The 72,089-nt window shown below is 37.8% G+C and overlaps 2 protein-coding genes and 1 pseudogene across 12 annotated transcripts; 2 read left to right on the top strand and 1 right to left on the bottom strand.

Annotated features, from left to right (window-relative positions):
• Positions 1-2,763: 2,763 nt before the first annotated feature.
• Positions 2,764-10,741, bottom strand: LOC148425480 (serine incorporator 1-like). 2 transcript variants are annotated; one of them, XM_088410137.1, is made up of 10 exons: positions 10,598-10,741; positions 9,073-9,234; positions 8,784-8,971; positions 7,319-7,398; positions 7,079-7,216; positions 6,816-6,985; positions 6,291-6,381; positions 4,906-5,056; positions 4,625-4,834; positions 2,764-4,280 (listed from the first exon to the last, which is right to left on the bottom strand). In XM_088410137.1, the coding sequence occupies exons 1-10, from the start codon at positions 10,634-10,636 to the stop codon at positions 4,142-4,144; spliced, it is 1,368 nt and encodes a 455-aa protein (XP_088266263.1). In that variant the 5' UTR covers positions 10,637-10,741; the 3' UTR covers positions 2,764-4,141. The 2 variants fall into 2 exon arrangements, with proteins under 2 accessions (XP_088266263.1, XP_088266262.1); XM_088410136.1 differs by lacking the exon at positions 10,598-10,741 and having other exon boundaries at positions 9,073-9,315.
• On the top strand, positions 8,257-16,179 carry LOC148425481 (stathmin-1-A-like). 9 transcript variants are annotated; one of them, XM_088410143.1, is made up of 8 exons: positions 8,257-8,339; positions 9,099-9,258; positions 12,942-12,987; positions 13,647-13,819; positions 14,676-14,828; positions 14,906-15,058; positions 15,141-15,332; positions 15,820-16,179. In XM_088410143.1, the coding sequence occupies exons 3-8, from the start codon at positions 12,972-12,974 to the stop codon at positions 15,856-15,858; spliced, it is 726 nt and encodes a 241-aa protein (XP_088266269.1). In that variant the 5' UTR covers positions 8,257-8,339; positions 9,099-9,258; positions 12,942-12,971; the 3' UTR covers positions 15,859-16,179. The 9 variants fall into 9 exon arrangements, with proteins under 9 accessions (XP_088266269.1, XP_088266266.1, XP_088266271.1 ...); XM_088410140.1 differs by having other exon boundaries at positions 8,261-8,339; positions 9,082-9,258; XM_088410145.1 differs by lacking the exon at positions 8,257-8,339 and adding an exon at positions 11,327-11,362 and having other exon boundaries at positions 8,356-9,258.
• A 3,303-nt stretch (positions 16,180-19,482) lies between these two features.
• LOC148425482 (membrane progestin receptor alpha pseudogene) lies at positions 19,483-29,809 on the top strand (annotated as a pseudogene). Its single transcript, XR_015865215.1, has 2 exons — positions 19,483-19,631; positions 25,714-29,809. The product of XR_015865215.1 is annotated as a membrane progestin receptor alpha pseudogene (transcript).
• The last annotated feature ends 42,280 nt before the right edge of the window (positions 29,810-72,089 follow it).

The raw sequence follows: 72,089 nt of genomic DNA on the forward strand, positions 1-72,089 counted from the left end.
GCACATTGCAGCTTCTGATCTCGCATTACAGCGACAAATTGCATCAGATGATAACAGAGGAAATGAAGGTGGGATTTATGACAGCGGAGTCAACGGCCAAAGCAAATGACTTCAATCTTTCCTGGGAGAATGACTGAGCTCACGTTTGTAGATGTGGCCATATCAGTGGAAATAAAATTGTAATTTACGACACGGAGCTAATTCATCCTGGATGCTCTTGGCTGCGCTCGCCGGCTCTTACATTTCAAACAGTGCAAAGAATTATTGAAGCGCTAAAAACTCATTCTGATTTGATTACAAAATGAGAAGTGAAGGCATAAGTGAGTGGAGTTTTGTTAGTCTCACGGAGCAGATATAATGTGATTTAAATGTTTTGTTTTCGTCTCCTGGGGTGATGTTACTGGTTTGTTTACTACAACATCTGCGTTTCCGTGATGACTGCACCAGAGTCGACGGAGCGTCTGACCCAGGGTCCCAGAGCCGTGTAACATGCCAGCGTGAATGAAGTGCACTGTTGAAAGGGGACAAGACAGGATTTCCAGTCTGAAAAACATTGATTGTTCCTGCTTCCAGTCAGCCATTGCAAGGTCATGGCGGGGATGAAGTGCTGCAGACAACAGCTCATTTGGAAAAATGCTATACTGTACTTGATTATTACAAAGCTGAATGAGGTCAAGGAAAACAAAAAAATACAAGACTTTAAATTCTTCTTTGTAGGGCAAGTTATAGACCGGCTGCCCTCACTGCCGGGGGTACGTGAGATTTCAATAGGATTTCTGTAGGTACCAGAATCTAAATTGAATGCGTTTTAATGCCAGCAGCAATGCATTTTCCTTTTCGAATTAAGAGCAAACGAACTGGAACATGGAGCATATTTTTGCTAAATTGTGTTTTAGTGACTCCTTTGCAAAATATTAGTGACGATTTTCCAACAGACAATGCAGAAATAAAACATGTTACATGATCAGTCTTCTGGAGTTGCTGAAAAAATATGCCTAGAGATACTACAAGACTATAGCTCCAGAGTTTAATAATACACACATGGATGGCACAGCATGCAAAATTGCTTTAATGGGGTAGTTGGCTGAAAAAATAGTTCACAGGATATTTCATCAAAAAAAAGGTTGAGAATGAAAACCGCTGCTCTCGACCAGTGGTTCCCCCTATAACATATGTTTTCAACCAAGTACCCCTTAAACAGTGCAAAGCATTTTTGAGTTAAAAAAAAAAAAAAAAACTTACAAGATGCCATCTGTGTTTATTAAACTTTAGAACCTTTCAAACTTAATTTGTATTGGTCCACAAAAAAACAATCAACACAAAGTGTCCTCTTTTGGATTATAGAAGAGATCCATTATCAAAAATAAATGACTTAATTGTTAATCAATATTTATCCACAAAAATAATCCACAAAGTATCGGATCTGTTCTCATAGATAAATACTGTAATTATAAATATTTGTCCACAGAAAAATATTAAACATAAAGCGTCCTCTTTTGGCATTACAGTAGAAATCTGTTCACACACAAAAAAAACTTAACTGAATTATTAATAAATACTTGTCCACAAAAATAATCAACAAAGTGTCAGACCTTTTCCTAAAATGAAATTATGAATAAATATTTGTCTATAGAAAAGTATTCAACATAAAGTGTCCTCTTTTCGGATCATAGTAGAAATCTGTTCACAACAACAAATCTTTAACTTGATAGGTAACAATAGGCGGAACGTGACAAATTGGGTCGAAAGCTTCTAGTATGAGGGAGAATCCGACTTTTAAAAATAATGATGTTGAATAACCGACTGAACATTAAGTTTGCTTTATGAACTTGATATTTTCCTGAAACATTTAATTCAATAATTATTTTTAAAGATTTTTTTTCCACGCGTGTTTGTTCATTTAAACTCTCGAGTACCCCCTGGACTCCTTCAAGTGCCCCCAGGGGTACCCGTACCCCCATTTGAGAACCACTGATCTAGACCGCTGCAATAAAGTGAATTAAAACCTCTCTCTTAGGGCAAGTCAAATCTGCACCATCTTGGCAACGGCAGAATTACTGATACAAGTAGTTAATTTGGTGTTGCTGCATTATTTAACCCAATTGTGCGCTGCCATCTCTCAGTTGTCTTCTCCGAAGAGGAGGAAATTAGTTACGCAGTGTGACAGTGCCACTACTCAGGACATATGTGGATTAGGTTGAGCAGCGGGTGGTGCTGCTGCTGAGAGTTGCTGGGAAGTCAGCCTGCAGAACACAGTGTGTCATGTGCAACTCCAGACATTGCCAAGTGCACTGGGCCACTATTCTAGCAGCCAGAACCAACAGGAACCTTCCTCGCAGCCAGGCGAGAAGGAAATAACACTGCGAAGGCTGAGAGCACTGTCGTACAGTCTACAGTACTTCGTGAGGCAGAGCTGAGCGGATTAGCAATTGGAATAATGGGGAAATGTAGTCGGGGGGGGGGGAATAATAAACAACTGTCCAGTGAATATACATTGTACGCACTGAACATAATCCGTTTTCTGCAATTAAATAGTGGGCAAGTCACATGTAACCCACATCCTGCACCCCAACTTTGTACATGACCTCAATGTAAATCTAAAAACAAATTCATGTGCAACACCTTGACAGCATAGATAAGGAGACTTTTAGTACAATCAGTTGCACCCATGGGGGAATCACTGGTTGAACAGAACAGGACGTAAACAAAAGCTGCATCTCAACACTGTTCTTATGAAATGAAAGCTACACCTCCACAAAAGAGTGAGTCAGAGTGTTTTATTCATAATACAGTAATACAAAAAAAATCAAGGTACATACAATGCAAAAGCTTTTTTATATGTAATAGCTGACCTCTTACCGTGTGAATGGCACGACAAGTACACATCAGTATTAACAATTCTTAATGAAATGAGAACAAGGCACTTACAGCATTTTTCCAAATTTTCTATCCTATATAAAAAAAAAAATGTGATTTGATAATGCACTTAAGTCAGGTGATTATTCTAAAAGTACAATACTTTGGAAATGCTCATCCACCAAAATTCAGGCAAAAAGGATTACATGTAGCTGTTTTTTCAAAGTGTTCTTGATTGGGCGAGACAATTGATGGAATAAACTTTTCTACGTAAATATTCACCTTTTTGGGGGGGGGGGGGGGGGGGGGGGGGCACATAATTCATAGTGAAATGTATGTAGCTAACCACAATATAAAGAAAACAATGACTTTAAACCACCAGGAATAGACATCACTGCAAGGGCAGGTTTTTCAACTGATTTGATTGTTTTGCACATCGCAGTGAGAATTCTGAATTCTCCGGAAATGAGGACATATGCGTGAACACAGGGAGCGTTGTGAACATCGCATGAGGACGGCATGCTGCCAAAGATCAATACGTTTCCCTGCCTGCTGCTATGCAAGTACAGATGGTTGAGCGTGGCTGAACAGGGCCAGACACAGTCAGACACGGAGAAGGCGTTGCATCGGGGGTATATGACCTTGACCAGAGCAGAAAGATGAGATTAAACGGCCGATTTGTTGGTTCTCTGCCTGTGCGATGACGTAACTGTGTGTACAGTGGAGATGCAAAAGGGAACCCTAGTCACGATCTGTGGGGCGTGCCGTTTTATTCTTATCTCTTTTTTGCACTCCTCTCTCACTGGGGCTCCGAAAGAGGTTTCCCCACATCGCCCCCAGCACTGAAATAGTCCTCGACATAATCAGAAGGGAGGGGGAACCAGAACGGGACGTCTGGGGTTTCTGGTCTTCAGCATGACATCTGAGAACGAAACGTTCACGGTATTGCGAAAGTGCCTCATCTCTGAGCCCCTGTGATAGTCTGGTAACTAAAGTTCAGCAAAAGATAACAGCTCACATAGTCACGCCATAACTGGTGGCAGGAAGAAACCTATCAAAAGGTGAGTCTGTATGGCTTAAGCCCCCATTAACCTGGCCTATTATTATATGTAGTGATGATCACACAGATTCCTCAAACAAGTTGAACGGCAAAGGCAAAAAAAAAACAAAAAAACATCTCATGCATTTTCTATATTATTTCCACCCCGTCTGTGGCATTCTGCCCTTTAAATCGCTAAAACCAGCCTTAAAGAATTAAACCAACTGAAAAGAAAAGACCTGCTGCTCAGCTGAAATCTCTGTCAGGGAAGATGAGTGGGGCGACCAGGGTCCACAGATAGAGGCTGAGACCCAGCCAGCTGGAGCACACCTTCACCCACAAGGCTGGCATGGTGCTCTGCATGGCTTGGGTGCTGGTGTCGGGTCTGTGAGAGGCAAAAGCAAAGTTGAGTGACAAATTCATGCATAAACATTGCCATTACATAAAGCACGACGTTGAAGGGGCCTTTATCTGAAGTCCTACTGCCTCTTCTAAACAAGCTTCTTGTGCTCCCTCTGGTGGACAGCTTTTGAAGTCCAGTTATTACTTATTGACAAAATCATGTATTTTGTCTGTGGAGGACAATAGGGCTTTTTTCTGGTGTGTGTGCATGGCGGGGTGGGGGATGTCACTTATTATCATGAACTATTTCTAGCCTGTTTAGCTGAATTCCGTTGCCTTGTACACACCCATACTATGAAAGACCATCTTTTGACATGTCATACTTACAGGTACCAGTTGGTGAGAGTCATCATGATGTACAGCGATGCCAGAGCCAGGTGAAAGTGGAAGGCCGAGTAGCTGTAAGTCACGCCATCCTCCTCGTTGTCCACGGCCCTGTGCACGCCGTCCTCTCCGACGGCTCCGACGCCAGTCTCTGCTCCGCCCTCCTCCGTTTGCAGCAACTTGTTGACTTGAGTGTTATTGGATGAACGAATACTGTGACACAAGAAAGAATAAGAGGGATCCAATGTAACAAAGTCTAGTAAATGTGGGGATGCCAAACTCACCTGGCATAGAGGGTGCAGAAGAGGAAGATGAGCAAGCCAACAACGCTTTGAGCATCCCACCACTGCAACTGGCCTGGTGTTTGGTCAGCAGAAGGTGCGGGGGTGCTGACATTGGACACTATACTCAAAAGGCTGGGGTTACACTTGCGATCTACAACATCAGCCCACACACAAACACACAGACACAATGGATTAGTGGATTGTGGCAAACCTGGAGAGAGCTATCGCACATATCTGCAGAATTGTTCAAAGGTCCAAATCTCTCACAGCGTGGAGGAAAAAAAAAATACTCAGGTGTATATGGTAGCACATTCGGCAGGAAAAAAGTGCCACCAAAAAAATAATTTCTTCTTGCCATCAAGGGCAAATAAGGTAATGACCAATCACCGTTTACCTGTTTTCTGGGTTTGGTTATGTGACATTCAAAAGCTGAGCTGTGATTTGTCATTCACTGTGCCTTGAGCTTAAGGTCAATTTCAGTTGACAGCAAGTGAAACCATGCACTTTTAAAGTTATTAAATCTACATGCACATTTTTTTTGTTATCAAATTAATTATAGACAAGATAACAATGTTATACAGGTGAAATTTTGTTAAGTTTTGCAAACAGCCTTTTTGAAAACATTTTGTTCAAAGGTTTTAATTTTGTGGCCTTACTTGCAATGTGTAGTTCTTCATTGACAATATTTTACTCTATTATAATACTAGCAAAATCCATGCTTTATGCCTCGGGGAAATACAGACAAATCTGGCTTATTTTATTTCTATTTTTTTCATTTTATTTTAGGCCTCCTAAATGAAGTACAGTATGTGTAATTTTTTGGCACGCGCCCGTGAGAGCTTGAGGGGCATTGCGGTAAATGCAACAATACAAACTCCTCGTCCGGCTGTATGTAGCTAAAACAAAACATGTCAACCGCCGGAGGAGTGCCACTCCCATGTGATATAATTTAATGATTCCTAGACCTGCGATTATATTTGAAACGTACTGGTGGTCGTAAAACACATTTATTTGCAAGTTTTCTAAATTTACAATAATTTAATTTATTCCTTAAAAACATTCTAAATTGTACATATTGTATTTTAATACTGAGCTTTGAAACGCACATGTAATGATGAGTAGATCTGTTTTCTTGTAACATGTCCTTTCCAATGCTATTTTTGAAAAATATATTCAATTGCTTGAATCCCTCATCGATCACATCTGCTTTAAGGAACTTCACACTTCATCCTGCTGAATAATTGATAGATTTCTATATAAGACCATCACATATAAGTGTGGGGGTGGGGATACAGTCAGAAATCCACTAAACTGAACTTAGCACAATGAGAATGACAATGAAACAAATGACTATGAAACTGTAAATCAGACGCTGCAAGACTCACTTGGATTGTTGGTCAGTGCGGACCAAGTGACATACATAGTGTAGACAGAGATGAGAGAAGCCTGCAGCAAGCCAGAGTAAGGTTGGGCTTCCTGCAATCAAGATAGAAACATGACATTAGAACTGTACCTCTTGATGTACAACAACAGGGCAATTTGAAGGCCCCGTTAATGTTATACTCTGTAACAGGCGAACATACACTTGTTTTCCCTCAAAGCCATAGGTGTCAAACTCCAGTCCTCGAGGGATAACATCCTGCCTTTTTCCAATTCTTCTCTCTTAAACACACCTGATTCAAAAGACTAGGATCATTTCTTCACAGAGGGAGAAACTTGGAAAACATGCAGGATACCAGCCCTCAAGGCCTGAAGTTTGTCAATTTTGCTCTAAAACTGTATGAACAAAGGAAAATTTAAGAACAATGGAATTAGCGGAGAAAGTGTGATGTCACAGCCGCCTGTCTATAACAACGACAACTAAGTGATGAGTTAATGAACGGATAATGATGTTTTAAGAAGTTAGTTACCTGAACTTTGGGCAGGATGGAGACAATTGAGACGATGACACAGAAGATAAGGTTGAGGCTGATAACAACCTTGTGCTCAGTGCAGTCATCTGGTTGAGTGTAATAAACATAAAACAACACGATAGCAGTGAAAGCCAGGGCGTAGTTCAGGAAAGTGAAACTCAGCAGACCTGGAAGTGAATCACATGAAGAAAGTGGGTCAATGTTTATAGAACATTTACAGCCCTTGATTCATTTACGGAAGAAATGAAATGTTGTTATACCTGCATACCAGCACTTGTTGTCATTATTTTCAGCATTTTCCACCCACGCTTTATTCCAGGAGTGGGCAAAGTCGATGAGGAGAATGAGTTGAATGATAATGAATATGAGCGAACCCACTAGTCCAAAATAGTACCACACTGTGGAGCAAAACAGACAAAGCTGATACCATAACAAATAACTTTTCATAAACATATCAGCCTCTTGAAAGTAGACTGTAAAGGAATGAATTTTGTTCCCACCAGTATTGAATACCGGATCTGAGATGAAAAAGGCTCCTACAGTAATCCCAACTAGGATCAGAAATTTAAAGAACCAGAAACTGAAAAGAAAAAAAAGACAGTTAAAAAACACAATTGGTCAATTAGAGAAATAAAAGATAAATCATAGACAATTATACAAATTCACCTTTTGCCCATGACATGCACAATTCACTCAATAAACGTTGAAAACAACTAATCATTAGGTGCTTTAACAGAGTTGTGTCATTCCCCCCTTCCCCCCACTGAAAGTTATAGAGGTATGTAGGAGTGGACAATTATGGTCAATATTGAAATCACCATCATTAATCACGATTATTCATCATGTTTGGGCAAACATGTGTATTTCTTGCCCTTCTTTTAAACAAGCAGTACATAAACAAGGCTTCAAGGCTAGGTACTTACAAATATTAATAATAAACTAAAATAAATAAAGTAAATAATTTAAAGAAATACATCCAAGACATAGCAAAAACTTGGCACACAGGGCAACACAGCTAACTTAATTGCTGAGTGCAAACCAATGAAAAAAATGAAGACTACTTAGAACCAAGTACATTATTTACTTTTGTGAAAATTTTAATCAATTAGCAGTCAAAATGTCACCTTTGGTCATTTCAAACCGGATTTATTACAATTTTGAGTCTCAATTGACAGCTAGCCTTGTATATATTAGGAATCAGGTGAGAAACTCAATGCCATTTCACACTGGTAAATAATATATGAGGGTGACCAAAGCATAGAATTAAAATCACCTCTTTTTACAAAATGTTTGCAGTATTAGGAGGGATTACAGTCATGTTTTGTGTCAGTAATCAAAAAGCCTTTCAATTGGGCGATCTGAATCATACACTCGAATGAAACAAACAGTATCCTTCAGAGTTCATGTTTTGATGGTGAACTGACTTAAGTATGTCATAAAGGCATCAAAGTACAACAACAATCCTGGGAATACGACGAGGTTGTCATGTGAACGGCTACTAACCGCCTATATGCCATTCTGGTAAGTAATGTACAGAGCTCTTAATGTTTATCACTAAATAAATTATTAAAAGTTGAAAGTTGTTTTAGTTGCTTTATAGAGAGACACCACTTATTAGAGGTTAGAGGCGTCAAAAAAAGCAAAATGCTCATGATCAAATTCAGTGTTATGGTTGACATTTTTGTTTACACAAAAAGCTTTTTTTCCTTTCAGATTACATTTAGCTATTGATTGTTGACATTGTTAGAATAAAGCCTGTTTTTACTCTTGTGAAAGAAGATATATTACTATTAGTTCCTTGGGTACATTTGAAGTATAAATAATAACACAATATTGCGTGGGTAGTGGGGGGAAAATGGTCAAAATGCTGTTATGTTTGGCACAACGGGGGTTCTGATGACTGAAAATGGCTGTCATTGAGTATTTAGTCAATTTTCATGAGTGGAATACATCTGCAACATTTACCCGTTTTGAATAGGAGCACGCGGGTCTTTGCTGCTCTTTACGCGAATCATGATGATGAAAAAGAGAAAGAAGAAGCAGGTCATGGCAAAGCAAATGCGATACACAGATTTGTAGCCCACGATGACATCACAGTTGACCTGGTTTTCAAAGCCAGGTATAGTACTTCCTCCCTGGCAAAATCCTGGAATCTGGACAAAAAAAAAAATACACTCAATGTGCAAGATAGCCAAATCTGGCCAGAATTATTACTTGGAAGCCACAATAAATGTGTTGCAACAACAGAACTCACTTTGCGCAGTTGGGTTTCCATTCCAGGAAGGATCATTATGGCTGACACGAAGGTGCCCAACAGCAAAAAGAAGCTGAAAACCAGCCGTGTAACAGTGGAGTTGTTGGAGGAAGGACAGCAGCCACACAGCAGACATGGAGCCGAACCACACAGACAGGAAGCCTGCAAGATAGCAGAAGATGGCAGGTGAGTGACAACACTTACAGATTCAATGACACTCGAGTTCATACGTCAACCAAAATAGAGTAATGTTTGTATTGACACAATTGCATTAGTACTGTGATATGAGCAGACACTGATAATTAAAAAGGGCGTACAGTTCAACTGGCTCCCTGAATCCACATGTGGGTCATTGTTGACATGTGTTTCCTGACTGCATATTCATCACGATCCACATGAAAATATTTGAACAGCACATTTAGGCCCTAACTGCGCATCAATAATCACGTGAAACAAAGCGGCTCTTTTTCAACTCATTATTGTCTGCAGGAGTTTCTAAACACATGTAGTAAAATAAAAAAGAACAAGTTTCATAAACGGGACTTGGACCAATGACGCGGAGGCATATGCAGGCGCATCAGCGAGGGAACAGCTGCAAACATTAATATCTTAGCATTGAATTCGGCACATCAGAGTTTGGGGTGGTGTAAGGTATGAATTTAAACTGACGTGAATACAAGACGATCGCGACCCTGTCAAATTGGTTCCAATGATCCAGTTAACATGGATATATACAAACTGAACACCAGATTAACATGAGCCCTCGCCGGTACACTTGTTTAGGTATTACTTAAGTGTAATGAACCCCGCACCACCGAGTAGGGTGGTGGTTAACGAATTCGCACGTTGTTTTATGTGTTTGTTAATGAACAGAAGTTAGGCAATTCTACAATTTCCACGAGGCTTGTGACGAATCTGCATTCAGGAAACACAAACATGTCAACAATCGACCCACATCTGGATTCCAGGGCCAGTTAAACTGGGAGGCAGTTGAACTCACCCGTTTGAGAAATTACTGTGATGGCGAGTCATTTGACAGTGACTAACAAATACGTCATCATACAACCACTAAGATCACCACCTGATGTTTACAGGTCAGAAGGGCGTTTCGCAAACATTTCTCAGTTATTAACGCCGTTCAATAAAACGACCGTTCAATAAAACGATAGCACGTTTTAACCGTGTAGGTTCAAACTCTAATAACGTAATGGTCAAAACATTATAAACGCTTAAAAATGAAATATTAATCTTAAACGTATATGAGCGACGACAGCTAGCTTGCTAGGCTAACTTCCTGGAAAAATAGGACCTGAAGTCCTATGCGTATTTTTATGTTTTCATAGAATATCCCACATTAACTATGTTGCCAAACTCGCTACATGGAAGATATGACTCGGTGCTCACACCAATTACTTAAAAGTTAGTCGTATGTCTGGCGTATCAAACAGCTTGTGTTGTTCTGAAGCCGCGATCGAGTTAAAAAAAAATATCAAGAAAAACCAAGACATTTAGACAAAATACTTACACAGCTGGCTAAGGAACACAGTGCCAAACAGGCTCCCATGATGGCGTCCAAATGTCGAGATGAAGTAAATTCTCACCGCCTTCCGTGTACAGCTTTCTGAAGACAAACCAGGGTGAATGTCGCTTATTGTTTCTGAAGGCAACACGGATGATGAGTAAAATATCGCCACCTACTGGCCTGAAAATTGAAGGCGTCAAAGTAAAACCCCCCTCGAGACGTGTTATACAGACAACGTGGGGGAAACACTCGGAATAAAAGAAAAAGTGGAAATTAACAATATGGAAAAAAGGGGAAAACTTTAATTAAAAAAATATCATCACGTGCTCAGGTGAAGACCAATCACGGCTCACCTGTTTTCTGGGTTTTGGTCATGTGCAAACCGAGCCATGATTGGTTGTTACCTGAGCCTGGGCACACGTGACATCAATTTAAATCGACAGCAAATCACAAAATGTGATTTTAATTGGTATTAATTGTACGTAAAAAATAATTTAATGAAAAATAAATCAGTTACCAAATCAACTATAGACTAAACTAATGTATCCACATAAGTTCCTTTACTAACCTACACTGCATTTTTCTTCTACATACATTTTATGGATAAAACGTTTTGACAGTTATTTATGAAAAACAGAAATTTGGTTGAGATTTGATGTATCATTTTTGCGTGTAAAACATTTATCTGACGAGCATGTTCATGACTTACATCATGGTATGAATCTTTTACAGAGACACCAACCAAAACGATTGGGCAACTTAGTGAAGGTACAGTGAGTGTAGTACTCTTGTAATACAAACCAAGATAGAGTGAATAGTAGCGGCCTGAAGCAGTGGCTTTGGAATTTCATACATTATTTATTGAAACCATCAGTTCTTCACAAAATATAACACACACAACAAACTACAAACATCAACAGAATAATGTTGTTGTTTTTTTTTTAATAAATGTGACCAAGTATTATAATGGAATAAAATAGATTTTCTCACTCACCAGAGAATCTGATTAGACACATGGATGCACGAGTGCAGATTGCTACAGACCTGTTTTGTCGTCAAACTGGGCTTGTTTTGACATAACTATCACAGGGTTGAAAAATCATGTCCTCGAGGGCCAGGACTCTTTACCTTGACCCTGTAAAGATGAATTTGATATTTTATTAGTCACAGAAATAGTCGTATGGCTCATGTTCATTACCTTAAAGTTGAGTATATTAAGTGAAATTTGATTGGACAATAAGATATATTTAAAATCTACAGAGAATTACTTTATTAAATTTAGGTTGTAAATAAACGTTAAATGCCAGCTACCGTCATCTTTACTAATAACTGTTTTGGACATAAATATACACGAACGAGGGACCATGCAAAACTCAGCTAATAATACATTTAGTTAATAATTAGCATGCAAAAGTGAAGTAAAATCAATACAATATTGTTCTCCCAATCAAGATCTTTACCATCATCTTTCAAACACAGTTTTGTTTCAACTGGTGATGTCAGGCCTGTGAAAACAGTTAAGCGTTTATTTTGTATTTAAAAGTTCAGAAGTGAGGCGTTTCCTGTGACGACATCGTTGGTTCTTGTAGCGTCACAGCTCCCCTGATTGGTGAATTTAGGCCAATCAACGACAGGAGTTGCGAAGGCGTCACGGATCCGATTTTGTGCGCGAGGCTGCTCATTTGGCGCGCCGAGAACAGACAATAACTTCTAAGCAGAATTCCTTTCGAGCACTTCTAACACGGGTGGGTGAGGAAATACTTTATGTGACCGCTTACTGCGATTGTTAGACTGCTCGCTTATTGTGTTGAGAAGCTTCAAGCGTGTCTTGGCAAAGTTCAGCAGACTTTGAAAACGAAGTCAAATTCAGGTAACGGCATGGACCGTGGACATGGCTGCGGAGTACTCAACATGGCGACAATCAACCAACCCTCACACCTGGAACACAAAACTTCATTTGCTTGTCTTACTAAATATTGGCCTAACTTTTCTGAATTTCAATCATTAAGTCCAATATTGCTCACACGTGTTTGTAAAAATGCGTCTTGCTTCGTATTATATCGCTTGATTTTTTTTTTTAATTGCCAGTATTATTTTGCAAGCACTCGTTATCTCAAACCTACTTTCAAGTTGGGGCGTCGGTGAAGGGGTGAACTATGTTTCGACCACTTGATTTGAGACGTCTCCCTGCATTTGCACGTTTATAATTGTTCGAAACGCGAGGGCAGTGAGTGTTTTCGGAGCGCATTTTCCCGACTGCTGCGTCCGTGTAAGACAATGGAGACATAAACATTGTTCGTAAAATGATGACTTGTTTTGATTTAAATATTTTTATTCTTTCCACTAGTGGTTCCGATTAGGCAACCTCTTGGCTGAAATGGCGGAAATTGTAGGTGAGTGCAATATAATGGCTAAATTGATAACATGTGACGACACTTAAAAGAATTGCATTACATATATTATGTGTTGAAACATACGGTAGACTTGAAATTTAAATGTTTACCCTCTAACTTAGTTGTGCAAAGTGTAAATCTTTGATGTGTCCCCTGGGGTCCTTTTTATGTAATTTGTTTGGCATGTTTTTTTGCAACGAGTTACTTGTTGATCTGTTGGTGATGTTGACATGAGATAAGTTACCATAGAAAACCATACTCTTTGGGAACAAGGCTTTGCAGTTTTCTTTTGATTGGAAGCACACAAGCCCACTGCTTTGGCACAGCTGAGTAGATTGTTTTCTTTTGACCGAGCTCACAAAGCAGTGACCCTGAATGATAGCCAAAAGCCATGTTAACTCCTTAATTACAGACAGTTGTTCAGTAAGAAACAATGGCCCCGCTGTCTTCATCTGCCTTACATAAGTATTGTCGTTAATTTAATTGTTCAATCAAGAGAAACATTAATTTAATTTCCCCAGCTGTTATATATATATTTTTTTCTAGTAGAGGTCAATGTGTCCAGTTAAAGGGAGTCCATTATTTCAAGTATTCAGCCACCTTTGTGTTGATTTTGCCATAACTCAAGCTGTCAGCTCCCAATGTATGTTGTCTTGCAGACATTCAAGTTAAGGAGCTGAACAAGCGTGCATCGGGTCATGCATTTGAGCTCATCCTGAGACCTACTTCTCCTGATGCAAAAGTGCAATTTCCCCTGTCACCTGTCACAAAAAAAGAAACCTCACTGGATGAGATTATGAAGAAGCTGGAGGCTGCTGATGAGAGACGCAAGGTATCTTCAACATGAGTTGTTTGTTGCACTGAAAGGACATTTGACTACATTTGATGATTAGTCAGTTATTTACAGCTTCTTAGTTGTTCTAAATATATGTTTTAAATTTAGATGACAGAACATGTTAAGAAAATGTTTCTTTACATAGATTTCTTCAAAGACAAACAATGTACAGCATTTTTAAAGTATGTTAATTAAAAATGAAACTAAAGGTTAAAAGAAGGAATAACGTAGAAAGAAGTGCTACAAACAGTAATTTTCGCATTATTTCAACTTGTCTCCATTACAGTGCTACATACATTATGGAAGAGTTGAAGAATTGTGACAGTCTTTGTAAATATTTGTCTGACAACATTCTTCTTTAAGGCTACAAACTATTTGAGACAAGAAGTGTGTTTCATTATGCTTCAATTGTATGACAATTTGAAAACAACCAATGCGCTCCATTTTGTTTAAATAATCACATGACACCATCAAAAGTAAACAACTGAGCTAGAACTCGCTTTTCAAAGCGAATATTCCAAAAATTGTGTAATTGGTAAGCTTTTTAATAAGTATTTATTATGGTTTACTTTTTCAACCGCTTTTAGACTTATAAATCTTAATAATCTTGATGCATTTCTACTTTTAAATAAATATCCCATCCATTATTGTATCAACAATCATGATTGTAGAGTAATAAAACGGTATGCAGAATTCCATTTATCTTATTTCATATTCTTATTTCATATTATCCCAATGACTTCCTCTGGAATTGTTCTTGACATAATCTTTTTTTTTTTTTTTTGAATAATTAAGTCCGAAAAATATGGTACTTTCCTCGCATACTCAATAGTACTGTGTGCCATTTTCTAAGAATCACGAGGCCGAGTTGCTGAAAACCCTGGCGGAAAAACGAGAGCATGAGAAGGAAGTGATCCGGAGGGCTATAGACGAGTGCTGCAACTTCAGCAAGAATACGCTGGAGAAGCTGACTCAAAAAATGATGGCTGCGCAAGAAAGACACAGGGTATCTTTTATGTTCCAAGTTAACCTAGTAATCAACTTCTGAACAAGTGAAAGAAAAAAAACCATCTTTTTGACAAGATCCATGAAGCCGAAGTGCTGAAAACTCTGGCAGAGAAAAGAGAGCGTGAGAAGGAAGTCCTCCAGAGGGCCATGGATGAAGGCTGTAACTTCAGCAAGACCACACAGGAGAAACTTACTCAGAAGATGCTGGCTGCTGAAGAAAGATACAAGGTAAGATCAGAAGCCACGTGATTAGATAGATCAAGGTAGGATTAGATAAATCAAGGCGAAACGCTGACTTTGTCTTCGTCAGAGCCACGAGGCTGAAGTGCTGAAGCAGCTGGCTGAGAAACGAGAGCACGAAAGAGAGGTCCTCCAGAGGGCCTTGGACGAATGTTGCAACTTTAGCAAGACCACACAAGAGAAGCTCAATCAGAAGATGGAGGCAAACAAAGACAACCGTGATGCGCGATTGGCTGCTCTCGACAAGAAACTTAAGGATAAGGTACATGGGTGTCCAATTTTGACGTTTATCAGCACTGTTACGCGGCTTGATCCAGCATCTAAGATAAGCTCTTGTACATTGCCGTCGGGACACCAAGACACTTACTAGAGGCTTAACACTGCATTGTTGTAAAAACAACCCCTCTCAAAAATTTCCATATCAGGCCTGCTGCCATTTAGTATTTTGGTATTCAGATATCCTACTGAAAAGTCTTTACCAAATAAACATTTTTCTTTTTGAAAAACGATTATTAAAAAAATTACAAGACCAAACTACACATTTTAACTGAATGATTATTTTTTGATCAACATTTCTTCACGTAAACTGAATATCCTGAGCAGCACACTATTTCTAGGTCTCAGATGTTCGTCAACAGTTCTAATTCACCAAGAGAAACTGTGCTCATTAGAGATTTAAAACACGCACGGCCAAAAAAAAACAAAAAAACTAACCCTGAAAAATGACTGTTTTTCATTTGTTCTTACAGGACAAAAGAATTGAAGAATTGAAGAAGGCAAGGGACTGAAGATGGAAAGCGAAACAATACTGTTCATATAGCTTCAATGATAATCTTTGCATGTATTGTAACAGTTTCATCTTTAAATTTAGTGTCTTTTTTTACACACCTTTTTCATGTTGGCAGCTGATTATATTTTTGTAGTTTGTGTAGTTGCGTGAACTTTTTCTATTGGTGGGTCTATTGCATTCCAATTAGTAATATGGTTCATATATTCAGCACTTCTGTAATGTTTCCCCATTCAAAATGTAGGTACTGTGCTTTTAAACGTTTCTGAGTTACCCTGTTTATACTTAAGCACTCTTGACTAATAAACTTCAGATAACTTGATTGTTACGGTACGTTTACTTGACTTCCAAGTGTTTGTCATGTGAGTTAATCTTCACTAGGCTGACACCTAGTGGCAGATTCAATCAAGTGCGGGTTTACCTCTGGCACTTTGATGCACTTGTTTTTTTCTGGTTTGACAAACCTGTATCCTGTATAAATGCTGTAAAAAAAGTAGTTATCAGTTGGTGAAAGTTTTTTAATGTTAAAAAAATATACACATTTTAGAGATAATCTTATTTATGGTCGGTGGGGGTGGAGGGCTGCAAAATGTTTTCTCTTTCATAGGGGGGGGCTTTGCAAAACTAATTGAGAAGCACTGCTTTTAAGAATCCATCCATTGTCTATGGCCGCTTATCCTTACAAGGGTCGCAGGCTTGCTGGTGCCTACCCCTGCTGATTTGGGGCAGTAGGTGGGGGACACCCTGAACTGGTTGCCTGCTAAATGCAGGGCACACAAAGAGAACACAACCATTCACACACCCAGTTTTTGGAGTGTGGAAGGAAGCCGGAGAGAACATGCAAACAGAACAAAGGTGCATCTGATCACTAAAATTAGGAAAATTGCACGAATAAAAAATGGTATGCTATTTAACATTAAAACAAAAAAAAAACATTCCAATTAATTTTGAACTAATGTTAATTGCATAGACGTTTACAATGTGTCACCACACCACTCAGATTTTCAATTACACGACACAGCAAAAAAAAAAAGCCCATTTCCTTACACTCCCCCAGCTCCACACTATTTGAGAGGTACAGTACTGCTTTATAGACAGGTAACCCATTAGATCTAATTACTTTGATCAAATTACTGGTGGATCAAATTAATTCCCATTACTTCTCAGGTAATGAAAAATAGGCAGAGAGCGGGACAAAAATTGTGATTTTAACACAACAAAAATATGCTCCCTGATTTCAGACAATAACATATAACTTTACTGTAATATTCTATCACAACCAGTAAGTGACAATTACATGATTCGCGTAACTGGTAGAGGTTTACAGACATTCAATGGGCACTCTGGTTGCTTAGCAAACAATACTATGGTTTAACTCAGCCCAGACATGATCATGCATGCAGCTTTAGTGGTGCTATTATGTAGGTTCAGTCAAGGTTGAGCAAGAGGAGTCACATTAACTTTACTCTTTACATACTCCCAAGAAAGAAGTCACAAACTTAAAATCTGGTGACCCAATTTGCCGAACACCTGATCTCCATGTCCAACGCTTGACAATCCATCTGTTTTGGCAAGTTCTCAATTAACAAAATTAACACCGCCACTAACAGTTGACATCAAACCTGCAAACAAAATGCTGTTGAGCATAGTACTTACATCATGGCAAGTGTGCACAAGTTCAGGATTTGTCAGCCTGCATGTAATTGTCTCAGGGCAACTGTAACTGCCTGTTAATTGTCTCGGGGCAACTGTAGCTACCTTTTAAGTACTCAGTTGCATACCTTGTTATAATAATAATGTTTTTTTGGACTGTTTGCTCAATATTTATTATAAGGTGGCTTGGCAACTTTTCCATTTCACCTCAAAAGTTTAAATAATCCACTGCTATCCACATAGCTATGTTCTGTTAAAAATGCATATTGCTCATATACATATATATAGACTTTCACAAGAAAATGGGCTTAATTCGCTAGCTAACGGACGTGGTTAACAAATATATTTCTATTTTCTCGTCTATAAAGTACCTATCAAATAAAAGTCAATTTAATTTGAAACTTGATTACTTGATTTACAGTAATTCAAAGTGGAATGATTTGGTTCAGTTTGATGCCCTAGCCTAGCATCTTTTAAATGGGCAAATGATTTTTTTGGTTGATACCAGTTTTTCTTACACCCCTAACAAATGTTTGCTTAGTTGTAAAATGAGACCTCAGTGTTTAACGACTGCTGCATTTGCATGATGACTAAATGATTCTGAAGGCAACTATGCTATTAACCCTTGTTTATGTCAGAGAAATCCAACTTCACTTGTATGTTTGCATGAAACGACTCGATCCCAATATCGATCACTGAAGTTTTCTTAGCCTCTGTTGCACTTGTCCTGTTGCATACTAGTCACATTGCATGCTTTTCGTGGTTAAGTCACCCTAAATGCTTAGAAATCCCAAGTATCAACAGAAAACACTTTGTCTGACTGAGTGGGGACACAATGCAGATCTCTGATTGAGACAAACAATAGAGATGTTGTCAGTGAATGCCTAACACAAGAATGACAGATTGATTTGATGACAAAACGAGATCTTGCTGGTATCCAATGTCACCAAGAGGGCAAACAGTCCTACATGCTTGTTACATTTCTTGTTTTTTCAAGAACATTTGACTCTTTTTCAGTTTTGCTAGTTACAATCTTATAACAGGTTCTAGTAAAACTCGTATATAAAAACGTTTGAATATACATGTGACAATATATGTAGGTCGGCCAGTTTCTCACCACAACTTCACTACAGGACAATAAACATTGAAAAAAAAAATAAAAAAAGAAAGTCAGTCTCTGGTTATTTCAAAACTAAAATTAACAGGTCAAGTGAGTGTCACAGATATCAGTCTTACACGTATTTAAAGTTGGATACATGAAATATCCCTGCAGCATTATGCCATCACCTGTTGTCAAGTTGTTGTTCTAACTTCCAAGAAAGAAGGCTGATCTTTCTATTTACTGACCTAAACTAAATTTATTAAAGTGTTGTACTAATCCTGCAGCAAAACTCAGCTCGCACCCTGCTGTACATTTGTTCTTAAAACCTTATCACACATTATTTTATTACTGTAAAATATCGCCACATATACCATTTGTGCACAAATGTGTCCATGAAAGGGTGAATGTGACACTTGCTCTACTAAATAATAGTATTGGGGTCGTACCAATTTTGGCGGTGAAAAAGTGCCTGGGGCTATTTAGATACCCCTGCCCCAAAAGCCGGGGTCTGACAGCCCCAACCCCTCGCCCGCACACCTAACTGTGCATATTCCACGTTACGGCTGGATTTGAATATGACCTCAAGCAGATGTGCGGTCTGCTCTGTCATCATAAAACCACTGGAGTCAAATTCAAGGCTGGACATGGAACATTTCATAGATGATAAACTTGATGACTTCTCACATGATGGAAACGTCTCATCGGAGTGCTCGTTATGACTGTGGCGAAATGTCCCCGCCGTGTGGGTGGGTTTATTACCCACACAACAGTTTTCATTGGCTAAACCAAGCATGCCGCAAAGAGAGGCCTAACCGTATCCTGTGATTGGTTGTTAGATCCGTCCGTCAGAAGACCTTGACATCCTCTTGGAGTCTGCGCCCTACCGCCAAGCACTGTTCCAGCCACGGCCATCCTCCATCCGTGTTAGTCGTCGCACAATGTTTTCAATTATTTATCAACCTGTCAGTCCTTCGTCGTCGGCAAATTCGAAGACTTTGGATTGATTCCACCATCTACAGGTATGTGGGTCTTTGTGGTACGCGTTCACCGGTTCAGATGATGAAAAGAAGATTTTCCGCCTCGAGCATTAAAGCCGACACAAGTAAAGGGTTGTCTCGTTAATTCCTCTCCAAACGCCCTGTTACCGTTGTGCGATGTGCAGGGAGGGTGGATTACGACCTCCGTGCTGTGATAAAGTGTAGACGAAAAAGAATAGATATTGAATTTACAGGCGTCTATCAGGTGCACGATTTGCCAAATAGAAATGACAATGAGTGCAACAGGGCCGCTTCTTGTATAGTGCATCACAGATGTTTGCATGATTCTTGACTATTCTCCAACGTGTTTCCGTTATTATACAAGGTTCTGCTGTAAATCCAATGCGTGCACGTACACAACCTTTGTAGGAGAAAAGGGTGTGGACGTCGGATGCTCATTGTTACGTAATCTTCTCCCATTCACTACTGTACGGGCTTCCCACTCCAAAGCACGCACGCACGCACACACACACACGGGAAATTCATGAGACACTATTGTCTGATGAACACTTCTGCTCTTGGAAAACTGTCCGAATCCCAATTCGCTTCTTGCATCATATAAAGAAAAGGCAAGGACTTTTCCATTTTAATCAGTACCAAGTTCAGCACATTGAATGACTGGGTTTTGTCATTAAATACATAGACACTCTTCTAAATACGTTTAAAGATAACCCTAATTGTAACCCGAATAATCATAACCCTAATAATCATATCATATATCAACATCAACTAATTTACTTCTATTTAGTTGATGTTGATATATGATATGATTATTAGTTGATATATGATATGATTATTAGTTGATATATATATATATATATATATATATATATATATATATATATATATATATATATATATATATATATATATATATATATATATATATATATATATATATATATATATATATATATATATATATATATATGTATATGTGTGTGTGTGTGTGTGTGTGCTGAACTACATATGTACTAATGGAACATCGGCTCATATTTCTGGCTTGTATGCTGGAAAATTGTCTCACTAATGTCTGGCTATAAAAGCAAAAAAAATAAAATAAAATAAAGGCATACATTTTGCAAACTATTCACTATAACGCATTTTAACAATGCATTTCTTCATGTTTCTATCATTTTGCTCTTGATTGGAAAAGAGCTGTTCATGTCGCAGTATTAATAATCAATAAATTAGATGTAAGAAATCCTGTTAAAATCAGTCCATACTCCCTGAATTGCCCTCACGTACCCCCTTTGGTACTCGTACTCCATTTTGTAAATTGCTGCTTAAAATGTAACTGACCTGTCCACACGATTTACTTCCAACAGTCCAGTCCTGAGACTTTTTGACTCTTGTTAGGTCACTATACAGCTAAGCACTGTATAGCATAATGTTTGAATAAAGGAGACATTCTAAGCAATCAATCGTTTCACCACTCAAAACATTTGCGAGATGCCAAGTTAAAATATATTTAGTCAAAATATGCAATTATTAAGGAATTGTAGCACTCTATACATGCTTACTCTCAATCAGTTTTGGACAGGCTGTTATTTTTATTTCAAATGACCACATAGTGCAACTTTCTTTAACCTGTTCATGCAAAGACGTGTGGTTACACATTGCTGTTGCTATATTAGGATTCCATGCACAGCCTTGCTGTCAAGTCATGGGTGGAGAAACTTGGGGGCAGTTAACGTTCATGTTTGATGTAAATTTTCACTTCCCAATTCAATGAATCTAAAACTGCTTGCTCAGAGACACATTCTCAGAACTAGGAAGATACTAATAACATTACTAGACAACCCAAATAGAAAGTGAACCTCATTTATCATTCAAATGAAAGAGAAAGTGTGCATCAAAATGAGTTCCTTACAGTATAATTGATACAAAATCATGTCAAAAGTCACACATAGGTAAAGCCAAAACAAAAATGCCAAAAAATCAGAGATCCACAAATCATAAGTTATTATACATTTTACGTACATACATTTTATTACTAACATTGTGACCCATTGTGTGGAAATATGGTGACACCACCTCCAAAATAAATATCCACTCTGTTTTCAAACTACAAAAAGAGCAACAACCCAACAATAACCCATTCTGACACAACACTCGAAAGCCTTTTGAAATTAGAAGCAGTTTCTCAAAAGTATTTCTCAAAAGGTTCAAAACAAGAACTATAATTTTGCAAAGATTTCCGCAATAGATGTTGCATGGCTGCTCAATTTTGAAACTGAACTGAAAAGTTGTAAATCACCTGATGTGCTTAAAAACAGGTTGAAAAGCAAAGTACAAAAAAAACCACACACACATCAGCTATAATTCAGTACAATTGCTGAAGTGTTGTTACATGTTAGTTTGAGTGTCTGTATGAAAGTCTAATGATACAGTATATACATGTGCTCGGGTCTGTGCTTACAGTGGGAATTGAAAGAAAAAAAAATCTTATCAAGGGAAAGTCCATTTCAATTATTTGTTTTGAAAAGGAGAACTTGCATGTTATGTTATGTTCAGCACACAAAAACTGAACTTATTTGATGCTTAAGGCAGAAAGGAACAAAAAAAGCAACAAAAAAAAAATCCAGTTGAGGTGTTGTTAAATCGGCACTCTCTCTCTTTGGATTGACGCACCCTGAAAACAGCTAAGTAAAAATGAATAACCATCCAATATTTGGGTCAATTTGACCCAGCTTTCTGTGTTGTTTCATACAAGACAACCCAATTTGTGTGGTCTCTGGTTAAAACAATCACTTTTGGGGGTTCTTTTGTGTAAAACAATCCAGAAAGTCGGGTGAAATTGACCCAAATACTGTGTCGGTCATTTTTTTTTAACCCATATTGGGTTTGTTTCACCCAAATGTTTTTAGAGTGTAGGCTTGGACATGCCACTGTGGTCCACCGTACTGCTGAATTCAATGCTGGCATAGAAACTGTAGTTTAAAAATCCTCCACCACATTCTATTTTAACAACAGAAAAACATTCATTTTTTACCAGCCATTTTTAGACACTTTCTTATTTTAACACTTAAAAAAAAATGTGAAGAATAAATTGTATTGAATGATTTAATTCATTAGGGTACTGCTGACCATAGATATTATAAAATGCAAATCTCTGTTTTTATTTTGTTATTTTACATGGAATGTTTCAACTCCACGTGAAGCGGTTTTGGAAGAAAGGAGGGCTCATATGTTTGAATCATTATTTTAGGTTTTGTATCATACCATTTTTACTTGAATGTGCTTCCTGGTGTGTTAAATTTCAAATTGTGATTTTTTTTTTTTTTTTTTAAACAGCAACACTAATATTCTAGTAGTAATATTTTGTCACTGTCTTCAGTGCTGTGAAAACTAAGCCTCAACTTCTAGTAAATACAGTTTAACGATATTCTGATGACGTGCACACAGTCAGAACTGTTGTTGTTTTAATTCTATAGAGGTGTCATAAAAGTTCCAGGACTGACGTCACAAAATATATACAGTATTGTATTTCAACTCCAACCCATCAGTCTGCCCCTTCAAATGAATCCCTAGAGTCCGAACACACTTTCCCAGGTTTCTCTGCCATACCTTTATGCACTCCAGGGAATTTTCTTCCAAGATTTTCCGTCACGACGGCCATCTTGCTGTTGTTCATGCCTTAAAAAAACAAACAAAAAGAAAATCATAAGTCAGAAGGCATGTTGGGTGAGTAGAGGTGTTGCCCCAGCATGTTCTTCATGTTCTTCAGGAACTGTTGGATGCTAAGGGTATTGTGAGCAGGTGCGTTGTCAGTGAAGCAGCCTTTTCTTGTTGAAACTTGTCTCTTCTTGCACTTTGAAGATAACCGCAGGATGTCTTTCTAGACTTGCTGGGTGAACTTCTGTGCGAGTGGCAAGAACTCGCCGCGGTTGGTGTACCCCACATGACAAAATGCTATCAACATGACTTTGACTGTCTTACCTTCTTTGGCTTTTGTAATGCCGGCCTCTTCCACTGAAAGGCGAGGTCAACCCCAATTGTTTTTATTTTTAATATGTGGATTTTTCTGCTTAATTCATATTCCATGAATGCAATATTAATTCGAATGCCATGTTAAGACTAATGGGGGTGCATAGAGCACATTTTGGTAAAATATTTTGGGGGGTTGATATCCACTTGATGGCTCACCACTGATGAGCCATGACATCCTAGTGGTGATGAGTCTCTAGAAAGTCTGGTTGCATTGGTGTCATCGTTTCTCCTTTTGTCTATGCGAAATGAAAACCAAGTAAGAAAGCATTCTGTTATATAATCCAGGGTTATTCATTTGAAGGGGGAAACTCCTAGTTTGAAGCATATCATTTGTGAAACAAGCCTTGGATCTTTTCTGACACACCTCTTCCAGTTCTGACCACCATTAGTAGTCCCAGCGATGTTTGCCAAAAAGTGCCTATAAAATGTCCCTGGGGGAAAATCTTTATCATAAAATATTTTTTGGGCAGATGAAGGCAAATTTGAGATGTTTGCTGCAATGCAAATCATATTTAAAGAAAGCTAATAATAATAACAACAGCAATATGTTTTATTTTTTTGAATTTCCTAAGTAATCTAAGATAACATTGTATTATCTTCCAATGCTAGCTGCATCTCTGCTAACACGGTGCGCCGAATAAGATCTTTTTTTTTTTTAGCTCACTTCAATTTATTGTTAAGTGTTCTTTGGACCATTGAAGACACTATATAAATCTAAGCTATTATTATTTGTTACTTTATGTTGGAACACAGGACTGTTGTTGTGTATGTGCCACTTAAGATGATGAGCTCAAAGGCAAATAAACACTTTCTTTACAATAATATGTCTTATGTGGCCCCATGAGTTCAATTACAGTTTTTGAATAACATTTTATCTGTGGGATATGAATTAAGCAACACAAGCCACTCATTTTGTTTTAGCCATACCAGGAGGCAGCCATTTTGCCACTTGCTGTTGACTATAAATTAAATAGTTGTTCAGGGCTCATATAATAACCAATCACGGTTCATTTTGCAAAAGTCCCCTGATGGAACTCAAAGAACAACACATATTATTTGTTGTTAATGTGCAAAAAGCATACATTTGTGTGTGTTTTTTTGGGGTGGTTTATTTTAATGTCGCCTTGTGTAGAATTTAGAGTTGCCGTTTACTGGTGTTACGTGAATGCAGCACGCGCACAACGGTATCACAGAGACCGTACTTTAGAAGCACATACAAAGCGAGCGAGCGAATACAAATACACTTCGCCATTGGTTTCAGTACACAGTAGGGAGGAATCTACAAAACCTGGGCAAATGTATGTTGATATTGGTTAGTCAGCGGACATAATCAAGGAGGCCACAGCAAGAGGTGGGAAGTCCATCAATACTGACTTATGTCAAATGACGCAAGCACTGCACAGTATGGACTTCATGGCCAAAATTCAAGTTCCACACTTTACTAAACACAAGCACAACATACCAGTCAAATGGAATGCAGGGCAGCTATCCAGGCACACATGGATAAACAACAGGCAACAACATTGTCCGCGATATAAGGAAGCCACAGGGTAAGGTATCGCAATGTCTTTGCTGGTGTTTTAGTTTGCGTTTGGGAGGTGAACTGAAACGGGTAGAATAGCTAGTCATCCTAACTCTCAAATCGATCGATTGTCGCGCTGCGTGGAGCGGTACCCCCGCACCTCCTTCTCATTCTTTTGACCGTTTTCATTTGTGATTGTCATACAAACCAGAAGCTCGCATGGCTGCACACAAGACACAAACCAACATCCAAAACGTGATATCAGTTACGTTCCCTAAAGGTTTCTTCCTTTGCTTTCCGTAGCCAAAAGAAACATGACGGCCTCCATCTGAGCAGCGCTCCCCATGTAATATAAATAGCGATTACTTGACCCACGATTACTGTATATATATAAAAAAACATAAACACATTTTTTTTCACATTGAAACTTATGTATTTTTTATAATGAATAACTAAATATTACACAGTGGGGCTTTAAGCGTTTGAAACCCTTTCTATAAGCAATATAGGTATAAACATTGCTTTTCCCCTTCTCTCCCCCGCTTGCAGTTTCCCATGGCGACGGTGGTGATGGAGCAGATCGGCCGCCTGTTTATCAACGCCCAGCAGCTGCGCCAAATCCCTCAGCTGCTGGAGTCGGCCTTCCCCACTCTGCCTTGCACCGTCAAGGTGTCCGACGTTCCCTGGGTCTTCCAAGAACGTCACATCCTCACCGGCTACAGGCAACCGGACCATAGCTGGCGCTACTATTTCCTCACCCTTTTTCAAAGGCACAACGAGACCATAAACGTATGGACCCATCTGCTGGCCGCCCTCATCATATTGGTGAAGTGGCAGGAGGTCTCACAGACGGTGGATTTTTTGCGAGACCCTCACGCTCAGCCCCTCTTCATCATCCTCCTCACCGCATTCACCTACCTCTCCTTCAGCGCCCTGGCTCATCTCTTGTCCGCCAAATCCGAGCTCTCTCATTATACCTTTTACTTCCTCGACTACGTGGGGGTGGCCGTCTACCAGTACGGCAGTGCGTTGACGCACTACTACTACGCCATCGAGGAGGCTTGGCACGCCAGAGTGCAAGGCTTCTTTTTACCCGCCGCCGCGTTCTTGTCCTGGCTCACGTGCTTCGGCTGCTGCTACGGCAAATACGCTAGCCCCACGCTGCCCAAGCTTACTCACAAGCTTTTCCAAGTGGTGCCCTCAGCCTTGGCTTATTGTTTGGACATCAGTCCCGTGGTTCACCGCATCTACACGTGCTACCAGGAAGGCTGCTCCGACCTGGTAGTGGTGTACCACCTCTACCAAGTGCTCTTTTTCCTCGTCGGCGCCTACTTTTTTTCCTGGCCCCACCCGGAGAGCTGGTTCCCGGGGAAGTGTGACTTCATCGGGCAGGGCCACCAGATTTTTCACGTCTTCATCATGTTCAGCACCCTGGTGCAGATCGAAGCGCTGCGGATAGACTTCAGCGAGCGGCGGCCGCTCTACGAGCGACTCCACGGCGATCTCGCTCACGACGCCGTCGCGCTCTTTATCTTCACCACCTGCTGCAGTGCGCTCACCGCTTTTTACGTGCGCAAACGCGTGCATGCTTCTCTCCATGAAAAATACGCTTAATTCATTCACTGCCGTTGACGGCCGCAGACGTCAAAGATACATTTTTGATTTATGGCGCTAAATCATTCTCTGCCATTGACAGCTATAATTTAATTTTAAGTGGGCTGGCGGTGAATGAGATAAATCCATCTCAAGTTGCTCTACAGTAATCCTATTGTAACATATTGATTTGTAACAGTGACTTCTTCCTTGTGTAATCTGCCAAACTACAGTGAACAGGGGTTAATTAGAACTTGGATGTTGCTATATTTGACTTTTTTTATCACATTTTTGTGCACTTGTAATATTTCTTGATATGAAGTCTCAACACGCTTTCATGACATTTGTTTTTCCTATAGAGAGTCGATGTCATTCGGGAGACTGAGCAAGGAACCTGATCATTTTGCTCACAGACGTCATATGGCCCCTCTAATGTATTTTAAATGATTGGAGCTACGATGTTGGTTGTCTACAACCGTGTATTGTAGGGTTTTTTTTTTCATCCGAAAATGCATATTATACCCAGCTGTACAGAAAAACAACTAATAGTCTGACTAATCATGCTAGTTTATTGCAAACACAAAACAAATGGTATCTCCTTTGATTTTTTTTTCAAGTTATTTAAAATCCACAATTACATTTATAATTTATTTTCCTATCCTACTTTAATGTTCTTGAAATTTAGTTGTGCTCATAAATTTACTCACCTTAGGAGGGTATAACATTATAAACATTACAGTGTATATCACCATTCGCCACTAGTTGGCAAACAGATGTGCTCATAAGTTTACATACTATATGTATCTAGCAGGCAGGTGCATTCAAGAATGTCAGCTATTTGCAATTGCTCTTGCTATTCATTGACATGATGTAATCGAAAATATGAAAAGAAGCATAGTTGTGCTCATTTACACTTATTACAGTCATCTAGTATTTATTCACTAAAAAGTATATAAACTCACAAGCACAAAGCGTATATACATACATACGAACAGAGTTGCCTGTAAGTTTGATTTTGTATTTAGCGCATTTTTTGTGACACCAGTGCCAGCGCTGCAATCGTAAACAAACCTTCCGCCCAGTACATCTTTCCCCCACTGATAGTGTAGTGCATGGGGGTGCCCAATAAAGCTTAGCTCGTTTGCAGTGTTATCGCTAAACAAAGAGAAAAATGACCCAGGCAGGATGAACACGTACTGTATTAGTAACGAAAAGGGATGGGCCAGAAGGGCTATGAAACACAGTACAATACTTGGAGAGAATGTGCTGCCTGCCTTCATTATAGTTAGGCAGGAAATGTCGAGAGACCAGTCATTGCTTCAAAATAAAGTAGCATAGCAAGAAGTGCAAGATGTGAATCGCTTTTATTTTGAAGTTTATTCAGGAAGCATGGTAGCGTGACAAATTGAGTGCAGCTCTCAGTCCACTAAACAACAGTGTTTTTTCTGATTGAAATTCCTGTTTTAAGCTGAGTTTTTTTTTTTCCTTCACTAACTATTTACGAACAAACACATTGAGCTAACGAATGGCCATCTGGAACTCAAGGTGTTTGTGTGAAGAGGAGCGTCTGTACATTTGTAAGGGGCATCTAAACTTATCACAGCTGTATATGTGCCAACAAGTGGTGAATGGTGATATGTGCAGCTGTGCTCATCAATGTAAAAGTGTAAATTGGTGATATATACAGTTGTGATCATAGGTTTATACTTTATACCTTTGTTATGTAAATTTAGGACAGGGGTATGCCACTTTTCATATTTTCTAATATGTCATGCAAACGGATATTCAAATTTCCGCAACTATATTCTTGCTAGAGTTGAGGAAATTTGAAAACCTGTTTCAAAAGGTACATTTTAAATGTTTGGTTTGCGAGACTACCGTTTTTATTTTTTCTCAGATACCAAGATTCATATACAAATGGCTGGAAGTTCAGCTTTTGCCTTTTTTACATTTCATGGCGTTGAAGCTTGTGTGTTCACTACGCTCTACTTTTGAAACGATTTCCTTTTTGTATGATGGAATTGTACGTGCCTCTAGCATGTCTATCTGTATATAATGCGGATGTTATGGTGTGACAGCTTTCCCTGCACTGTAAGCATTACGTGTTCCTCCTGAAAATATGCCATTTATCACTTTGCGCGTAATAGCACTCTGCGATAAGTGCATATTTTTCCGGAAGGAATGCTTCTCATTTCTATTCTGCTGCGTGCTTTGAAATGTTTCATGGTTTAATATCTACATGCATACAAGATTTTATAGCGGTCACTTGGAAAACCTTTTTTTTTCTTATTGGGGATACACTGAATATATTTTAGCTTGCAAAATGTTCGATGCAATCCCGGAAATGGGCTTAATACATTGCAGCACTCTCTGTTCTTGATGGTGTTTTATGAATGTGTTTTGTTTTCAACACTGATGGCACTACTGAAAGATCATTTCAGAGATGACTCAAATGATGTCTTGACAGAGGCACTTATGGTGGGTTTAGCTGAAAATCAGTTGACTCATCATACACGGCCCTAATCAACACTGTACATACTGTGGTTGACCACGTTGGCTATGTTTACATGCATGATCTTTTTTTAAATACAGTTATTGTGAATATTCTAAATGTTTAATCTGGGGGCTAAAAAAAAAACCCTACCAGTGGTTTCTTTTATGTGCATCTAGGTCAGAAATGGGAAAATGTTATGTTTGAACCAATTATTTCAAGATAAAATATTCCATCCACAAATGGACAAATTATCATTGAAGGTCAAGTTTGTTTTTGTACCAGTGTTTTGAGTAATGCGCAGATTTGTGAGCAGTATTTTTCCCCTCCGCTGCAACTGACACATTGTCACCTATTATCTAAATTGCATGTTGTGAAAATAAGAACTGGAACATGGGCAGTAAAAGTGAATGTTTTAACAAAGCCTCTAATGATGCCACCCAGGTTTGCCTTCATTATAGAAAGCAGGGTGAGAGGGACCAGAATGTCTCCTGCTTCTTTGTTGACTGTGTGACTGACTACTAATGTTTAAAAAAAAGTAAAGTGTTGCATTAACTTAAATCTTCCCAGGTTGTCATTTTGTCTTTTTTTGGTTTTGAAAGCAGCAAATATAAGCAACAAACAAGGTGAAATCAAGTAATAAATTGTAGGCGGGTGCAAGAAATAAAAATTAGAATAATGAGGGAAAATCCATTTATTACTACACATTATTTTTTTCCGTGATTTGCACAGAAATATATACATGAAAAAAAAATCAGTATTTCAAGTTCAGCAAGTAATTTCAACAACATGGAGCCCAATTTTGGCAACAAATTAAAACAATAGCACTACAAATGTTTCAACATTTAATACGCTTTTTAGAAGGCCCAAATCATTGTTTAAAATCATTTTTTTATTGGTTGCAATAAGTATCCTAATTTATTGAAATAAATTGGCTTTTCTATATTTTTTTTTTTGACAGCAGCCTGAAGAATACAGCTGCCATTGTTGAGGACGATAGATTAGTAAACAAAAAATTAACAAGTCGGAAGCACGTGACTGAGCGAAGCGCTGATTGGCTGAAATATAGGGTTTAATATACGTCATTGCATAAATCAATACCAGTTACACCGTATTGTGCCAATCAGAGGGCAAACGAATTTTTCAGGTAAGAAATTCTGTTAAACTGCTGAATCACTAGCTATATAAATGACCGGTCAGCCCAATTTATATGCGAGTTTTGACTATAGCAGGCTAGTTCCTCATTCCCATCAAGTTCTTTGTGAAATAAAGAATTACATCAAATATGAGTTATTCACAAGTCTTCCGTGTGAGTTTTTACGTATTGTGGCAATTCGCCTTACTACCACCAGAGGGCAGCCTTGTAATTTGGTATAACTGTCAAGAGGAGGACATGATAAAACCGCAATTTTCAACATGTTTTTCCCCTCGACCTGATTATCGCTGATTGATTTATCGTATTACTCCTGGGTTAAGCATCTTGCGTAAGTTGAGACAGTGTGTGTTACGTAGAGGCAAAGAACAACAAATTAAAGGTGCGTGATTTTTTTTTGTTGCAGTCTGCAAATGGGATAAGTGCAGGCAGCATTCTGCTGTATTTGTTGTTGGTGAGACATCTGTAATATGTTGCATAGTTCTTCATGTTCTGATATGTTGCTTTGTGTGGAGTATTGCTATTACAGTATTTATTTGGGAGTTTTTTGTGTGAATAATACACAGCACGTGTTGCATATATTTGGGGCTATTAAATATCATTTTTGTAATGTAAGCTGGTGCAAATTGGAAATGTCGGCCATAGCCCTCCTCCACAAGGCACACTTGACACTCACTGAGTGTCAAAACGTATGTCATGTAATCTTGAATTTCTCTAAGATGTATTTTCTCCCAATTAGGATACACGGTGATTTAAGCCATTGCAGATGGGCCCTTAATGTATACCAATGGAATGGGATTAGTTTGAATATTCCACACCCAAACAGTCCAAACTCTAATGGCAGAGATAGTGATAATTGCCTTACAGCCTGTTTCCGGTCCGTTATCAATTGTTTCCACCAGACTCCATTAATTTTCTTATGTCTGCTTCTGGTGTAGCTCCCTTCAGCCTTACTCCTCCTGCAGACTTCCTGTCTTCTTCCTACGAGAAAAGTTCTCGCTTCTCTTGTGTTCTGCTATTTTCTTCAAGGTGTCTTGTCTGCAATTCCGTTTTTCCTACCCCAGGTGGCCCTGAGGCAGAGATTTAAATCCCCCCCCAATCGACAATTTATAACGTCATATTTTTATTGAAGTATGTTTGTTTTGCAAATTAAAAATGTGTTTATTTTAGCTAGCATTTAACATACAGTACAGAATTCCCTTCGAATTAAGATTCAAACCATCTGCCTTGCGTGAAATACTGCTGTAGACATATGCAGCTTAGTAAAACATTGTATGACATTGATCAAGTGCAAACTGATTTTTTTACTGATTGTAACTCATATCACTTTCAATTTATCATGTTTTTACCCTCCTATTTTTTTTAAAGAAAATAAGTAAAAATGACCAGGAAATTCAAAACAAAACTGACTTTTATTTTAGCCAGCATTTAGGATTCATAACTCCCTTAGAATTAAAAAGCAAAATGTAAAGTCAAGTCAATTATTTTTTTTGCTGATTTTCTGACTACAGACGAAGCCAGCAACAAAATAATTAAGAAAATAAATAAATGACAAATTTCATTTCAAACCAAATTGTCTTGCCACATATCTTTCATGTGAACAAATGTAACTTTTTCAATGTAGGTTGAGCATTTGGTCATTTTTAAAACTGTTGGATTAGATGCTGTGTCATGTTCAGGGTTTAGGGTTTTGGTTGAGTTAGGTTCTTGTGAAGATGAGGGGTTAGTGTCTGGGGTCCATGGCAATTTAAATGCAAAACAGATTATGCCCTTATCTTTCCAGCCTAACAGACAAATATTGATATGCTATACTCTAACACATTTCCTCATAGTGTGAATTTACTAAAAGATTACCTCCATTTTCATCTTTGCCTTTGTGCTACTACTCTCACCAATCAGCCCGTTCGCCAGCCGAGTCCATTTATCACGAGCTAGTAGTGGAGACACTGGAAGAAGGTGGAGGTGAGGAGGTAACACGTAGACCCTATCTCAATGTGTCTCCCTTGACAAAGCCGGGAGCCTCTCAAGGATAATGGATTCCCTCTTCCTGTCCTTTAACCTCTTCTCGGAGAACAGGGTTAGTCTCCCAACGTTCATGGATAATGGCGGAGAGCGACTTTTGGAGGTTTGGGCTTTTTGTTATCGCAGCAGGTTTGGGGAGAAAACTTGATTATTTGGTTTAGAGCAGTCATTTTTATATTGATAAACTTGACGAATTCATTTCATTAATACTGTATGGACAAACATGGACATGTGTCCTTTAAACTTAGCAGCAAAGTTACTTTGAAATTGAGGCAGCCTTAGCTTTCTTGAACAGCCAATATTAGTTGATATCCAAAGTCCGGCCCGGGGGCCAAATGTGGCCCATGTTCAAATATCCACCGTCCCTATGCTTCTGGAATAAAATGAGTAATGTTTGGCCTACCATCAGCGTAGAGCCAAGTGGAAAATACAGATGTACAAATGATCTACTACTGTATATATTTTGGAATTGCGCTCTGAGCGTGCTCTGCTTTTCTGAACAAATCACTCTCAGTCTCAAAGCATGGCCCCTGTGTGAAAAAGAAGGGCGATAGAGAGGGCTGTTGCGTCCAGGAGAGGTTGAGATTAACATATTTTTACACGAAGTATAAGAATGTTACGAAGTATCAAATAAATATAACAAAATATTCATATCAATAGGCGCTACCAGATAGAGATGTTACAATATCCATACGTCACAAAATGATATTAGCACTATATGAACCTCTATGAACCTATTGAGTATTGCATTTCGATGTAGATGATATACTTTGAATATTGTAACATGACAACAATAATATTGTGAGAATTTAAATGTTGCATGTAACCTTTATCATTTCATGATTTACTGTGGATCTCTACCACAAGTATCTTACAACAAATGTCATCTAAACTTTTTTAAATGAGTTAATAAAATTTCATTATGTACAGTAATGTTGTTCAATATGCTCAGACATTTCATTAAAGTTAGCGGTTGGGTTTTTTCTTCAGTTTTGACACCAATATTTTTCCTGCTCCTAAAAATGAATATCGGCTCCTAATATCGGTTATTGGCCACCTTGAGAACTAATTATCTACATCAGTCCCGAAAAAAAAAAAAAAAAAAACTCTTTCTTGGCTCTCTATTGGCTCTATTGGCTCATCGATAATGTAAATAGGACACACAACATTTGTCCATGTAGTGTAGAAATTGTCCTCGTTGGAGCCGTTCAACACAATAAATATGTTTTCAGGTTCAATGACAAAATCTAACAAAAACCAAACCAACAAAGTTTTCCTCGTTTCTCCTTGGTTAGAGTTTTCTCAAAAGACACCAGATGGCTCGGTGCTCGGTTGTTGAAATCTCCTTTGTTCATTTCTCTGCCTTGATACACAATACTGTATTTAATTACACAAGCTCCTATGATACTGCTTTCAGCTGAAATTGCTTTGACTTCATACTGTATGCATAATTTAAGATACGTTTTCACAGTATGTGTCTCATCCTGAAAGTCAAAAAAGGAACGGAAAAAAAATAAACCTATTTTCTCATGCCTATCACTCTGAAACAATGCAAACAATGTGACAAGTCTATCGCCACCAAATCTAAATAGAAGTGTCCGAATGTGTGCAGAGGCCATTGCCATAGTTTGGAGCTCACATCTCTGGGGATCGACATTGGATGATGGATGGCGCTCAGAAGAAAGGAGGAGTAGGCCTGATAAAAACTCACTTTTTTCCAAACTGTTTTTGATTTCACTTTTTTTCCCTGCCTCTCTGCTGTGAGAGATTAATAATTAAAAATACACTGGCTGGAGTTTTTTATATATATTTTTTTTTTTTCGGGAAATTGAGCGGAAGGGAAGGCATTTCCTTTTCATTCCAGATCTGAATGCTGCACCTGTCAAAGCATTAGTCTTTACCAACTAATAATATATTTGCCAATGTTTTGCCTAATCTGAGCATTTTAGTGACAATTCAACATCTGGAGATATATGTAAATATATGTTTTTAAATATGAGTACTGCAGATGTTTCCAATTTGTATAAACAAGTTACATCCTGACTAGCATGTCTGCCATACAGTGCAGAGGTTGTGGGTTCACTTTCGGTTCCGGCTTTCCTGTGTGTAGTTTGCATATAGAGGCACGTACAGACAAACACCCATTCATGCACCCAATCACAATTTAGTATGTCAAATTCACTTGCAATGCATGTTTTTTGAATGTGGGAGGAAGCTGGAGTGCCTGGAGAGAACCCACGGGGGTTCAGGGAGAACATGCAAAGCCCAACCTGGGAGGTCATAGTGAGGTGGATTTGAACTTGTGTTTCTGAACTGTGAGGCGGGCGTGACTCCACTGCACCACAGAGGTGCCTGTATATGTGTGTGTGTGTGTGTGTATACAGTAGAAATATATAATGTGTTTGTTTTTGTTTATCTCTTCTCCTACTGTTTCTACTATTCTACTCACACTTCTAATTCTGTGAATTTTGTGCTTTGAATGATCCCTAGTGAGCAAAACCCATACAGTCAGATCTCAGTAAACGATTACAATGTTTGCAGACCACCAAACACTTGACAACAGCACAAACAGTGAAATGCTAGCTATTTGGGACCTTAATAAATCAGGCCCTCTTTGTCGATTCTTTGTTGATTCTAAAATCTTAGAATATTTATAAAAAAAAAAAGAAGAAATGGACACGTGATGTCCCCATGCTATTTGTGGCAGCAATAACAAAATCAAGTCAAGTTTCACATCACATTTGCATTAAATTCAATAACTGCTCATTGCAGGCTAATTGCTATACAAATTGAGTTGTATAATGAAATTATGTCCAGGACTAGAAATGATTTCAAAAAACACATTCATTAAGCACCATTCATTTAAATAAAGATATTTTCTTTTCATAAACAGCAAATAAATGTCAAACATAGCAGATTAAAGTATTTACTGTTTTCAATTATGCTGAGGAAATACGTTCCACTTGAAACTACAAAGGAGGTTTGGCTGCTGTAAACCTGAAGGGAATTCAGTCAAGTTTAAGTGATGGAGCGGTGGTCTCATATGGCTGCTTTTAAGAACAAATCTTCAGAACAAACTTCAAAGAACAAAGAATGAGTCATTCAGAACAATGATCAGTTTAATCAAATTACAGAAATTTATTGTGTGAACACATCCTGTAATCCACCTTTATTGCATTCTGCCACTTGTGCAAAACCTCAATTTCACGATAGCTAGCTTGTTGATTTTTAAAACGACAAATTAATTGAAACAATTTGATGTATTTCCCAGCTATTTAATCCATATAAAAGTATTTATTCTGAAAGGAAACTCAAGATTTTTTTCTAACAAATACTCATGTTATATTTGATAATGGGAATTGAACACTACTGCAGCTGGCTTCATTCTGATTTGAATTCACCTTCACTGTTGTGTCCAAACATTACAACTGCAATAACAAAACCCGACTTGCGAATCTATATCCATTATCTTCATAGCTGAGTGATACCATAGCAAAATCGCACACAACCAATGCTCTCGGGTTCAGATGTCCAAGGAAATCTTTGCCTAAAAACGTTGACCTGCATCAGCACAGATGGGGAATACCAGCGATTCGCCTTTAAAATGTTCGCATAAACAACTTTTAAGCCAGGTGTACAGATGCGGTTTTAATTTGCTTTCTATTAATCCAATCGTCTCCTCAGCGGCAGGCCACAAACTGCTCGCCTTTGGCACCAAGGTCTGCTGACAAAGTATTGGTATTCTTCTGTGGGCGCAGATCTCTAGGCTAAATATTTATGCAGGAGACTGGCATTTGCTGATAAGGAATATGGCTCCATTTATGATAACAGTGGAATTCAGGCAGAATATGTAATCAAACAGAGTTTGTACATCTGGAAATGAAACGTAAAAAATATATATCGAAAAGCCTTTTCATGCAGGCGGGAGAGGAATCACAAACGTTTACTCGCCATTGAGCAGCCGGTGTAATAATTACATGAAACATGGTGAATTATCCCCCAAAGCAAAGGTTTCAAAAGATATTGGATACAAGAAAAATGTGTTTTGTGATATTTCTTTCACTGCTCCACAGAAAGGAGTCAAAACCAGGGATCCATCTTGAAATTTCTTTTCAGATATTTCACTGTTGGTAGACCTCTGAAAAGTCTTGTTTTTATTTACTGCCATCCAGCTTGGTTATGGGCTGCCAGCTAAATGTACAAAGAGGTGTCGTTTTTTTGCTTTTTGTGGATGAGAATGTACTGATTTGTGATTTATATAGATTTTTTCTTTGGCACCACCTACATTGATAATTTACATAAACAAGAAGATCATGTTTTAACATTGCCTTTAATAGGATGTCACACCATTTGAACAATAAAATGGAACTTCCATCTATCCATCCGTCATTTTCTTAATTTCATTCGCGTTTCATGACTGTCAAACAAATCGTGCAAGTGAATTGTTGTTAAAAGATCTAATTCCACAAATGAAAAGGAGCAACCACACTTTTTATTGTCCCTTCTCTTTTTTTTTCTTTCCACTTTGTTCATTTGGGTAATTTTGATCACGCATTTCGCTGAGATCATATCAATAATCCACAAAAACAGCACCAGAAAGTGTTATTGTAAAAAAGTGTAAGTTATAGTTACAGGAACATGCACACGTTATGAACTCCTTCGTTTCACTCATTTGTCTTTTTTCCACAACAAATGAGGCTGTTATGTTTGTTTTAGATTTTTAGTTTAACAATAAATTATATATTCACAGACATATGGTCTTTGATTTGTTTTTAAAAAAAACCTGCCAACTTATCTTTCTCAATATTGGAGTTCATTTTCAGATTCAATTTAAATTCCTTTTAAATTCAGACACCTAAATTCACCTCGTTTCTTGTTACTTATTTGATTGCTATTTATTTTGAATTTGAAATATTCTTCCCTTTGATTTAAAATTCTGAGTCAATACTGTAAAAATAATTTATTCAACTCAAAAAGAATGTTTAGGCGAGTTTTAGCGCCCCCTAGTGCCCAGCGCCCTTAGCATCTGCGTATCTCGCCTAATGGCTCATCAAGGTGAATACATTTTCAATAGATGACTTTTAATCATGAAAGATACAGTATGATTGGAGAAAAAAAAATATTCCGGATTGGGCTCTAGGTGTTTGTATGAACAATATGTTTAAGATGGCGGATGGCGTTATTTTGAGGGAAAAAAAAGACAAAACAAAAAACACACACACACACCCCTCGCTCTTTCATTGACACGTTTGTGCCATTTCAGTTTCGGTCGCACAACACGATTTTAGTTCAAATCAGTCGGAACCTGCCAGAATTGGCGCCGACATTATGATAACATCCTTAAACCCCACCACTATAGGATTGTTTGCACAGATTATAGGTATTTACCAGACTTTACTCTAGAATCAGAGCTAAAATCCGGCGCAGGAGCCTCTAGTATCGGTCCAGTGTTACTTTCACAGAGAGGCTGTTGAGAATGCGAGCCTTCAAATCTTGGCACCGACAGCCCTCTTGAGACAGATGGCCGAGGGAGTTAAGGGAACGGAAGAGAGTATCAGATCAGACGTGACTGTGAATTAAAGCATTGGTGATTGACACTTTTGGGAAGGATTCATTTCACTGTTCATAAAAGTGGTAGAGGCTGGATTTACATCCTTTCGCCTAGAGAAACGGGTACCATCACAAAATGAAGCGGATGAAAATCACAAGCCGATGAGCCAATGAGACTTGCTGTGTTTGAACTACAAATTCAGGCTTAATAAGTCAGCAGTTTAAAATTCAGTGCTGGTGGACTCAGTAGGGCTCACCTCGTTCTTTAGCCATTCCCTTTTCATCTCCTCTGGGAGTGAGCGGAGAGCATCAAATTCATTAGGGAATTATCTTTGACTTTCTTTGATGTTGTCTATAGCAGTGGTTCTCAAATGGGGGTACTTGAAGGAATTTCAGGGGGTACTCCAGATTTGAAATAAAACAAACAAACATGCAAAAATATTTGAAAATAATGATCAAATTCATTGATTCGGGAACATATAAGTTCATAAAACAGATGTTATGTTCAGTAGGTTATTCAAATTCATTATTGTAAAAAGCCAGACCCCCCCCACCAGTATGGTTTGACCCAACTTGCCACGTTCCTCTGTCAAACTAATGATTGATTTTTGTCAACACATCTCTACTGTGATATCAAAAAAGGACACTTTAAGTTGAATGCTTTTCTGTGGACAAATATTTGTTTATAATTATTTCTTTTTGAGAGCAGGTCTGACATTTTATGTTGGTTTTTTTGGGGGAACAAATATTTATTAATAATTAAGTTATTGATTTATTTTTTGTGAAGAGAGCTCTAGTGTACTCCCAAAACAGGATGCTTTATGTTTAATATTTTTCTGTGGACAAATATTTGTTTAAAATTATTTCTTTTTGAGAACAGGTTTGACACGTTATGTGAATTATTTTTTGTGGACAAATATTTGTTAATAATAAGTTAATGATTTATTTGTGTGAAAAGATCTCTACTTCAACCCCAAAACAGGACGCTTTATGTTTAGTATTTTTCTATAGCCAAATATGTATTTCTATATTTGTATTTATTATATTTATATTCATATTTATTTATAGTTATTTTTTATAACATTTTTTCCATGATCCAAAGGAGGTTGATCATTTTTGTGGACCAATACTAATGAAGTTTGAAAGACTCTAAAGTTTAATCAATCAGACACTGATGGCATGTTTTAAGTCTTTTTTTTTTTAAATTTTACTTTATTATGTTACCCAAAAATTATTTGCACTGGTAAAGGGGTACTTGGCTGAAAACATATTTCACAGGGGGTACATCACTGAAAAAAGGTTAAGAACCACTGGTCTACAGTCATTATTGTTCAAGGGCCGAGATACAAATTCCACGAGACGAGATATCTCACAAGATTGAGTCTGCGAGAATGAAATATGATGAGATTTTTGCAAAAAAAAAAAGAAAAGAAAGCTGCTTATAAATGTTCTAATTTCAAAATGATTTATTTTCATTGAGCAGGCAACTAAGAAGCCCCATCATATGGTGGCGGCAAGTCAACTTCCAGGTCGCGTTCAATGTTTTGAAGCGTGAGACATATGAGCTCAGAGTCATGACCCTGGACACGTGGCTGCTGCCCTCTTGTGGACAAAATTGAAATTGCACTTAGCATGTCTTTTCTATACTAGTCAGCAGTGCCATGGGCTAGACCACGGGTGTCAAACTCAAGGCCCGGGGGCCAGATCCGGCCCTCCACATCATTTTTTGTGGCCCGCGAAATGCTGATTTGACTTCAGGTTTCTGGCTAAAATAGCAAATTTGCAAGTTGTCTTTAACTTTTAAAAATCAGTGGAGAAAATACAAGCATTTTTTTAATTCACAATCAGTTTTTGCCGGCCTCTGATTTCAAAACTTGGTGCGTGTTTTACAAAAACATTTAAAAAAGATTTGACTTCACAATCATACCGGCCCTCTGACAGAAACTAGAACTACAATGTGGCCCATAATAAAAATGAGTTTGACACCCCTGGGCTAGACGTTATTACTATCATGAAGGAGGCTTGTGGGTGGATGAAATATGACCATTGGCCGCATTTGGCCACTAGACTTATGAAATGTCTAGGGTAAAGAGTTTTCGCGCATTTAAAAGTGGGTGTGAACATAGTCAACTTGATTCGCCATGGATACAGGCAGCTCCTCTCATACGCTTTTAAAATTACCATGCAAGAGGTGGACATTCTTAAACCCACTTTTGCCCCAATTGTATCGCACACAATGCCAGATAAACTAGCAGAGAGCTTAGTTTCTTGTATCTCTTCTTCCGTCAATACTCTTTTTGCTTTGTATTTTTCCTCATGGTATGTGTGATCTCGCCCATCGTCACAGGTAAATTGTTTTTAAAATGTTTAAGAAAGTGTACTTTCACTCTACAATGTAAACAATACATCTCAAGTACTGTTTGATTCTACAAGGACAGTCGACTTGTTAAAACATTTAGCAGCACCTTACAGCATCATTGCAAAGATTCTCAACAGTAACAAAAAAAAGAATCACTTTGAAATTGTCTGGGTTTTATAGTCTTCCAATTACAGGTTTTTATTTCTGAAAAGACAGCAGAGATATTGATTCAAAAAAGCTTAAAGAGGATAACAGCTCGTGTGCTGCTGCGAATGGTTTTGTTTCATATTACACAGGAGGAAGGTCAGCCTATGGGTCACCATCTCTCAAATCACTGAAGCACTGCTTATCACACATTGTAAAGACTTGAGTCTTTGCTCAACGATACAAGAAGGCTCTTGAAAAAAAGATGAGGGATCAGAGAGATGGTCATGCACCATGGAAGAGAAAGAAGAGAAAAGAGAGTTGAAAAGTAGTTGACAGACAATTGTGTATTCGGTGCAAAAACCAGAACTCCACTTTCAGGATGACAGGTGCAAGCACATTTTGGGTGTGGGAAAGTTGACCTTACTCTATTCATCATAATAAAGTCTCGCTGATTGCCATGGACGAGAACTGAATCACTGCAGAGCCCATTGGACTTTGTAGATTTCACTCAAATTTGCTTCCATTTAGATGCTTCAAAAAAGAAATTGCCGCATTTTCCAATTTTCATAAATAACGGCAGAATAGTTTGAGCTTTCGCGCCCGTTAAACGAGATCGTCGTTTTTGTCCGCGGAAGCCGGCGCATTAACGTTTGGCCGTCCACGTCAATGCCACATATTGAAAAGACCATTTGCTAATGTTAATGTGGCTTAATCCAGTTATATTGTCCTCCAGCGAAATAACACCTGCCAAAAATAGAGTGTACACCTGAGCTGCGGGGCAAGAGCAAGATGAGCGGCTGATGACACTTGATTTCCTGCCATGAACACAAGTCAAGTAGGCACACAAGTATGTGGGGGAAGTGGGTGTCATAAGAGGTGGGGGAGTGTATGTTGTTTATCAGATCAGCACGACTGGTTCGCTTCTAACTCTCTATACTGAATTCTTTAACAGCTGCTTGCAGACAAAAGGGGCAAAACAACACTCAAGTGTTCTGCTTGTTCACACTGCATGCATAATTTATATTTACTTTGTGTCTGTGCTGATGTTTGTACATCATCTGCTTTGTGTGTGTTTATCCATGCACATGCTCACTTTATCATCTTTTATCGTGAACAAAATTTGAAAGCGTAATCAGTTAACAGTGACCAACAGGCTATTTACTTGTGTTGAAGTGAAATACTAAAGAAATGAATGAACAATCCTGGGGATACTGATTTTTTTCCCCCGAGATATTCACTATTGATTAGTCTACTTGTGATTGTTATTTTTACCAAAAAATGGTGAAACTAATCTAAACTGTTGAAAATTATATGCGTTGCCATAGGTGGACATGCACACCAGATACAACTATTTGTATACAAAACAATTAAAAACACATTCATTCCTAATATGTCCTTGATAAGTAGATGCTGGCCATGGCAACGTACACAACTTTCAAAATTGGTTCAAAATGATGCTTTCAAGGAAATTTTGGGAGAATTTGTTCCCTACTTTTAACCCTAGCCCTAACCCTATCCCTTTTTGGGGTGGGATGATAAGTGAAATTTGTTGCACACATCTGAAATTGTTTTAATTCATTGTAATCATGATTTTATCACCATACAGTCGAACTCAAATAATGTTGCAGCCAGAAATTTTTCACAACAGAGGACTTTTCACAATAGCAAATCTATGTCTCGGGCGTAAACATAAAAAAAAACTGTGTTGTGCAATCAACAATTTGACTGATGTTAAAAACAAAACCATCCAACATTGAAAAAAAGAAAAAGGAAAAACTGCCAAATCTACAATTCATTTTCATTCTTACATCAATATCTTGCATAATGTCTTTCACTTTGCTTCATCCTTGTAAATGAATGGCATTTCAACACCAGGTGGCACAGTAGCCGCAGTGACATGATTTTGCAGAGCTTCGAGGAAGAATGAGAGCGAGAGAGCCAATGAGCCATTTACAATAATCATTCTTCATCTACTGGCCGGCTCAGAACCCTTCTGCAGCAATGTCAAAGAAAAGAAAAATCGACAATGGGTGCCAGGTGTTTAAGAAAGAAAGAATGCCTAAATACTTTGTTTTTTTTCTTCCTATTTTGACTAAATCTGGTGCAGGGCTGTATGTTTTATTTGCCAAGAAAACATTGTGGTTTGAAAAGAATATAACATTTTCCATCAAGCATACTGATTACGCCAGCACCTTTTCGAGGATGTACCGCTACAGGAGGCTCAGGCTCAGCAAAATATCTTTGTTCGAGCAACTACCATCCAAACAGGAAGCACAAAGACAAGTTATTTACTGGCATACAAACTAGCAAAAGCAAGCAAGCCTTTCTCCGAAGGGGAGCTACTTAAACAGTGCATGGTAGAGACCGCAAGTACTGCATTATACGTACGTCCTGAGAGCAAAATCAAACATGGAAAAAAAAACAAAACTGCTAATCACAGAATTTAGTGACTTGTTGTATTGAAGTAATTGACATAATTGTAATTGTAATTGTCATAGCTTCTTCAAAAAACATTAGGGCCCCTCGGTGAATGATTGATTCTCAGTTTAGCAATTCCATGTGTTGATGGAAATGAGAAACTACTTATTTTGAGCCTCCATATATATATGTATATATCCAGTAATATAGTGTGTGTGTATATATATATATATATATATATATATATATATATATATATATATATATATATATATATATATATATATATATATATATATATATATATATACACACACACACACACACACACACACACACACACACACACACACACACACACACAATTTTGAGTATATTATTATCACATCTTCCTTTTAAAAGAGTCATGTGAAAATGTTGCTAAAAGCATCAGTCTATAAAGTTTTATGACGGTGAGTGCTTGTGCCTGGAACCTATTGGAAAAAGATCTGTTTGCAGCACACGTGCGATAGCGTTGACAGATGAGAGTTGCTGGAGGATCTCTTATCTCACTTTTGCATTGTTCTCACTCTCTGTCAGAGAGTGTTCTAGACAGTGCCCGTGATCATCGCATCGTGATAGCGGCTAATAAAGCTGCACACGCTTGCACGAGCATTCATCTTTAACCTGCCACACTTGAGGGTGACAACATTCATTTTGTCTGTGTGATGAGGCGGTGCGAGGCACAATATGACTCAACTATGACTGTGGCGGGGTGTTCAATTGCCCAGTAAGCACAAGAGGAAATACTAAAACATTATCGCCGCTTTTAACTTTGGTGGGGACCAACAGGAACAAAAACCAAAATCATGACAACTGATACACCTGCCAAGCATGTTTTAGGAGTGTGGGAGGTAGCCGGAGAGTCCGGAACCCATGCGGGCAAGGTGAGAACATGCAAACTCCACCCTGGAAGGTAGCAGCCAGCTGGAATTGAACTTGGGTCCCTTAACTGTGAGGCAGATGTGCTAACCACTCAGCCACCGAGTCACTCAATTTAGTATTAATACAATCATAATATTCCTTTTGTCATTTTAATCATGTTAGTCTACAGGGCAGTTATTATTGAGCCCAATGAACTCTTACTTAGAAGCAAGCGGCATACACTATTTCTGACATGACAATTCATCATTTATTTCTCATGTGAAAGACTGCAGAGGCCAAAATAAATCTTAAATCCCGGTTGATTTTCGGAGAGCAAAGGCAATCGCGCAAGAAACTCACCCCTTCACAATGACATTTCTCCTCATAAGCTCAACAAATCTGTTTCAAAATCCTTCCAAACACCGGGCTCTCAAACATACGGGCACTGTTGCCATGGAAGCCAGAGCAATATCTTGTTCCCCCCACCAGCAGTACCCCAATTGAATTACCGGCCTAATGAACAGCACATTTCATTACGGCCTCCAAACCAGATCAAATCTGCTCAGCCCTGAAAGAATGAAGGGCCTTCAAGGTTCACAATGTTGGCAAAGGTATTGAGACACTTGCTTGTTCCACCTCCCCTCCAAGAATACAGTATGTCCTCCGACTCCTTCTTGGTATAGCTTGTTCTCTTCTGAGAACACTTTTCAATAAGATAGTCAATTTGTCTTTGGGCTCAGAATTCGTTTTCAAGTTGACCATTTTTTTCAGGCTGAAACAAGACCTGAATATATTTTGAGTGTCTCGGTCGAAAAAAATATGCTTGAGGCATTTTTTCTTGCCTCAGATACCCACTGATTAGTGTACATATGAAAAAATAAAAATTGTCAAGCCAGTCGCAGCAAGAATTAGCAATGGTCTACAAGAGAATAAAACACACCGGGAAATGTGGTGAGAAGGCCATCTTCAAAATAAATACTACTTTACCAAATAATATACTGTATAGAAATAACTGCCTTGGCATGCATTTATTTTGCACACTAATGCCGATGCCCTCACAGTTGACATCTTTTTTGATCACATTTCACTCACGTGTGCTCTTTTAGCTGGAACATTTCTCTTATGGGCCAACATTTATTGTGGGAACATTTGGAAGTGCAAAACACACCAGAAATGAGACGGCCAGCTTAAAATTTCTGTAAACCTTAGTTTACCAAACAATGAATGCACACAAATGCCTTGGCACACTTTCATTTGAAATACTTCCAGTGTTGTAGTTTTAGAGTCTTTATTCAATCAGAATTCAGCTAACTGGCGTCGCCAGGCTGTATGAAATCTGCCCGAGGCCTTCACAATCAACAGTTGCGGGCGTCTGTGCAGTGTGAGTGAATGGGCACATAGGGTTGATGAACTGCTGCAACGGCCAATCAGATCACGAGGTGGTGACAGTAGGGCTCGCTTGAAAGCCTCACGACGAACACGCTCTGTGATTGGATACTCAGCATAGGAGGCAGCAATGTAGGTCAAGCAAGCTTGGCCGTGACAATCCCTGCGTCCTGTGCTTCTGTAGAGTGGTCGTTCTCAGCCTTTTTAAAGCGAATTAAAACATATGATCGAAAAGGATTTATTGTTGGAACTGAAACGCACAAAGAGTACAACCAAGTCATTGACGTCTTCTTGAGGAAAGAAAGAAGAATCAATTTTGCAATGAATTGTTTTGGGAAAAGACTTTTTGGTGAGTGCAAGCACTTTATTGATGTCGTTTTTCATCTTTAATATGTTTTTGCCATTTTTTTTCATTCATATTCAGTTAATGGCACATAAATAAAATGACGTTCTTATATTAAACTGTAATTAGTAATTCAGCATACAATCTTGTTTAAGCTTGCCAGCTCTTGGAGGACTTAATACAACTTTGTGGACACATTTTTATTAAATTCCCTTTTATATTTAGGTTTTTACAGCGTCACGAATCGTGATAAGTTTAAATTGCTGATGTGGGTTTATTGATGTTTAAATGCTCTGGAAAATAGCCTGTGTTGTACACGATTTGGTTATGCAATGCGTATGTGTGCTTCTGAGGGGTATTTTTTCAAGTTAGACATCACTGAAGGTGTAAGTGGGAAATGCAAGGACAGCACTGATATATATATATATATATATATATATATATATATATATATATATATATATATATATATATATATATATATATATATACACACACACACACACACACACACACACACACACACACACACACACACACACACACACACACACACACACACACACACACACCAAATATACTCAATAGCTGCAGCCCTACTTATCACACAATCATGAACTAAATTATTGAAATGAAATGATTCAAGAACATCCAAGGTCTGCACAATGCTTGCGCCACAGTATTTATGCCACCTGTGGGAGGAGGGACATATACGATACTGCATATGCATGTCTATAAAATAAGATGTGACTTCCCTGTCAATAATACCTTATTAATTCAATAACATCCTCACTAGGTTCATAGGCATTTTCTTTTAATGCCATTATCACCACCGTGACATCATAGCTTTCTTAGTCACACTTTATACGCTGCGCTTTCCACTCTTTTCTAGAACAGATTTCCCTCCGACAACACAAACGCAAAGCGTTACAGTAGAGCTCAACGGTGTCAAAACGCGCTCCCACACATCCGCTATCTCAAACTATGTGCTGCTGTATAGACACATATGCTACACACAAGGCCAGTAGGTGGTTGAAGTCTAAGCAGCTGTGGTGGGCGGCTATTATGGAATTTAAATATTTCATACCATGTGGGTTGCCACTGAAGGCTGCTCAATAAACACGATGCAGGACTCAGCAGCCACTTGCCAAAAATTCAAAGTGGGTGACTTCTTGCATACAAAAACCGTAATTATAGTCTTCTGTTGTCATAGCGTGGACCTTCTTGTGTTACTTGGCACACTGCACTGCTGCTTTGGGAGTCGCATTCGACCCAAGGTTGTGGACCGGTTCTCATTTAATATGCCTGTCAGTCAGTCATCAGAGAATTGCTAATCAATACATCCATCAGGGTTCTTATCTCTTCAAGGTCACATAGATTCAGAAATGAACATATTTCAGTCGCCCAGAGTATCCATATTTCTTCAAAATCTCAGTGATCTTAAATAGCCTTGCATGAAGACAGCCATTTTTGCTGTAAATGTCAACAATCCAGGTGTATTTGTTTACCAGCCTTAACCTGCCAATGTGGACAGAAATTTCACAAGTGAAATTGCGAACATGAACCAAGGCAGTCATTTTTATTGATCAATATTACGTATCAATAGTTATTTTCTTTTATTAAAATCTGCTAAATCACTACAGCGTAATGAGACCAACGCTGCTCTATAGAATACATATTGTCTTTCAGGCAGCAGGGGGCGCTAGTAGGCCAGAAACAGTGAAAGGAAGTTGGTTATTTCCAGAGAGCAGAAGTTGAGGTTATCATCCTCAGACGTCCTCTTCTATAACCCTTCTCCCCTTTTTCTCTTAACGTGTGCACAAAGACACACGCACGCACACACACACACGCACACACACAGGATGAGACAAATAGAATGTACACTGAAATCCTACCCACCGCAGCAGTGTTGTGCAGTGGCTGTCACAAACCTGTGAATTATTTTTGCTGATAGCTGACGAGTCCATTTCAGAGTGCACTCTAAAGTGGGCCACCATTTGCTAGGATGAAAAACATTCCTCTCGCACAAGTACATCCCCTTACTGAACAGAGAACGAGTCTGTGTCCACTATTGTTAAAAGTTGAAAACTGACTATTGAATGGAACCACATCAGATCTTTTTTTCTGAATTATTACAGTCTAAAGGGACATTTAGAAGTATTATGTGATGAGCAAAATAGTTATTCATTAAAAAGACACCATATATATTTTTTAAATCATGCAAATGTGATTCATGACATATTTTATTATTTATTTATTTTTATATATATATATATATATATATATATATATATATTTTTTTTTTTTTTACATTGCCATAGATCTATTAATCGCTAATTATATTTCATGGGGCACACTGCTCAGACAAGGGTGCCATGTTTTGCGGCCATCTTTTACCTACAGGTAGACGAAGCTTATTTTGAATGTCACTTTGTGTCTTGCTGTGCAGCTGAGTTTACGGTTTCTATGCTAATCGAATTAAGGTTTGTATGCTAATTGCAAAAAAAATATCAAAAGAAGAAGAAGAGTCATCGCAAAGTTTTACACCAAAAAACAGAGCACGACTATCGGTTTGGAAGTTTGGATGACCACAGTTATTTTACACTAGAAGTCACATGTGTTTTTTTTTTTACAACAAGAATTTAAGTCAGTGATATGAAGAGAGCTGAGAAAAAAACGTGATCTGGAAAGTGTTGGAATTTCGCGATGGAGGGATCCATACTGCACCACGGTTGTGGCTCCCTCGTTATGTCTACGGATGCCCGTGGTGACTGCTGCCTAAAGTACCATCATTCTACATGCACCGACAGAATCTTCCGGACATGTCAGTGTTGTTGTTGATGGTAAGCCTTGATGCTGCACTCACCTACTTTTTACTTGACTGGTGTTTGCGTTTACAGATAATAATGGCTCCAAGAATAGTATGCTTCTTTCTTATCCTTGCTGTGTTTTTGATTTGAGTTCTTGCTTCACAGTGGGAATTAATTCTTGGCAGGTATTCAATTTTCAACACTAGACCTGGTCATATAACTAATAGGCTCTCTCTCTCTGTCTCTCTCTCTGTGTCTCTCGCTCTCTCAAGAAATTGGTCATAGGCTTGCGAAATATTGAACCTATGAGACACCTTAGTGCCCATACTTCAAAATTATTAGATATCACGAAATGTGCCTCAATACAACTGACTGTCATTTAGATTTCTTACTTACTTCTTTGACATTCTTTTTCTTCCTCTTAATGAGATTCAGTGTTTATACTGTATGTATGAGATCCTTAACAAAATGTTTTGTCACTTGTGTTTCACTCTTTATTCCTAATTGAAACTTGTAAAGTATACTAACTGGATGAAAATGACCAGCAAGTATTTTCTTGGAAAAAAAAGAAAGTTATCTTTAAAATAAAGATACTAAATACTAAATACACACTCGAGGATGTATGCCACTAACTAGCACAAAGAATAGGATGGCCATGCTGGAATTTGCTAAAACATATACAGACAAGCCTTAACATGTCTGGGGAGAAGATTTGTGGTCTGATAAAAGTTGACCTTTAGTGAAAAAAAAAAGGGAAGACAGAAAGGATCAAGTTCTATGAAAGAAACTATCTAGCATGCGACAATTATGTCAGGGCCTTTCAAGGTTTCCTCCAGGATGGACACATTAAGCTTCATGGATGTAACACACGATGGCAGCAAGTCTACAGAAACATTTTGTTTGCCACAAAGGCAAAGAAAGGTGCAATCCTACTATTTAGGTGGTCCTTTATCATGCAGCAAGATAATGACCCAAAGCAAACTGCAAAAACAACAAAGGGGTTCATCGGGGGCAGGAAGTGGATTTAGACTGGCCTAGTTCAATCTCCAGACTAAAACCCAACACATTTCATCTGCTGAGGAGAACTCTGAAGGGAATTACGTACAAAAAAAGGAAAACAGGCTTAGGTTAAAGCCTGAAAAATAGAATGCTGGAGGAAAAATAAAAAAAGATTTCGAATGCATACACTGTCAATTCAATCTATTTTAATTACATTGTGGAAGAAAAAGCTGTAATATATCATTTTTAATGTGAGACGCTATAGACAGGCTAATGAATACTATCACGTTGTTAGACTCATTCGATACCAGACATATTTTTATATTTTTTCAGACTCCAGATATTCAGTCCCATATATATATATATATATATATATATATATATATATATATATATATATATATATATATATATATATATATATATATATATATATACATATATATATACATATATATATATAAAATATATATATATACATACATATACATATACATATATATATTATTTTTTTTTTTTAGTGGTGTAAAGATAATACAATAAGAGAGATCCGATGACCCGGATTTATGGCTGCGAATCGCTTTCCTGACTGCCGTTGTAATGCTCTGCTCTTTGGCTAAGCATATTATGAACTCTCACGAGATTTTTTTTTTTGTGGTCGGCTGCGTAGATCGTGCAGTAATATGGCGGACGTTGCGAACCAAATATTCAGCGCTCCTCATCTGAAATCCAAAGTATGGATATCGTTTGGATTTTTAAAGAAAAATGGAAAGCTCGACAAAAGCCAGGCAATTTGCAAACTTTGCAGAGCCACCATCAAATACACAGGGAGCAAACAAATCTGAGCAACTACCTGGTGAGACGACACGGAGGGGCAGACGTTGGTGAGCAAGATGCTAGCGCGGCTAGCACAGTTAACCCAAACAACACAAACAACAGCGCCGGACAAACACGAAAAAATCCAATCCAGTTTTTCCAGCTGCAATTATGTCACAACTCAACAAGATCCAAGGCAATAACGGCGTCTATCACTCAATTCACTGCCAAAGATGTACGGCCGTATAGTGTTGTTGAAAGTGACGCTCTTTTTAGCACAGCAGGAGATGTTGTTTCAGCACAGCGCAGTGTTCTCAGACATGATCATATTGATCAGCTGATTTTCTTCAAAAAGAATCTGGACAAATAAACTGAAGAAGGACCTGAAGTTTGAAGTTATTTTTTTGCCTTTAATTGGCAACTGCTTTGTTAAATAACAAATTTATTTTTTTGTATCTGGGCCCCATTGACATTATCGTTAATTTGTATTGAATCGCACCATAACGAATCATTTACTCGTCTTAATGAATCGTCCCTGAATTGGATCGTAGCCTATGAATCGAGGTTTGAATTGGATCACTTTCTTGGTAAAAGATTTACAACCCTAATATATATATATATATATATATATATATATATATATATATATATATATATATATATATATATATATATATATATATATATATATATATATATATATATATATAATAGATGTGGTCTGTTTTGAGTTACGTGGTTATAAGTTAAGTTGAAAATGAGGGAAAAAAAACTCAACCTGTACTAGGGGAAATACGGTAAGCCTTTTAGCGGTGTATTGCATAGAAACAGTTGGGCATCACTGGTGTATTAATACAATTATTTGTTCCATATATATCCATAGAAAACAAATCAGATCGTATTTGTGCGGTAGTTTGTGTAATTGTATAACTACACCTCTGTTGAACTTGCCATGCGTGAATGCTTTCTGGGCTTGAGGTATGCCGTGATATGGAGCATCACAGTGCTTTTGCGCATACACACACAAACACACAAGCAGACACCTGAAACGAGCAGCTTCATGAGCCAGGTGCTTTGCGCCTTTCTTGTCATGACCGTTAGAGAAAGCAGTAGATATCATAATGAGGCACACGGCATTAGAATGGGGCTAATGGCAGATCTTTAACGCCAAACCTGGGATGTCTCTACAGGCATCCGCGTTCTGCCCTGATTGCTATCTCGGTATCAGCTTCACTTAACTTCACATCAAATTGTCTTCACTGCTGTCGTCCTTCAGCTGGCCAGGAAGGAGAAGACAGCTAGCATATTAACCAAGGCAAAAAGGATGTGTTCTCTCCTCCTTCCCGCTGTGCTTTTATATGAGCTTTTATAGGCTAGTTTGGGATTGGCTCCCATATATTTTACATTGTAAGAGCAACACAAGCATTCACATAAAGCAACAAGCACATAAAACCTAAATATGCATCTAACTCATGCTCTAACTGCGGTTCAAGACAAACTTCTTTACAGAGGAGAACGTAATGTGAAATGAGCATACCGAGTAATGAGGCTTCTCATTTAAAAAGGACTTCATGCATAACTTACCCTTTGAAAAAGATGAGAATATTTACTCTGGGAAATTCTCCAGCAATCCACGGCTGCAATTCAACTGCAAACAGAACAAAAGAAAGTGTGAGTCACATTTCTTATCCCTGAGAGCAGGAGTGGAGGCTGCATGATGGCACATAATCCTTCCATGGACACCATTGTTTCACTCACGCGTTTAGCCATGCTTCCATTATGACTTAGCGTTTACTGTGAGCTTTTTGTTAGGGGTCGCCACATTGTCTTATTCAGTGTGGATGATTGCTTGGTATGGTTGTCTGTGGAAATATTGATATTTTCTAGTTTGGCTTGTTTCTAGACTCAAAAGACATTTTGAAGTGTTCATTCATGACCCTGTCCCTGCCTGCTCATAATTAGTTTCTGAATCAGTCAATATAGAAAGAGAAATCATCCAAGGATGCTGCTCTTTTGGTCGAAATATCCTTGAGCACTACAACAGCCATAACGATTTACTTTATCACATAGCAATGGTTGGATTAATAGTATTATTGCGACTGCTGCGCTCAGCCTTTCTATTGATGTGTGGCCTCAACCCCTACACAAAGCTGGCTTTGCTATGCTGGCATTGTAACGAATGATTACGGTTGCCTGGTGGACTATCATCTCTCAAATGAGTTCACCTCAACTTTATTTATAAAACAATGTAAAACAGACATTGTTGCGTACAAAGTGCTGTGCATGTGGTGAAATTGGTCATGCGGTGACAAACAGTGAAAACGGTATGTTAACACAAAACAAAGCAATCAATGAAGCAGACGATAATAAATACCAAAAAATATAAATCAACAATAGAACATTGAAACAAAACAAAATACACTACGACAGAAACACACACAATAAAATAATATAGACTTTACATTTGTGCATTGCACGGTTTTACAGAAATGATCATTTTGGTATTTATAAGATAAGAATGTTGCTTTACACCAGGGGTAGCATGGGTAGCCTGAGACAGCAATCATTTATCCTGTTTTTGATCTTTTCCCTCAACCAACACAGCTGATTTACATCATCAGCAGGCTTCACGAAATCCTGATACCATCTCTGATTTTGACTCTCGGGGACCGGGCGCTCTCAATCAGGTGTTTCTTGATGTTTCTTGATGTTTTGGACTTCTCCTATAGAAGTATGCCGAAAAAGATTACCAAATGAATCATATTCTCATTTACTACAACTCAGAATATTAAATGTCCCAAAATCAATATTATAAAACAATCCTGCTTTCTGTTGGCTTCTTTGTAACTACGTTGGATGTGGGCTGTCAAGAAAGCGACAACATCATGTCACAACGCTGTGCTGCAAAGGCCAACTTTAATATAAACACAGCAAATAATACATGAACATCAATGCAATGGACATAGTATGCTTTTATTTTGAAGTTGACTCTCGCAATGGTGATGGCTCCCAGCTAGCTTTACCCTCTTCTTATTGCCATCATATCAGGTCTCAACCATCATCAACACACTGCTATTAAAAAAAATTTCTATTCAATTACTGATTAAAGACGCTAAAAAAAAACAACAACAAAAACAACTAGTCAACTACGTTGTTATATGCACGTGTCCCCAGGGTTAGCGCTATAGTCGCTAGTTCCATGATAGATTATTTGCGGCCGGACATTTACAATTCTGAAAGAAAAAAGTCAATTTCTGCATTAAATGTCTGCCAATATAAAAACACCATGGGCTTTCTATCCATCCATACAAGTTGACTAATATCAAGAAGAATGCCTGTGTTTAATTTGTTTTAATATTTTACTTAATGACAATTAATTGACTTAAGTCACTTATGTTTTCAACATCTAATCAATTAACAAGCCTTTCGTCTACCATTCTAGTGGTTAGTACTGTATATCGAAGAATATAAAAGTAGCAATTGTGGTCCACATACTATTTTTGGAAAAGATCCCTTTCCTTCCGATTCAAAACATAATACATGTAAAAAAAAAAAACTGAACATACACAACAAAGTGAAACGAGAGGCGCCATTTTCTAAGGAATGACACATCATTTGAAAAAAAGACTTCATGAATAACTTTTAAAAAAGATGAGTATATTTACTCTGGAAGAAAATAGCCTTGAGTTCGTTCTTGAATTCCACAGTATTTCTTTTCAAAGAGCTCACATTTGGAACTTTGTCATAATGTGTAAAAAGAGTTCAAGGACAGCAATGTGTTTCACCATGCCAGCTTTTATGAGAAACTCCAGTCAATAAAACCTCTTTGTCTGCTTGGCAACATATTGGCACAATATTGCGCCCCAACCTGTCAAAAGTCAGCCTTTAAAAATTAAAGCATGCAAGCATTTAATAACACTTTCACCATCCTTTCTTTGACTATATCCTGGTTTATTTATCGGTACACACAGACCATTTTGTGTGTGGAAAATAAATGGATGAGTTGTACATTTTTTGGGGGGGTGTACGACAACCAAGCAAACGTCCGAGGTTCTGCTATTAAAAAAAAAAAAAAAAAAAAAGACCGCACCAGTACTGTACTAAAACCTGGTGTTACAACATATCTCAACAGTTTTTTTACTTGCAAAAAATGTTCAAAGAAACGTCGCAAAATGCATTTTTTTTCCCCATCACAGAGTAGCCATTTAGCCACTTGCTGTCTACTGAAAATTAAGGCCATCAGATTAATTGAAATCAACTAATTACAGTCAAAGTTGTAGTGTCTAATTTTTACTCTCTAATTTTATGCTCTCTGTACAATTAGATTTTTTTTTTTTTTTTTAATGACTTGGGCTTCTTGTGCTTGTGTTTTTGAGAGTTGGAAAACAAAGGTTAATCACTCCCCGGAGGGGACACAGATTGGCTGTCATTGTGTTTGGCATAACCTGACCCGAACCCTAGAACTTGTTGTGGGTGGGAAGGCAAGTTCAGGAGCAGAAGGGAAATGCGAAAATAAAAAAGAGCATGTGAAAGTTGCCAGTCGGAAAATAAACAAAAAAAAATCATTCAAAATTTCCCGCGGGGCATTTTTGATGAAGGTAGAGCGATTATGTATTCTGTGTAAGAAGCTTACGCACCACAAAAGCTGCTGGTTTAGCCACCCCATAAATGCAAAGCACACAACTGCAAATGCAGGTGTGTCTAACGACATAAATTATGTTGCTAATTTGGCCAGCCGTTGCAAAGCACTCTGCCAAACTAGACTTGAGAAAAGCCGTGTTTGATCAAGTCTGCAATGGACAGGATGGGCATTGCTTAACTGTTTCAAAGCCAAGCGTTATCGGAAAAGGAAACTTCAAAAAGGCCGGTATATTATTTCACATTTTCACTCATGTTCCAAGGCCAACAGAATATTGTGTGCTATGTCGATTTAACATGTGGGGTATCATATGAAAGAATGTTTTCCATTCCTATTAATAGCTGTATTATACGTGTGGATGGTCACCGTTAATACTAGAGTGCTCATTTGACTTATAATAGGTAAGCATTGGTCAAGGTTGTTAGCTACCCTCCATCAAAAAAAAAACAAAAACAAAAAAAAAAACGCATCAGATGAGAATTGTATTCATTATAATTGTTAGTACTATTTTAAAGATGAGAATCCTTGTCCATGGCACTGAAAGAAGTTATCCTTTTAGTGATTTTCTAGCTCTGTGCCATAGACTGATTCCTTTGTAAGGAGGAACTTGCGCATCACAGAAGCTGCTCTAGTTTAGCCTACCGCGTAAATGCAAAGCACACAGCTGTGACTGCAGCCAAAGCTAGTGATAAAAACTAAGTTGCTAATTAAGCGAGCCATAGCAAAGCTCTCTTCCAAACTAAACTTAAACGTCTAGACTCTGTAAAGACTATAAATACGTCTTTGGGATTGAATACACAATTAGTCCACCCAACTGTGCAGTCATACCTTTTACCCCTATTTTGTCATGTAATGACTCAAGTCACTGTGCGAAATCCTGCTTTTGAAAATAGCGGGATTTCCGCTTTCACGAGGAGCACGATGATACAGACATAAGGCAACACCCACACGTGATGTGAAATTGCCTATGACTTTGTGTCAAAATGCAAGGATGCCAAGAGAGGAATAAAAAGAACGAAGATGAAAGATGGAGGAAACATAGATGCACAAAAAAAATCATGTAAAAAAAGTATGGAATAACAACTGCCAGAAGGGAGCTGTTTTTATGTTTGTAGAGCAGTCAAACATTTTTTTCCCATGCAATTATCAAGCATGCCCTGCAGCAACATACTGGCTTGGTTAACTGGCCGAGATAGCACTTGCCACGTAGTACGCTGACAGCACAGTGATTCTGCGTTTCAATGTATCGCGCTCATTTTCTTTCCAGAAAGGAAAAGCTCTTTGGTGGGAGTTGTCTTTATGCCTGCTGTACAAACATTCATATCAATTTCAACTGTCAGTCATTACAGTATTGTGACATTTTCTAACACATTTGCCTTTGCTGTGTGTCTCATATTAAAGCTGTAACATCTACTCCCTGCTCTCATTAGACGATTTGTTCTGATACACTTTCCATCTGAACTCGTCTGACACACCTGTCAGCCAAATGAAGACAGACGCACCCTGGGAAAGCCTCAATAATTGCTTTTCTTGCTTTGTGAGTGAACACTTCTTTTTGTACTTGGATAAACTATACCAGTGCATTGTGTTTAGTACATTTTTCATTGATAATCAGGTGCCTGAAAAGCCCGGTTCATGCTCATAATGGGCATTTTGGCTGTTTAGAATGTTCGAATAATTCAAGATAATTGGAAAATAGAAGCTGCACGTGGTAATTATGTCACAAAATGGAGCAAAACGCCACTGTGTTGTTGCAGTAATGAACTGAAATACTGACAAAGTGAAGCGAAACATTTTAAGTGTGGATTGTGTGGAAGAGATGGTCAATTGATAATAATTCAGTAAATATAAAATTACATACATATGCATATATGCTCTTATCTCAGAAATGAAGAATTCTGAATTAATTCTTACTCCCCCCACATTATAATGAAGGAAGCGGTCATTAAAGCGCTACTACTACATTGTGGCCTTTGTTGTATTTTCAGCCTGCTTGTGCCTTGTAGCGTTGGGCAGAATGACGGCTTGAATGCTTTCCCTGGCAAGTGAATAAGTTGAGCGCTTTACCTAAGCCCCGCATCTTCCGACATTAGCGCGTGTAAAGGGAAATGCGTGTTATTGTGGCTTGGCGTCTGGCGTGGCATTAATATTGCAGCGATTGCCATATGTAAATGATTCTCGAGAAGCCGGTCGTCACGACGGGGGCAGCAATTTGAAAGATGAAGCCGCTACAGGCGTTTTAAGATGAACAACAAATTTTGTGCAAGAACAATATGCAGGGGTGCTAAAATATTCAGCATAGCCCACAAACACTCTTCTCCTTGGGCTACCGTGCTCTAAAAAATTCACCAACTGGTGACAACGGCGTGGGAATTTTACATATAATGTATTTGCATGAAATGCTATTATTTTCCCAATTACCAATTTAAAAATAGGCTTTCCGAGAAGTGGGAAAAATAGCAAGAACACATATTTAAAGGGTACGTTGAGAGAATGGAAAAATCTAAATTTTGATGGGGTTCTTTCCTTTGCTTTACTGAGCTCTGTAATGAACCGCAATTGCGAGTTGCTGTTATTTGACGCAAACCGCCACCGTCAGCACTATCGGCCCCATTTCAATGTGGTTAGAGCCGCTGGAAATGAGTTTCCGAGCGTACGTTCCAGTAGTTCTTTAAAAATGCATAGGATTAAGGAGGAATTGTTTTGCGCTGCATCAATCAAGCTCGTTCGAGTGAGTAAAAGGACAGAAGGGACAAGAAAATTGGGAACTCGACAACTTCCATGGATGGTACATTAGCAGTTTTGGAGTCTCATGCGTTCTTACAGAAGTGTACTCACTCTCATGTCTGCATGGGGGTGTGGAGATTGGATTACTGGTCATATTCTGTGGGTGGCAAATCTTCTTTTTAAATTTGCTATCAGAACTCTTTATCAAATTGAGGGTGGTAGGCTAAAATGTACAACAATACTTAAACCAGTAAACTTGTCATGCTTTTTTTGGTGCTTTCCATCCTTTTTTGTGGGGGAAGGCAAAATCTGCTCTCCTTTAACAAATTCTACAAGGAGCTGGATGGCATATGAAGCAAAAATCAGTATTTGCTTCGACAGTCTTTCATAAACATCCAAATCAATCGATCTAAGATTTAGTCAGATAACAGAAGGCAACCATATCCATATTTCATCAAGATACAAAAATTCACATTAAGGATATTTTGTTCTTTATTATCGATAAAATGATATTGCGAATAAACGTTAAATTACATGGGTGTTGTATTTCAATGTCAGGCCACTCTGTGGTTGTTAGTTAATATTGTTTTAAGGGGTTAAAGTTATAACTCGTCATTAAGGATTTTAGTTTGCATTTGTATGTATTGTTTTTTTTTTTTTTTTTAAATCACAAATATAAAAAATCACAAATATAAAACACAAATATATGACATTTTAACACATTACTAGAACACAAATGTGACAACCCTAATCCTGGGTTGTCCCATTTACCAGGGGCACTCGGATCATACACGCCTTGTTAAAATGCAGTTTATTTTGAAATACAGTATTGTCTGGTCTTTTCACAACATATGGCTGACTTTTGGCTGTTTTACTATAATGGAGTAGATGAAAGGTAGCACTTTTTCCCTTGTGTATTCATTGCACTTCTGGCCCCAAAAAAGTTACAGTAAGAAAAAAACAAAAAACAGATCTCCCATCTAGATTACATTCTGCCCAGTAAATGTGTCTTTACTGCCTGAGTCATTTTTCTCTCTGTAACACATGCTTCGTAGACACCTTTCTGTGATGGGGCCACAATATGCTTTGCATTGCACGTTTACAGCGTTCTTACACTGGAACCTGGTGCTACCTGCTACAGGTAATAGCATCCAGACTTGCCTATCAACGACTCTATGTACATGACGGGTCGGCCTCCAGAGGCAAATACGGCTTCTGCCATGGCATCGCTGACAGGAAGTTTCCATAAGCTTGTTCTAATAAAGCCAATGAAACTAAAATACAATTGGATTAATCTTGCCTGATGAACCATATATATATTTCCTTCCGAGTTCCAGAGGTGCACTTAAAATAGAAACTGCATCTGACATTTTAAAAGTGCCAACCGTGCTTTTAAAACATAATGTCACCACGTATAGATAGATATTTTTTATTATACATTGAAATTGTCTCATAATTGTTGTTTTATTTTCCTCGGAATGCCTGAAATTGATGTGTTTCAAGATGAAATTTGACATTTTCTTCTAGGGGAGCATACCGCTGGATCCCCCTTGAGGGGTTGAATACTTTTTACCTTTTTCATTGATGACTCAATGAAATAAAATGCTCAAGATATGACTTTATAAAAACAATATCATGGCACACCCCCTTGTTCTTGATATTCAAAGGTTTACTTTAATGCCTCCATTATACCTTTATATTTTGTGTATGACAATCATTCCCCGCTCGTACAAAATATACATGCGTGCACCCTACTGCCCTGCAAAATTTGGGTGAATTGACTGCAGTCATTTTAAGCATTAAATAAAAATCAGTCGAATTATTATTGTTTTATTTGCTCTAATTAAATCTAATACAATGATAATATAAAAACAAGCCAGACAAACAGATTTAGAGACAGCTCTGGATACCAACAAAACAAGAACACACTGAAAATAACTATATCATTGTGGTTCACTACACGACACATTTGTAAGGATGATGATCAAAAACTGCAATTGGAACAATTTATTCAGACTCCTGTGGTAAACGAAGCACATTTTCTACTCTGAGTTTTGTGCGGGATCAAATCAAATTATACTCAGTTATTTTTTGAAGGCCTGAGTTTCAAAGACTTCCATTTCAAAATACCACATACATAGTGAATATGCCAGCAATTTTGTGTGAAAATTTTTTTAAAATTTGAAGGTTGCAATTTAAATCGCAGACTCATACATGGTCTGAATTGTTAACTGATTTTCTGGCTCCCAAGCAATTCTTAATTAACTGTCCTGTAAATTGCTTTTTTCCCCATGTTGAGCAGTAACTGGCGAATGTAAGTGAGTCGTTTGAGTACTTCACAAACTATCTTTTAGTTCTGTCAATGGTTACATCGTCAATCAACACTGGTACCGGTAACTCGCTGTGCTGTGCTATATGGATCCCAAAATAATATTTGTTTTTTTAATAAAAACAATGTCTATATATATATATATATATATACAGTATATATATATATATATATATATATATATATATATATATATATATATATATACAGTATATATATATATATATATATATATATAATATATATATATATATATATATATATATATATATATATATATATATATATATATATATATATATATATATATATATATACAGTATATATATATATATATATATATATATATATATATATACAGTATATATATATATATATATATATATTATATATATATATATATATATTATATATATATATATATATATATATATATATATATATATATATATATATATATATATATATATATATATATATATATAATTATTATGTTATAGTTGTATAGTCTATGAGAAACCTCCAGATTATCGTTGATTGCTGTATTTTACTTCACCCAGGACATTTTTGCATTTTGCATTCATTCATTTATTTCTAAATGCTTAAATAAATCATTTGTTTACTGTGATGAGTAATTGGAGTCAAGTCACCTGACCCCATGAAGCTTAGTGAAGAAAAAAAATGACCTATAACATGCAAAACAAACAAATTAATTGTTTTAGTGAGCATAATTATGCACAACGTCGTTTTTTTAGGAAAGGTGAGTCAAAGGGTACAGATGAACCAATTAATTTTAACCTCAGGGCAATTTTTTTTAGCATTTTAGGAATTTCAAAAAGTATGTTTCGGCTGGATGAAAATAGTAACAGTTTGCCTTCTGCTAAATATTATTTGTCCAATACTGTTTTAGCTTATTAACAGTCAGACTACACCTGGGTTGGGCGATTGTAATCTAAGTTGAATGGTCTGGTCAAGCATTGATCCATTTCAGTACAGAGATGCGCCCATGTGTCATTTGATCTTAATTAAAGGGAATGAGAGAAATGATTTCGATTGGCAGTGAAGCAAGTTGGCAGTGTTCACACCCACTACAGCACAAACCAATTTTATTAATACAGTATTATTTTTTAATTTACATCAGCTTTTACAAGTGTGTGTTATTAATTAGCATTCAAGCAAAATCACACCAAGTGCAGTGCTGGATTTATGCTGATCACGAACATTGAGCTAATAGGATGAATTGATGATGAGGAAATGCCAACCCCACAAGCATGGAGGACACATTCGCCACCTTGATGCCTTTTGATGAATACTGTCATAGTTATCAAAAATAAGGACCTGGAGAAAAGGCAAAGACTCTGAGTGAAAAACGGTCTTTTGCAAACGGGGGAGAGAGACCCAAAAGACTTCTGGTGTGCTCGGGCTCTCCTCTTCGTTTTATTAATTTTTTTTTTTTTATAAAGATTACAAAGAGGGCGGTTGCAAGTTTCCCAATAATACCATATAAATAATTGTTTAGGTGTGTGTGCGTGTGTGTGTGTGTGCGTGTGTGTGTGTCTATACGTGCCAATAGGTGAGCACACAATGTGTTTCTATATAATTAGCACATATAAATGTCAATCTGGGAAGTTTCTCACTATCAATATTAATTGCCTATTTATAATTATACACGCTATTTAAATGTGATCAATCAAGATTAGCTATTCCAGAAAAAGTTACACTAGCCTGAGAAAAAATTGTAAAAAAATATCTCCCCCTGTATTTTCCACAGGTGAGTATAGAAGTATAAAAATTCAGAACAACTCAGAAACTCGTGCTTCCCCTCTCCCATCAGACTCCTCAACAGCCACTAGTAGTAAAATGCAACAGATAATATCACTCACATACATCTCATACATTTGTGACTATGCCAAGACCATGCACCTTCTTTCTAAAATTTTGCTGCTCTCTTTTCTGCACGCCACTTGTAAAGAACTAACCTAGCATGCACACATAAACATTATTATGTAATTCTACCACGCACACTTGCACATTATTTTATCTGCCATGCATGTTTGCACTTTGTTGGAGGTATCTTGCACATTATTATAGATATATGTACATAACCTATCCACCTAAAGTTCATACTTATGTTCTGTTCCTTGTGTGTTGTTTTTACCCAGTTTTTTGTCTTAACTTGGTACTTATTATGACATTTGTGTGGGCAGCAAAGTAAGAATTTATTTGTACAAAGAAACTTGTTTCTACACTGTGCACATAAAAACAATAAAAACTATGACTTGACGTCTATTTTTTGCAAAAAAATCACAACCATATATATATATATATATATATATATATATATATATATATATATATATATATATATATATATATATATATATACAGTATATACTTTCAATGTCATTTCATTAACTCATTTTTAAGCAGCCATGTATTGTAGCTGTCAATTCTGCAGGTACAGAAGATAATTACAACATTCTGGAACAAAGTTACACTGAAAATGTCATAATATAGATACAATCCACTAGAAGAGTCCTGCATTTGGACAATGAAATAAAATGAATGCTTGAGTCAGTGAAAAGATTGCAATCGGGTTGACTGGGAGCATTCGTGTGGTCACATTCTCACCTTAGGCATTGGAAATTTAATTTATATTAATATATCACAGTGTATTAAATCACATTATGTTATGTAATGGAAAAAGTTATATTTGTTAACTTTTAATAATATCAATGTGATCCTGGGCTGGCAATGAGGAATTTTTACATTTGTGTTAATTGGACTATAGGAGAGCAATTTACATTATGTTGCCAGGGTGAAAATGAGCAATTAAGTTGAATATTTTTGCATAATCATCCGACTACCACTGCAATATCAACGTCTCGGTCTAACAACTGCAACTCCATTATTATCTCATTCACTCCTGTAAAAATGTTTCTTCAACATCTATAGCTGTCATTGACAGAAAATAAGTTGTTCTTCTGTTAAATGGCAGTATTTGCTGCAACTAATGCAGTTTTATTTTTAAATACATGGCAGCGATGTAAGAGAATAATTAACCGATTGACCGACTACTAGCTTTGTAAAAATCAAACAATGGACTTCTTTCTACAGCCGTCAGTGGCAGTGAATGAGTTAGTACCGAAACTGAACAGATCGTTCCAAACAAGTAACATGTAATAACTCCAGATTTGGTCACTCTTCTCTATCACATTCAAACAGTATTATAAGAATTTACAGATTCCGTTACTGTTCTCTATTCAAACATTTTCAAGGATTATATGAACAAAAAATAACAGATGAGGGGCAAATAAAATATTCAGACATTGTTTATATTTTGTCCATGTAAAAAGGCATTTTTTCTAATTGTTTTTTATGGAAGAAATTGCTGTAGTCTTAACATACTGTATAAGTGATATGTCTTGAGAACAACGACGGAAGATGAGGGGAAGGCCGCATGAGGAAAGATGACGCCCCAAGTCACCAATTTCAATTTCCTTCCAACTGTGACCATAATGTTACACTCATAGCATGAATTGAATTGCACGCTGTTTGACAAGATAATGCAAATGAGAATTCAGTCGAAACTGAAAAACAATAATGTGTTTTCTTTGGTTCTGATCTTCATGGCATCTTCTTTGGTCTTCTTCATGACATCCTTGGAATTGCGACATATCTGATTGAGTTCTGTTTTACTTTTATGTTTAGCTCTTATTTACGTGACTGTAATCCCCAAATACAGGACATGCCCTTACTTCTAGGGCCAAATTCTGGTATTTTCTATGTTACCGTGCATAGGACGCGCCAACAATTTTGCAACAATGTAAAAATTATAGCAAAACAGAGTAAATCATATCTTTGTAAAAACTTCTTTATTTTTTGAATGTGCTCCAAGCACAAGCAATGTTTTTCCTTTTCTTCGCGACACAGTCATAAATGCCAGAAGTTACGCACCATCCGTGTTCCACCAATTATTTGATTGAACGTACTTGCCAAAAGACCACAAATAATAAACAAGTCAAAGTACATTTTTTGCACTCTATTTGAGAAAAAAAAACGTTTTTTTTATTATTATTTTTTAATAAAAGGTAGAGAATTGTATCGTGTTTATGAACTGGTGTCTATCTCAGCTGTCTTCAGGCTGTAGGCGGGGGCCACCTTGAACTGGTTGCCAGGCAATTGCAGGGCACACAGATACAAACGACCATTTACACTAACAATCACACCTAAGGGGAATTTGAAGTGTCCAACATATTGACATGCATGTTTTTGAAATGTGGAAGGAGATCGGAGTGCCTCGAGAAGACCTTCACGGGCACGGGGAGAACATGCAAACTTGCAGGAAGGCCGGGGGCGGGCTGGGACCTCTGAACTGTTAGGCAGACATGCTAAACAGCCTGCTAAACAACCACTGTGCTACTACAATCGTCCTATCGTCCGTCTGTCCATCCATCCATTCATGGCTGGAGGACCGCATTTTTTTTTTTTTTTTTTACTTTGGAGCAAATATTCATGCTTTTTTTTTTTTTTTTTTTTTTTTTTTGGTCGATACTTTGCTTAGTCCCTCACGGTTTAGCCACTATTCCATCTTTCTCACATTGCCTACTGACAAAATGTTAATGTAGCTACTGATTTCTATGATCATCAGCAGAATCTATTTACCTGCCTGTACTTACCTGCCACACCTTGGTGCTGTTTATTGATGTCCATTAGGCTTTTGAATAGCCAGATTTTTAACAGTGCAAAGTGGCCTATTTTGTATGGATTTTGCAGACCCAATGAAAGTCATCAAGGAGACACATTCAGATTGCTTCCAGTATCCAACTATGTCCGCCACGCATACCAGTACTTGGCTCTTGGCAATAAATACAAATCTAATATATGACTTAACGCTTGTATTTGGCCGGAGGAGATGCTGCCATTTAGTTCCTCAACTTGTACTCTGACCATTGAAGGTCCATCTTACTGCTCAGCAAGGAGAATGCAAAATGCTTCAGCCTGTGACAAAGATCCATTTCCTGCTTCCATCAAGCCTGGTTCATCAATTTTCACTGCGCGGGTGAGGAGGCATGGAACAACATATCAATGAAATCATCGGCCTCTGGTATAATTTGCCCGTCACTTCACCGTCAAGAGCTGATATCTTCTTGGGCAAAGGAATAGTTCCTTTATAGCTCTGTATTGATGACCAGTGCCTTAATGAAAATGCTGTAAAGAACAAATAGCCTTTACCATTGTTCAACTTTGCATCTCATCAAGAAGCTCTGATCCTCTCAATTTGATCTTAATGAATGACTATTAAGCACGAGGTAATGTATTTCCTATCCAGTTGGGATCTCACTATATCCTGTCAAAAATCTCTCAACACAAAATCAGATCTGTTTTTTTCCTGAAGGTTGAAGGGAACTGACAGCCTGACTCCATCTTCCTAACCAGCTGCCTTGATAAAAGATAGGAAACTCTACCACAAGTGCTAGTAGACGAACTGGTGTGCGGCTAACTACCAAAACTACAAAATCTGACTCGTCATGACAGGCAATTTATTTATTATAGTCTTGTAAAAACAAAAATCAGAAACCTCTCCTTTATAGGTTTATTTCTGCCAATTCGCCCCTGTGGAAATAACTTCAGCAGGGTGTTTCGCTATGAGAACAATATGCAAAACCAATTAAATGTTCATCTTTGTGTCGATGACTTGCCTCTAAGTTTGGGTGCAACGTTGGCCGAGTTAAGCTCCTACAGGAAGTCAATAACTGAGCTATTTAAAAAAATATATTTTATACTGATTAAAATAGACAGACAGACAGACAAACAGGTAGGTGGACTGGGCTACAAGTGCAAATTTGCAAAAACACAATTTTGTCAAAGCGTTTGTGTTTTTTTGTTATGCCTTACCCTTGTGACAGGCATCTATTATAATATGACATATGGAATCTTAAGATGAGAACAATTTGTTCTGCCGTTTATTGCACAACCATTGTTTGGAACTAAGAAAAAAAACAAACACACAATGTGTATTTGAGATGCTTTGACTTTCCATTTCCCATTAGAATACAGAAGCAAGAATTTTCGCTCAATCAACACACAGCAGCTTGTCTATTTCAAAACTCGCGCTTGTAGGTTGGACAAATAAATACTTAAGATGCTCAACACCTTGGAATGCTATAAATGATTGTAGCCTGCTAAGGCTAAAACCATAAAGTTACTGTACTGTATATGTATGTGTTCTGTCCCATATTGTTAGGGTTAAACTATTAATATAGGAAAAGATAATCCCTTTTAGTGTAGCGTCAATTATTCATGAAATTCTTGAAAATCGGGCTGAAATAGCCTATCCCTGCAAATAGTCAGAGTCCGTGTAGTTAAAGAAATCCTCTATACTTGCACTCAAACACTGATTGCATTGTTCTCACTTGCACTCCCTACATTCCATTTTGTCATTTAGTTTTTTTTCTAATTTGGGTCAAAATACTTGCTACTAATGCTAGACGTGCACATTTGTTTATATGGTTGCTGTAATTACAGAGCATGTGACAAATTCTGCAGAACGTTTTTATCACCAGCCTGCATCCTACTAATTGGAGTAGTGTTTGTTTGCTCGCATTTGTGCCTTTGTGTATTAAAACAAATTCAATGCTAGTAAGAATGAACTACAGACTAAGTGACAAAAGAGGTTGACAGTCTGTGGGGGGAGGGGTGCTGGTGGTGGGGGTCCTTCCAGTCTTACTGTCTCTCTGAAATGGACCTCAGTTAGTTTTGCTGTGATTCTACTTTTCATTGTGTTGACAGCTGTGCAGGCAAGCACTGCTCAGAGAATCAGGAGCAAAAGTGAAATAAATGATCAACCACAGAAGGAACACTTTATCATCATGCCACTTTTTAATACTCATTTTCATATTCCACATGACAGACAATGTAAAGTCTGTTAGGTCTTGTGCACACTACGTCAATATCACATGACCACTCCCCCTCTGTCAATGTTATTGAGGTAATGCCATTTTTCTTACAGGAGCCCAAATTTGTTACCACCACCAAGGCAAGTTGCACAGTCACAGTATACTGATTGATGTCTCCTTTTTTTTTTTTTTTTAAGTAAGGCTCTCACAATTGAATCTTTTTAAAATTGTTTTTATTATTATTATTATTATAATTACATTGAATAATTGCGTGATCATGATTATCATTCGCACACTAGTGGTTACCATTGAAGACCAAACTACACTAACTATCATATAGGGCACACGTACATGATGTTATACGTACATTACACATGTGGTAATAGTGTCCGTGCGAGTGGAGCTGGCAGTTGGCGAGCCTGAGGCCAAGAACTTCCTTTTCGTTGTCTTTTTCTTGACAAAGAGACGGGCACATTTTGTACTTGACTGTCCCTTACTGATTAAAATTTGAAACCCCAAACCCAGGCACGAGAGATTGTTTGTAATGACAGGTTATCTTACAGATAATGCAGAATTTATTTCCATTATTTTGTGAGGCTTCATTTGCTAATATTGTCTTTAAGGAAATACGACAGAAAAGCATACACATAGCATCAAGCATGCGGCCACTAGGTGGTGCACTAAGACGATGTCAAAGTGGACTTAGCATAAGTGTTTTTTCCCCCTGAAGTGCTGCTGTGGTATTTCTAATCCATTTATCAATAATTGAATCCTAATTTTTCCCCCTGAAGTGCTGCTGTGGTATTTCTTATCCATTTATCAATAATTGAATGCTAATTTTGTCGTTTATTTCACTGGAAATAATCCCAGTCTCGTCTTTCTTCCGTGCCATCATTGAAACACTTTGTACGTCTGCAGGACCGTGTAGTAGATAGTGTCAAAAACATGGTTATGACGGAGGATATTTTTAGTCTGCCTATTTATAGTCAACTTACCAGATTCGATCAACTTTTTCCCGCTCAGCCCTATTTCTTAGTTTACCATGATTTCACAAAACTCCGTTATTTGTAAAAGTGTTGCAAAGGTTGGCAAATTTCCTTTGGGATAATGAATGTAAACAGATAGGACTGAATGGTCTACAACTGGATGGTTTATTAAACATGATAACCATAAGCCTTGATGAAAAAACTGAATTTCTAGCACACTGCACTGCTTCCAAGTGTAAGAAACATGTTTAATTTAGTCATTCAGCAAGCTGCCAAATTCAGCCATAACGTGTGATCGCAAAAGGAAAATATCATCGACAGACTGCATCTTGTAAAACATGGAATTGTAATAGCAGATTCTTCCAGAGTGACCGTTTTAGTGTAGGCCAACATCTTTAAATTCAGAAGCATCTAACAAGATTTGCATGCATTATCAGGGGAAAGGCAGCAAACGCCCGACGGGGACCATCAGAGGCGACAGGGTTCAGTCCCGGCTTTCATTTAGATCTATGCAGAAAAATCATGGCGCTTTGAATGGAATATTGTGCCTCCCTTTCACATTATCATACACTGAGATGAACACCACCCCCTGCTGTCTCTAGATTAACTTCATATTCCCACTTCTACAACTGAAGCAAGCTACTCTTATCATCCCACCCGGCATGTTGTTAACTCCTTCAGCTGATAAATGTGACTCACAGCTTCCAGTCTTCCTAATTCAGCCATGCTTCAAAAGCGGCGCTGCGTGAATAAATTAGAATCGGTATCAGAAAGCAGCACAGAGGAAGAGAAACTGAAGAGCGCAGCTTTGTGAAATAGACTTCGATCACTCACTAACCCATCTTGGCTTCGCTCTGTTGTGTACTTCAAAAAAGATTTTGGCTTTCCAACGATGTCTATTATTCTACTTGTTTGGTTCTTTTCAATAGGTGATGTAAAGGCAGTCATTCAAAAATAGCGCTTGTCCTGGCATCTATACTAAAATAAAGAAACCACAAAGAATGCAGCAAGGATTCAACATATTCCAGTGAAGCAGATTAATTATTGCCTTATTTTACCAAACCGTGCTGTTTCATCCACACTGATCATATATTATTTTTGATATGGAGCACTACTATTACACACTGACTATGTATACATGCAGTGATACTTGGATTGTCAAAATTTGGGTTTTTGAAAAATTCGACACATTTCCGCATTAGCAAAAATGATGATATTGTGTCACTCTGATTGAAACCTCTATGAATGGACAGACATAATTTTCACTTGCTTTATACACTGTCAAAGAAACACATTATATTCATGTCACTTGGAGTCACCAAAGTGGTAAATTAATGTGTTTCCTCCTAGCTGCAAAAGTGTGGCTTCACGCTGCATCTCAAGTTCTCCCTGTTTGTTTACTCCAAGGAGAAATCAATTTATTAAAGTCATGCTGGCTAAGCGGCAACGTAAGGGTGGCTTTTACTTCTCATTATACCTCGTGTTTTTTTTTTCTCCTTTCTTGCTCGCCATGGCAAGGGTTAAAAAGCATAGCTGCACACATTATGAGTAATTTTGTACTGAAAAGAAGCTGATTATTTGTGGGTAGAAGATGTGCAGAACACAAATCGATGAGGTAACTGGAATGTGTTTAATGATCGCATAGTCGTGTTATAGAAGAGGTAACTCATGGGTTTTTTTTTTTTTTTGAAAACCCAAATATGATCTCATTCAGATTATCACGTGTTTACATGGAATTTAAAAACATGAATATTGCCAGTATTTGGGTTTTAAAAAAGTTATTGACTCCATATAAACACAGTCACTGTGTATGCATAAGAAAAGAAAAGTACTGTAGAAATGGCTGAGCATCTGTCCAAGTTTTTTGTTCTCCCGACTGCATAATCCCACTCCCATCTGCTCCTGTCATCTTTTTACCATGTACTGTCCAAATCCATGAATACAGGTAAAATGGATTCACATCCTGCGGCATTCCCGTGACCCTGCAGGATTTCCGAAAAAACGTCCGCCTTAATACATCACCTTTTTCATAGCAATCAAACCACCGTTTCACGCATGTCTGACCAATATCTGACGACATTTCATATGGCACTGAACACACACGCACACGCACACACACGTATTTCTGATGCCTTTTTCAGCATGGGATTTGTCACCTGCCAAGGATATGAAAAGACTATTGCTACAGTATGTTTTATGTACAGTAGTTGTATTCTATTTCCTTTGGGTGGCACAATGGAGACTGGTTAGCACGTCCACCTCACCATGCAGAGGTCATGGCTCTGCTTGAGGCTCGGGCCCATGTTCTTCTCCACGTATTCTGGTTTCCTCCCATATTCCAAAAACTTGCATGGTAACTATCAATGGTGGGCCCTGAAGGCCAGCAAGGCCTTCTCCGTTGTCCTAAACACTCAGAAAAACACATTTATTCATAAATAATAAAATTCATAAAATTATTCTCCCTGGTCTGTTCTTTGTATGACATAATCTGCTTTTTTTTTTTGCAGTGCTTCCTATGCTATTTATTATTCTAGTTTTTTTTTTCCAGTTAAAAAGTTAGATACAAAACTTTTTATCCAATCATATTTCAGCTAGCTTGTGTTGGCTTTAGTTCCATGAAATCTGCCAGAGCCTTCATAATGAAAAGGGCCTGCTCACACTAAGTGAATCAACATAAAACTGAATTTACAGCGTTCGTATCAATCATCTTGCGAGATTGCGACATCAAGGCAAGCTTGATAGGCCTATGTAGAAATCAACACGCAAGTACTCCTGAGAGTTCGACAGTGTTCTTTTGTCGCAAAATGCCATAAATTTGAACCAGGAGGTTTGCTTGATATGAGGTAGTGCTTTTTTTTTCTTTTAACCCACCATGTCAGAAGGAGGTGAATCTGGTTACAAATATACAGTGGGCCCCCGTGTTACGAGATGAATCCCTCCGTCTCCGTGAGGAGACGCCGACAAATAGCAGACCAGAATTGTAGTGACGCGTTGCAGGGAAGGCAACAGAAAATAAGTGCAATTACCTAAAAACGCCTGCAGATAGAGATGAAACAACACAAATACAGCCCAGCCCCTAGGGTCATGACTGTTGTTTTGGGTGCAAAACTGAGAATCCAGTATATAATAAAGAGGGGATGAAAAACTCAGAATTCCACGTCGCAACATGAAAATAATGTCAGGGACGTTGTACTTGGAAAACCATTTCATGACAAACCTTCCAAGTAAAACTGATTATTATGAGCAGAGGTCAGCTGTATAGCTGTCTGTTCCAGCAGAGAAAAGGTTTTGTCCCTTCTTTTCATAGAAGCAACTATGAACGGTACATGAGTCTAACAGGTTCTGAGAAATGCTGCAAATTATATTGCCTGTCGTTTGCGTCTGATCGCTTTGGTGTTTGGAGCCAGACTGCGTTTGTCTACTTGAAATGTTTAAGCATTGAAATATATATAACTATATAAACCTATGCCAGAAACACGACCGGACAGATGTGGCTTCCATGTCCATCAAAAAAGACTTGCTGATGGACCTTGAACATGTAACTAAATCGCAGAGCGATTGAAGTCTTCTCGAGGAACGAAAGAAGAATGCATCTTAATTTTAATTAACGAGGCACTGTGCGAATCCACATTGGTCAGTGCAAACATTTTATTTTTTTTAAAGATTTTGTCATGTTTATTAGTTATTTGTTTAATGGTAACGAATTGAAATGGGAAAAATACTCAAAATTATTTATTGCTAGAAATTAAATTTTGCTTGATGAGCCTATGTTCTAAATAAATATGACATAATTGAAAGTCCAGGGTTGAAACGCATGCCACCGGACTGGCCATATTGCACTCTTTACTGTATATTTTCCTTCGATATGTTTATGAGGGTGTGTGGTTGTCTTTGGTTGCCCTGCAATTATCTGACAAGCAGTTCAGGGTGTGCCCAAAGACAGTTGGTATAGGCTAGAGCTCACCCGCAACCTTTGTGAGGATAAGCCATCAAGCTAATGGATAGATGCATGGATATTCTATTTTATTCCTTATTTTTTTTTAACCCCATCCATCACTTGACTGGATTGGTCAACAGTCTTTGAAAATTAAAAATACATATACTTGAATTCATTGCTGCAGGAAATTTCATTTCCTTATTCATGAATTCTGCATTACAGGGAATGGCTATTTCAAAAACTAGATTAAAATAAAAATGGGACTTGACAGTCTCAGCAAAATCTCAACATAATAAAATATTTTTGTTACCATTGTTCTTGGTGTATGACTTTTTTAAATTAAAATAGTGCCATAAAACATTAGGACTCTTTCATCTCATCATCATCATTCTTCTGCCTATTTATCATTTCAAGACCA

Source organism: Hippichthys cyanospilos, chromosome 3 (assembly GCF_059441005.1).
Source record: "Hippichthys cyanospilos isolate Australia breed blue-spotted pipefish chromosome 3, RoL_Hcya_1.0, whole genome shotgun sequence".
NCBI lineage: Eukaryota > Metazoa > Chordata > Actinopteri > Syngnathiformes > Syngnathidae > Hippichthys > Hippichthys cyanospilos.

Bases quoted from the DNA above. Each gene is read 5' to 3' on its own strand.
- LOC148425480 (XM_088410136.1), bottom strand. From the start codon at position 9,300: ATGAACTCGAGTGTCATTGAATCTGTAAGTGTTGTCACTCACCTGCCA. The intron at 7,399-8,783 runs GTAAATGTTGCA...TTTTCTTTTCAG, and splicing joins CGTGCTCCTATTCAAAACGG to TTTCTGGTTCTTTAAATTTC. The intron at 5,057-6,290 runs GTGAGTCTTGCA...CTGATGTTGTAG, and splicing joins CGCACTGACCAACAATCCAA to ATCGCAAGTGTAACCCCAGC.
- LOC148425481 (XM_088410143.1), top strand. The intron at 14,829-14,905 runs GTATCTTTTATG...CTTTTTGACAAG, and splicing joins CTGCGCAAGAAAGACACAGG to ATCCATGAAGCCGAAGTGCT. The intron at 15,333-15,819 runs GTACATGGGTGT...TTGTTCTTACAG, and splicing joins ACAAGAAACTTAAGGATAAG to GACAAAAGAATTGAAGAATT.